Source organism: Bufo gargarizans, chromosome 1, assembly GCF_014858855.1.
Source record: "Bufo gargarizans isolate SCDJY-AF-19 chromosome 1, ASM1485885v1, whole genome shotgun sequence".
In the NCBI taxonomy this organism is placed as follows: Eukaryota; Metazoa; Chordata; class Amphibia; order Anura; family Bufonidae; genus Bufo; species Bufo gargarizans.
Genome location: NC_058080.1, coordinates 741,273,630 through 741,341,147, shown reverse-complemented (window position 1 = coordinate 741,341,147; position 67,518 = coordinate 741,273,630). Strand labels below are relative to the sequence as shown.

The window sequence follows — 67,518 nt, the reverse complement described above, 5'->3', positions numbered from 1 at the left end:
TGTTAGGATGTTCATGGCGTGCATTCCACACTGGAACACACAACGTCACATCCTATGATCTAATGGGGACCTCCCCCAAATTAAACTAATCACTTTTAATAAATATAAAATCAAAATAAAAGAATATGATGGATGGGGACCAGAGGGGGGAAGGGAAAGGCCATGCCCAATTACAAACTAACATTATGCCAGCTGATGGAGACGGTAATAGCGGGAGCGCACCCCACATGGCTGGATATCTGGCATGCGTTCCATGCTGAGATGCAAGCGTGTGTCACATGACTCCTGTGGAACGCAACCCGGAACCACCAGAAGGACGGAGCTCGCCACCCGCAGCAGCGCACCATCAGCTGGCATAATATAATTGCACTAAGTGCATATGATTTAAACCTACTGTCTTAATACCCTAATGACACCTAATTAAATATAAAAAAAAACAAGTAACAGTCTACATTCATCCATACAAGTAATATACTCATATAATCATGATCCAGTATCAATAATTAAATAACATGATTGTGACAAAAAAATTATACAAATTCATTATGTGAATCATATTGTGGTATTACCAATGAATAATAGAATACATTATTGTGATAAAAAATATATATATAAAATTGTACATACAGTTGCAAGAAAAAGTATGTGAACCCTTTGGAATGATATGGATTTCTGCACAAATTGGTCAGAAAATGTGATCTGATCTTCATCTAAGTCACAACAATAGACAATCACAGTCTGCTTAACCTAATAACACACAAAGAATTTATTGAACACACCATGTAACCATTCACAGTGCAGGTGGAAAAAGTATGTGAACCCTTGGATTTAATAACTGGTTGAACCTCCTTTGGCAGCAATAACTTCAACCAAACGTTTCCTGTAGTTGCAGATCAGACGTGCACAACGGTCAGGAGTAATTCTTGACCATTCCTCTTTACAGAACTGTTTCAGTTCAGCAATATTCTTGGGATGTCTGGTGTGAATCGCTTTCTTGAGGTCATGCCACAGCATCTCAATCGTGTTTAGGTCAGGACTCTGACTGGGCCACTCCAGAAGGTGTATTTTCTTCTGTTTAAGCCATTCTGTTGTTGATTTACTATTATGCTTTGGATCGTTGTCCTGTTGCAACACCCATCTTCTGTTGCGCTTCAGCTGGTGGACAGATGGCCTTAAGTTCTCCTGCAAAATGTTTTGATAAACTTGGGAATTCATTTTTCCTTCGATGATAGCAATCTGTCCAGGCCCTGACGCAGCAAAGCAGCCCCAAACCAAATCACAGTTGGGATGAGGTTTTGATGTTGGTGTGCTGTGCCTCTTTTTCTCCACACATAGTGTTGTGTGTTTCTTCAAATAACTCCACGTTGCTTTCATCTGTCCACAGAATATTTTGCCAGTACTGCTGTGGAACATCCAGGTCCTCTTGTGCAAACTGAAAACGTGGAGCAATGTTTTTTTTTTGGACAGCAATGGCTTCCTCTCTGGTATCCTCCCATGAAATCCATTCTTGTTTAGTGTTTTGCGTATTGTAGATTCACTAACAGGGATGTTAGCATATGCCAGAGACTTTTGTAAGTCTTTAGCTGACAGTCTAGGATTCTTCTTCACCTTATTGAGCAGTCTGCGCTGTGCTCTTGCAGTCATCTTAACAGGACAGATACTCCTAGGGAGAGTAGCAGCAGTGCTGAACTTTCTCCATTTATAGACAATATGTCCTACCATGGACTGATGAACAGCAAGGCTTTTGGAGATACTTTTATAACCCTTTCCAGCTTTATGCAAGTCAACAATTCTTAATCGTAGGTCTTTTGAGAGCTCTTTTGTGCGAGGCATCATTCACATCAGGCAATGCTTCTTGTGAAAAGCAAACCCAGAACTGGTGTGTGTTTTTTATAGAGCAGAGCAGCTGTAACCAACACCTCCAATCTCATCTCATTGATTGGACTCCAGTTGGCTGACACCTCACTCCAATTTGCTCTTGGAGATGTCATTAGTCTAAGGTTCACATACTTTTTCCACCTGCACTGTGAAAGTTTACATGGTGTGTTCAATAAAAACACCATATAACCCACCAACCACTCATCCATAGCCATCAATGATAATTTCAGAGATCTAGAAAAACTACTATCGAAACAACTAAGACAGAAATGGGAATTAAAATCACTCAACCAATATTTACAAAATGACTACATACCAAAAGATGTCCTGTTAAGTAAAGACCCGGCAGAGGACCTTATGAATGATGACTTTAAAACTAGAATGGGATAACTTCCTGAAAGCCCAATCTCAAACACTAATACACATGATCATTAAAAGGCGCACACAAATCCTAGAAGAAACCATAATTAAAATTGGGAACTTAAAAGAGATCATAGATAAAATACCCCCGGATGAAACCGTCACTAAATGGCAAGTGAGGATATGTAAAGGTCTCTCTAGACCAATTGGAGAAAGAGATCATAAACAAAAAAAAAGAAAAATTAAGATATAATAATCAGTTCACATCAACACAAACGATAACAGACACCAATCCACCTCCAACACCAGAGAAGACACAAACAGAAAATAGAACCAAGAGAAACAGAGATTACAACAAACACAACATTTCAACATCCAATAGATTTGAAACCCTATCCTCTCCGCATTTTTTAGATCATACTCCTCCACACCACAGATCAAGACTAAGACGGGAATACTCGCCAACTTCCGAAAAAAGACACCCACGAACACAACAAAAGCCCCATCAGTACGACCTAAGACAACGTCATCACAATCAAAGATCAGATACAAGGAACTCACCACCTACCCAGAAACACAACCAATACCATCAATCAAATCAACATTACCCCATATCACCAATTCAATCACGCACGCAAAACCACACAAACAGATACGGAGAGGTAGACACAAACACAAGACACTACACCAACCACCAACACCAATCACGACCCCAACAGAGGACATAATAATGAATTTGAGTCAAGTGAATCTTACAGATACACAAACCGTATTACTGAAAAAAAGCCTCAAATATGCACCTACAGTCAAAATAGATGTATTTCTCTATACCTATGTAGGTAGAAAATGTATCAGGAAGCTCTGTTTGAAAAAATACTTCATAAAAAATCCCATAGAAAAAGAAACCAAAGAACCTACGATATACAAACACATGGATTTGAAAAAAAATCCATCTAACCCTTGAATAACCCAAGACAGGAAATCAGCCAGGAGATGGTTACATTCAGACAAAATGTACAAACAGAAAACAGGAATCAAGTGTAACCAAATAAGAACCAATATCACCAAAAAAGAAAGAGACGCCATACAACAATTACAAACCGAGAATAAATTTGTAATTAGGCCAGCAGCCAAAGGCAGGGGCTATTATCATCTTAAATACTGATCAATATGACCAAGAACGCAACAGACAACTATCAGACACCAGAACATACAGACTTCTGAAACAAGACCCGACAGAAACATTCCACAAACAACTGGTGAAACTCTGTAACAAGGGTTACGATAAAGAGATCCTCTTGGAACGAGAACGAAGATTCATAACAAACACCCAAAAACGTTTACCTGTCTTCTATTGCTTGCCAAAAGTCCATAAAGACCAAAAAAGTCCAGCCGGACGACCTATAATATCCGGTATAGGCTCTATCTCCACCAATCTATCTCAATACATTGACAGAATCCTACAGCCGTTAGTAACACAAACCCCTTCGTACATTAAAGACACCACTGAAATTATAGTGATCCTAGAAAAACTCTCTATTGAAGAGAATTGCACTATAGGCACCATGGATGTGAACTCATTATACACCATCATAGAACACCAATAAGGCCTGGATGCCCTAAAAAAAACAAGGAGTATCATACATTTTGACCCACAACTATTTCACATTCGACTCAAAAAGGTACAGCCATGGGCACCAGATTTGCCCCCAGTTTTGCCAATATCTTTACGGCCCAGTGGGAGAGTGAGGTCATCGGGCCTAGACTGGGGACAAGTCTGGTGCTATGGAAAAGATATATTGACGATATTATATTAATTTGGCGAGACACAGAGGACAACCTTGACAATTTCATGAGGGAAATAAATTTTAATGATAGGAACCTTCGGTTCGACACAACCATTAGCAAAACACACGTAGAATTTTTAGACATATCCATCAATATAATCAATCAAAAAATAATATGTAAAACATATCACAAGCCAGTTATGAAAAACAGCTTCATTCCATACACCAGTTGCCACCTTTCTAGATGGCTTCTCAATATACCCACAAGCCAATTCAGACGAATCAAACACAACTGTACTAATAAAGACCAATTCGAATTAGAAGCATATAAGCTCAAACAAGAATTCCTAACCAAGGCATACCCAACGGACTCAATAAAGAACTCACTCGACAAAGTTAGGGCCATGAATAGAACAGATTTTTTCACACCAACAGACAAAACACGAAGATAATTTCTGTATAATCCTACCCTTTCATGCCCAATATAAGAAAGTGGAACAAATAATAAACAAACACTGGCCACACCTCTTGAAAGATAAGATTATAGGAACCATCCTCACTGAGAAACCGCAAATTACATACACCAAAGCCGTGAACTTAGGCCTTAAAATAGCACCAACTATTAAGACCAAAACCACTCCACCCACATCCAATTGGCTGTCATTTAAAGGTTTCCACAGGTGTGGCAAGTGCAATAACTGCAAGTCAACCTCTTACCCCCAAAAAACAACAGACATCAAATCTTCACAAAACTCATACACATTCCAAATTAAAGATGGTCTAACCTGTGACTCAACGGATGTCATTTACATCCTGGAATGCCCATGTAACAAACAGTATATTGGACGCACCAAACGTACCCTTAAGAAAAGAGTCTCGGAGCACATGACAAACATAAAAAAGGGTTTCAAACTACATTCAGTCTCCAAGCATTACAAGGATCACCACAATAGTGACCCCTCCACTCTTAGATTTACAGCAATAGAGAAGGTTAGGAGACATTGGAGAGGAGGCGACCATAATATGTCTAGAATGGAATCCAGAAGAATCTTTGAATTTGACACCCTCATCCCAGCAGGACTGAATGCAGACATTGAACTATTCGGTTTTCTATAACTGATTCCCCGGGTGGCTGCCCGCCTGGGACAGCACCTCAACGTCCTCTCCTGAGTGGGCCGCTAGCCCCGCTACCTACAATCAAATACTACATACGAACGACAAACAAACAAAAAGATTGCTCAACCAAAAAACTTTTTAAAATAAAAATAAATAAAATAAACAAAACAAAAACAGTTTTTGCAATAAAAAATTTTTACAATAATTTTTTTTTTTACAACATAATTTTTTATACCCTCACATATTGAAAGACAGTTTCCATGAAAAGAACGCATTAAAACTGCACTCTGAACCAACTCCTTATCCCAGCGCACGATCACAAGTCTAATCACATCCAAAAATCACATGAACGCACCTTGAACACACCTCCTTCTGCTGCACATGATCCAATCACCTGACCAGAGCACACCCCCTTCTGATGCACATGATCCAATCACCTGACCAGAACACACCCCCTTCTGATGCACATGATCCAATCACCTGACCTGGGGGACAGGCATACGTTGTCTCATATTTCGTAGACTAGTTCCATACGTCATATGGTCAGTTTTCCACAATTCCTATTCTTATACTTTACCTGCCACGTCTGCAGGTACGTTAGCCCGCAGTATTAGTTTATAATTGATCTGTCACGTCGCAGATTCAAACTCGGACTCGCTTTTTCATATATCAGTGGAAACGACTAACATACTTTGTGTCGGCCTTGTTGGCATTCGCATACGTTCCAAACACTCTGCAAGGAGGGGGGGGGGGGTTAAGTCGGTCACCTTGTCTGCTTAGCACTTGGGCAGCAGGGCGCATGTATCACAATTTGTTTTGTTTGGTTGTTTCAGTGGTCATGTCTCAGCCTTCTGACATTGAGGAGTTTGTGTCCTTGCCTCCATCCCCAGGCAGAGGGTCTGAACAAGGCAGCATCCCATCCCTCAGGTCAAGGACAGTGCCAAAGCTGACGACTGAACTTGTAAGAAGAGGCATTCCGTTCACGGCTACTGCCAGAAAGGCGGAACTGTTTAAGTTGCTTTCCCCTAGTGCAGCACCAGCTAGGCCTTCCACGTGCAACGACAACACTTCCATTAACACTTCGTTGGTGCAGATTCATGCAGTGTTGAACACTCTCACGATTTCCATTCAGGATTTACAAACCCGGATGGAGGTGATGGAGAAGCATCGTGACCCCCCTCAGGTAGTCGGGCCGGCTGGTGATGCGGCACCTCCGGCTGCTGTGGCAGGTACCATACCTACTTCATTGGCAGCAGCTAATCCTATACAGGGTGGGGGGGTACCTTCGGTGGCGCCAGTTTATTTTGTCAGGCCAAATATTAAGAAGGATATTTTGGAGGGCAAGGATGTCAGTTTGGCATCCTTGTTAATAGCGTCCCATGACATAGCGGAGAACAAAGCCTTCGCCTGTGGCGAGGTGTCGTGGTGCTCAAGACCAAGGATCCCAAGCTTAGTCGCAAGCTGTCACTGGCTGAATTCGTGCTGGCTTTCAGTCTTTTCAGGGATGTGTTCTGTTCCACCATCCCCCACAGGAGAGAAGAACTTGACACTTACCTTTATAGGGTGGTGGATCTGGCACATAAGTATGGGGGTGACTATCACAGGTCCTTCTCGGCCATTTGGGCCCAGTTTCAGGTAGTTACAAACTGGAGCAACATTGACATGGAGCTGTTTTGCAGGCACTTCGCCAGTCTGAAATCTCCGGTGTGTGCGACATGTCAGTCTCCTGCTCACACTAATACCTGGTGTCCTGGCTGTTCCCAGTACCTCCAGAGGTCAAAGCACCCCAGGTTCTAGTCAGCAGGCAGTACAGTACGACAAACTGGGCAGACCGATTCTTTTTTTGAGGAAAGCACAGCTTTGTAACAACTTCAATTACTCAGCTTGCAACTACAGTCAGTGCAGGTTACTGCACGTCTGTGCCACTTATTTTAGGGCGCATCCTGTTACGGCTTGTACTTTGAAGTCCTCGGCATGACTGAGCCGGGTGTACATAGAGCTCTTAGATTGGCTACTGCGGCTTCACCCGGTTCAACCGTTCCGATCATTCTTGGTGGAAGGGGTTTCCCGGGGATTTCACACCGGGTTCATTACCTTGTCGCAGAACACGTTTGAATGTCCAAATCTACAGTCTGCTTTCAAATATGCAGGTTTAGTGGACGAACTGTTAAGGAGTGAGTTGAAAAAGGGCTTCGTCATAGGTCCTTTTGAGTTCCCTCCTTTTCACACATGGTGGGTGAGCCCGGTGGGGGTGGTGCAAGGGAAGTATTCAAATAAATTTCGGTTGATTTATGATTTGTCTGCTCCTCATTCTTCTCACGTACCAAGTCTCAATTCATTGATTCCGTCAGAGGAATTCTCTCTGAAGTATGCTTCTGTGGATCATCAGACAGGTAGGGGTTCTTGGCTGTCCAAAGCAGATATTTCTGATGCGTTCAAATTACTTCCCATTAGACCATCTCTCTGGCAATGGCATGGCCACGAAATTGACTTTTGGTTCCAAAAGTAGCCCCAGTCTTTTTGACAAGTTAGCACAGGCTCTGGAGTGGATTTTCTTGGAAGTACGGGGTTGTCAGAATATCATTCATTACCTTGACGATTTTCTGTTGATTGAAAGCCCCTCACAGACGCCCGTTAATTTACAAGTGCTTTTGCAAGTTTTCAAGCAGTTAAATATTCCGGTTGCTGACCACAAGACAGAGGGCCCTGCAGAAGTGATCACGTTTTTAGGGATCTCCTTAAATTCACACGAGATGTCGGCTAGTCTTATTGATTTTATTTTTCTTCAAAATCTGGGTACTTGCACTTTAGAAAGAGAGATCCCGGTTTTCGCAATTGATTCTTCCCCTTTTTCTCAAAGGAGTCTCACTCATATTGCTCATGGTATTCAGTTAAGGGTGGGTGATTCACATGTTGAGATTATGTCTTGTTTTGTCATGAAGGACTTGCCCGCTCCTATAGTCTTAGGTTTACCGTGGTTGACAAAACATAACCCAAATATAGAATGGCAAGCAAGACAGATCATTGGTTGGAGTGAATTTTGTTCGGACAATTGTTTTGGCACATCTATCTCTGGTGTGTCTACTACGGCTTTACCTCAGTATCTCTCAGATTTAGCGGATGTCTTTTCGGAGGGTGGGGCTCAGGAATTGCCCCCTCATCGTGACTATGATTGTCCAGTTAATCTCATCCCAGGGGCTAAGTTGCCAAAGTCTTGGCTTTACAATCTTTCTCAACCTGAAAGAGAGGTCATGCGGAAGTATATTGCCGAGAGTTTGACAAAAGGTCATATTAGGCCATCTAAGTCTCCGGTTGCTGTTGGTTTATTCTTTGTAAAGAAAAAGGATGGATCACTGAGACCATGTTTGGATTTCCGGAAATTGAACCGTATTACGGTCCGTGATCCGTATCCCCTTCCTTTGATCTCCGATCTTTTTGATCAAATTGTTGGAGCCAAGGTGTTCTCCAAGTTGGATTTAAGAAGAGCCTACATTCTGATCAGAATCAAGGAAGGGGATGAGTGGAAAACAGCCTTCAACATGCATGAGGGTCATTTTGAGAATCTGGTTATGCCTTTTGGGTTAACTAACGCGCCAGCGGTATTTCAGCGATTCGTCAATTACATTTTCCATAATTTTGTGTAGAGGTTTGTGGTAGTTTACTTGGATGACATTCTAATTTACTCTCCTGATCTGAAGACCCATCAGGATCATGTGAGACAGGTTTTGTCGATCCTTTGGGAGAATAAATTATATGCCAAATTGGAGAAATGTGTGTTTTCTGTGCAGGAGCTTCAGTTTCTGGAATATCTGCTTTCTGACTCTGGTTTTCGTATGGACCCCGAAAAGGTCCGGGCAGTTCTGGAATGGGACCGACCGGAGAATCAGAAAGCTTTGATGTGTTTTTTGGGGTTTACTAATTATTATAGAAAATGTATCTTGAACTATTCTACCATTGTAAAACCTCTGACCGATATGACTAAGAAGGGTGTTGACGTCTCTGTCTGGTCGGATAAGGCATTGCAGGCCTTTTCGACTATTAAGGAATGTTTTGCGTCTACTCCCATTCTGGTGCAGCCCGATGTGTCTCAGCCATTCGTGGTGTAGGTTGATGCATCAGAAGTGGATGTTGGAGCAGTGCTGTTGCAGGGTTCATCTCCTGGCAAATGGGTTCTGTGTGCTTTTTTTTCCAAGACGCCCTCGGTCGCCTGAGATGAATTATGATGTGGGAGATAGGGAATTGCTGGCCATCAAATTGGCCTTTGAGGAGTGGCGTCACTGGTTGGAGGGGGCGTCTCATCCCATTACGGTATATACTGATCATAAGAATTTGGCTTACCTGCAATCTGCCAAGCGTCTGAATCCTAGACAGGCTAGATGGTCACTGTTCTTTACCAGGTTCAACTTTGTGGTTACTTTTCACCCCACCCGGGGGTTAAAAACATCAAGGCAGATGCGTTGTCTCGCAGATTTCCTGGGGGATGTGATTCAGAGGATCCTGCTCCGATATTGGCTGATGGGGTGGTGGTCTCCGCTCTGTACCCCGAATTGGAGATGCAGGTGTTGGGAGCCCAGGAGGGGGCTCCTAGTTCTTGTCCCCCAGGGAGGTTGTTTGTTTCTGATGGACTGCGATACAAGGTATTCAAGGAACATCACGATACTGTCCTTGCTGGACATCCTGGTGGTAAGTCCACCTTTGATCTTGTGTCCCGGAGGTTCTGGTGGCCCGGGTTACGTAAGAGTGTTGAGGATTACGTAGCAGCCTGTGAAACCTGTGCACAGTCAAAGGTTGCTCACACTCGACCTTCTGGTTCACTTCTTCCTTTGTCTATTCCGTCTCGTCCTTGGACGCACTTGTCTATGGACTTTATTACAGATCTGCCGAGTTCCTCCGGGAAAACAGTAATTTTGGTGGTTGTTGACCGTTTTAGTAAAATGGCTCACTTTGTATCGTTAGCTAGTCTGCCCAATGCCAAGACTCTTGCTCAGATTTTTGTTGATAATATTGTGAAATTACATGGCATTCCCACGGATGTGGTTTCTGATAGGGGCACGCAGTTTGTCTCCAGGTTTTGGAGGGCGTTCTGCTCTCGGTTTGGCATTCAACTTTCGTTCTCTTTGGCTTTTCATCCGCAGTCGAATGGGCAGACAGAGCGTACTAATCAAAACCTGGAGACCTACTTGAGGTGCTTTGTGGCTGAGAATCAGGAGGACTGGTCCTCATTCTTATCCCTAGCAGAGTTTGCTTTGAATAACCGTAGGCAGGAGTTCACGGGTAAGTCGCCATTTTTTGGCGCATACGGTTTTCATCCTCAGTTTGGTACCTTTTCTGGGGCTAGAGGAGAGATTTTCTTTTGCCTTGTCTTCTATCTGGCGGAGGATCTAAGTGAATTTGGAGAAGATGGGTGAGAGGTATAAGCGAATGGCTGACAAGAGACGTATAACTGGTCCGGACCTGTGTGTGGGTGATCTGGTGTGGTTATCTACTAAAAATTTTAAACTGAGAGTACCATCTTGGAAACTGGGTCCAAGATTTATTGGACCTTACAAAATATCTGCGGTTGTCAATCCAGTAGCGTTTCGTCTGGATCTTCCGCAGACTTGGAGGATCCATGATGTGTTCCACAGATCTTTACTGAAGAAATATGTGAAACCGGTGGAACCATCGCCATTGCCTCCTCCCCCTGTTCTGGTTGATGAAAATTTTAGAGTTCGAGATCTCTAGGGTTCTCGACTCAAGAGTTCTTCGGGGTTCCCTTCAGTACCTGGTACACTAGAGGGGATACGGCCCTGAGGAGAGGATGTGGGTTCCGGCTGTGGATGTTAGTGCCAGCCGACTGGTGAGGGCTATTCACAGATCCCACCAGGATAAAGTTGGGCCGGGGTGTCCGGAGGTCACCCGTGGAGGTGGGGTACTGTCATGCCCTGCTCAGGTTATGTGCGGAGGTCTGCCAGGTTAGCAGCACATGTGTAGCCTTTTGTTTTTGTTTTGGAGTTGAGCTGTATCCGCCTCCCTTCAGGTGCACTGGGTGGGGTCGTTGGTTTGAGTTTAAATTACGCCCACTCCCGGTGTCCTGTGCGGGTTATAGCTTCTGTCTTGCTCAGAGGAAGGAAGGAAGGATTTGCTGTTCCTACTCACTAACAAGATAAGTTGGTTTTGTTTTTCTTGTGATTGTCTGTCTGGGCTGTTAGAGAGACGCCTGCCCCCTCCAGGTCCTGAGGGAGCAGGCTGCCTCTTTCCCCCTTTCACCATCTTAGGGATTTTAGGGTATCTTCAGCCTAGGCATGGGGACATAGAAGTCTAGGGAGAGCTGGTAGGGATTTGTCAGGAGGTGACCTGTATCCCCAGCTTCTTGCCTAGACATTTGTTTGGTTGTATTCTATGTATCTTATATCCTGTCCAGCGTGACAGTACCTCAGCAGTGTCCCCTCCACACAGAGCCTCCTCTGTATCTCTGTGGTGTCCCCTCCACCCAGATCCTCCTCTGTTCTAATAAAAGGGACACTCCGGTTTTCCACCCATGTTAAATGAGTACATAGGGGAAGTGAGATCAATTACCTCGTAGGGACTACCTTGGTTTACTGTAACCCTAGAGGGGGGGGGGGGGACTGAGATGGTATAATACTACACAAAGAAATGGATGTGAATGAGCCCCTGAGATGCAGCTGCTTTAGTTAGTTGATATCGATCACTCCCAGTCGCTCGTGTATATTGTCTTCTTCTCGTGCATTCGGAGGCCTCAGGAGCGTCATATGGTTTTATTCTGTGACTGAACATCCCTGGTGGCATTTAAGCTTTAGACAGTTTTTCTGGCCATGAGACACGCGTCCTAGGTCTCCTTGGTGACAGGACACTCCCCTTTTTTGTGCTATGGATGGAGAGTGCTGGAGATGATAGGAGTTTTACTCCCGCCCGCTCTCATAACATGCAATGTCTCTGGAGGGGAGTGATATTCTCCGCCCCTTATGTCTTATTTGGGGGAGTGTCAGGATAACGTTGTCCTGGGATTGGTCCACTGGTTGGGCTTGTCCAGAGGACGGGCGGGGTTTACAGTTTATAAGAAGGGATGATGCCTGGGTAAGTCGCCACTGCCTCTCTGACGACCTGTGCTGACCCACTCCGCCACAATCTCTCAGCAGCTGAAACGTGTCAGAGGAGGAGCTTAGATGGTCTTTCAGTTGCATTAGGGTGCATGTTAGGCCTGGGTTTAGGTTTGGGGACTGGCCGGGGTCACCGTTCTAACAGCAAGTGCCACGCCAGTGTTAGGGTGGACTTCACAACGGATAGGCTCAAAAGGAGACTTTGGAACGAGTAGCCGACCCCAGCAGCCTCATATCTGAAACCAAACCCATGGAGTTCGGGAGAGAGAAGCGCACAACTCCCACAGAGATGAATGGAGCGGCTGTGCGCATACACGACTGGCTGCTTTATTTCTTTTGGGGGGCAACAAGAGTATGAGGCCCCCATTATCGTGATTGGTGGAGGTCCCTGCGGTAGGACCCCCACTGATCTAATAGTTATCCCCTATGCTGTGGATGGAGGATAACTTGTTATAACCGGGATCCCCCTTTAAGTCTGGTCCCAATACAGAAGACGCTGACTGACGACAGGCCTCGGCTCTGTTTACATCTGACGTCCGGTGGATTTATGTTTCTTTGCAAATTCCACCTGATGTCTGAATATATATTGTTCTACTGAAGAGAAAGATAAGAACTCTGCTGACATCACTGAATAGCTGACAATCTAATGGCGTTCAGTGAAAGAAGCCGTGACCAAGATCTGCCCCATCGCTCCATTCTGAGAAGTGCATGCGGCGCGTCCAGAGAGCCGGCGACTACAACTCCCAGCATGTCCAGACTGCTAATACAGAAAATCAGAGAACTACAACTCCCAGCATGTTATTAAAGTAAATCACAGAACTACAACTTCCAGCATGTCCAGACTGTTATTACAGGTTATCAGAGAACTACAACTCCCAGCATGTCCAGAATTATTACAGGATACCAGAGAACTATAATTCCCAGCATGTCCAAAATGTTATTACAGGGTATCAGAGAAGAGAACTACAAACCGGATTCCAAAAAAGTTGGGACACTATACAAATCGTGAATAAAAACTGAATGCAATGATGTGGAGGCGCCAACTTCTAATATTTTATTCAGAATAGAACATAAATCACGGAACAAATGTTTAAACTGAGAAAATTTACCATTTTAAGGGAAAAATATGTTGAATCAGAATTTCATGGTGTCAACAAATCCCCAAAAAGTTGGGACAAGGCCATTTTCACCACTGTGTGGCATCTCCCCTTCTTCTTACAACACTCAGCAGACGTCTGGGGACCGAGGAGACCAGTTTCTCAAGTTTAGAAATAGGAATGCTCTCCCATTCTTGTCTAATACAGGCCTCTAACTGTTCAATCGTCTTGGGCCTTCTTTGTTGCACCTTCCTCTTTATGATGCGCCAAATGTTCTCTATAGGTGAAAGATCTGGACTGCAGACCGGCCATTTCAGTCCCCGGATCCTTCTCCTACGTAGCCATGATGCTGTGATTGATGCAGAATGTAGTCTGGCATTATCTTGTTGAAAAATGCAGGGTCTTCCCTAAAAGAGATGACGTCTGGATGGGAGCATATGTTGTTCTAGAACCTGAATATATGTTTCTGCATTGATGGTGCCTTTCCAGACATGCAAGCTGCCCATGCCACACGCACTCATGCAACCCCATACCATCAGAGATGCAGGCTTCTAAACTGAGCGTTGATAACAACTTGGGTTGTCCTTGTCCTCTTTGGTCCGGATGACATGGCGTCCCAGATTTCCAAAAAGAACTTCGAATCGTGACTCGTCTGACCACAGAACAGTCTTCCATTTTGCCACACTCCATTTTAAATGATCCCTGGCCCAGTGAAAACGCCTGAGCTTGTGGATCTTGCTTAGAAATGGCTTCTTCTTTGCACTGTAGAGTTTCAGCTGGCAACGGCGGATGGCACGGTGGATTGTGGTCACTGACAATGGTTTCTGGAAGTATTCCTGAGCCCATTCTGGGATTTCCTTTACAGTAGCATTCCTGTTTGTGGTGCAGTGTCGTTTAAGGGCCCGGAGATCACGGGCATCCAGGATGGTTTTACGGCCTTGACCCTTACGCACAGAGATTGTTCCAGATTCTCTGAATCTTCGGATGATGTTATGCACAGTTGATGATGATAGATGCAAAGTCTTTGCAATGTTTCGCTGGGTAACACCTTTCTGATATTGCTCCACTATCTTTCTGCGCAACATTGTGGGAATTGGTGATCCTCTACCCATCTTGGCTTCTGAGAGACACTGCCACTCTGAGAAGCTCTTTTTATACCCAATCATGTTGCCAATTGACCTAATTAGTGTTAATTGGTCTTCCAGCTCTTCGTTATGCTCAAACTTACTTTTTCCAGCCTCTTATTGCTACTTGTCCCAACTTTTTGGGGATTTGTTGACACCGTGAAAATTTGAATCAACTTATTTTTCCTTTAAAATGATACATTTACTCGGATTAAACGTTTGATCCGTCATCTACGTTCTATTACAAATAAAATATTGACATTTGCCATCTCCACATCATTGCATTCAGTTTTTATTCACAATTTGTTTAGTGTCCCAACTTTTTTGGAATCCGGTTTGTACAACTACCAGCATGTTATTAAAGGTTATCAGAGAACTACAACTCCCAGCATGTCCAGACTTATTACAGGATATTAGAGAACTACAACTCCCAGCATGTTTATACAGGATATAAGAGAACTACAACTCCCAGCATGTCCAGACTGTTATTACAGGATATCAGAGAACTACAACTCCCAGCATGCCGAAACTGTTATTACAGGATATCAAAGAACTACAACTCCCAGCATGTTATTACAGGATATCAGAGAACTAAAACTCCCATCATCTCCAGACTGTTATTACAGGATATCAGAGAACTACAACTCCCAGCATGTTATTACAGGATATCAGAGAACTACAACTCCCAGCATGTTATTACAGGATATCAGAGAACTACAACTCCCATCATGCCCAGACTGTTATTACAGGATATCAGAGAACTACAACTTCCAGCATGTTATTACAGGATATCAGAGAACTACAACTCCCATCATGTCCAGACTGTTATTATACAACTCCCAGCATGTAATTACAGGTTATCAGAGAACTACAACTCCCAGCATGTCCAAAATGGTATTACAGGATATGAGAGAAAGTCAAATCCAATTTCTTTTGGTCCCTACAAAGCCCCGCCCCCTGCACTGATCACATGACAGTGACATCATCCCAGGTCCTTCACCACCTCCTCTCTCCACTGCTGAACCCCGCCCCCTGCACTGATCACATGACGGTGACGTCACCGCAGGTCCTTCAGCTCTGGCAGTGCAGCAGATACTGGGCAGGTCCTGGTCGGTAGTCAGGGCTCTTGTTCTCTCTGGTATCAGCCATTCCTCCAGCCTGCAGGTAAGATGAGCTGTGAGGAGACAGTGTGGTGGAGAGCTCAGACATGTCACCTCTGGAGATTCTCCTCCATTACACACAAGGAATCCTTCTCCGCTCCTCAGCTTAGTATGATGGGGGAGTAGTAGTGGGGAGAGTGGGGGTTGTCATCATTTACTGGCCCCTGACTGTCCTGGTGAGGGGCCCCTTCCTCCAGTAGGAGAATGAATGGAGCGGGGCCCGGCCTGAGCTCAGCTCTCTCCAGTCTCTTCTCTAGGAGTTCTGGACACAGCTGAGCACAGCCCAGAGGTGGGACCTGCATCTATCAGACATTTATCTCCTGTGGAGCCACCAGAAATCTCCATGTTGGGGCCCCTGGAATCCATGTGGTGGGGGCTATTAGCAGCGGGGCCCCTCCAGGCTCAGGAAGTGCGGTTCTGGAGGTGACATCTGGTCTTGTCCCCTGGATGATTTCCTCTCCTCTTCTCATAAAGGCGCCTGCAGTACTAGAAGCCTCCAGCTCCTCCAGTTCTCTCCTCTTCTCCTGAATGACCACCAAGGATGGACAGGAAGGAGATCAGCAGAAGAATATTAGACCTCACCTTGGAGATCATCTCCCTGCTGAGCGGAGAGGTAAACTTTTCTAGATGTCTCTCCTCTTTATTGTATTCTGTAACAAGTCAGACATTGGGAAGGAGAATCCATCATAGGAAGTGATAGGAAGAGTCCAGGGTCCTGGAGAACGGCCTCCAGACCATCCAAGTGATGGAGAACCTGAAGATCAGCCCCCAGTATGGTGAGTGATGTGTCATGTGACCAGTGACCAATAGTCATGTTGTAGGAGCCATGAGAAGGTAAGTAGGCACGTTGTACCAGGAGGAGAGGGCCGGAGGAGAGCACATGGCCCCTGAAGGGTTTATTCCCTAAGTGTCTCTCTCCATCCACAGGAGTACACAATAGTGAAGAAGACATCGGGGGGCTGTGTGACTCCCATCATCCATCTCCAGGAGTCAGGAGGGCGGAGCAGGACCCCTCCCCCCATCACAGAGCCTCCCCCTCACCCCCTGATACATGAGCAGAAGATCCTAGAGCTCACCCACAAGATGATGGAGCTGCTGACTGGAGAGGTGACACTGCTGGGAATGCTGGGAAATTCTCCAGTAACAGCACTGGAGGGGTCTGGGTGATGACGGTGTCATTGTGTTGTCAGGTTCCTATAAGGTGTCAGGACGTCACTGTCTATTTCTCCATGGAGGAGTGGGAGTATATAGAAGGCCACAAGGGTCTGTACAAGGAGGCCATGATGGAGGAGCACCAGCCTCTTATATCACAAGGTAAGACCCGTCATGTGCAGTGGATACACGTGTGTGCAGTGACATGTAATGGAGGAGCACCGGCCTCTTATATCACAGAGTAAGAGCCTTCATGTGCAGTGTATACACGTGTGTGCAGCGACATGTAATGGAGGAGCACCAGCCTCTTATATCACAAGGTAAGAGCCGTCATGTACAGTGTATACACGTGTGTGCAGTGACATGTAATGGAGGAGCACCAGCCTCTTATATCACAAGGTAAGAGCCGTCATGTGCAGTGTATACACGTGTGTGCAGTGACATGTAATGGAGGAGCACCAGCCTCTTATATCACAAGGTAAGAGCCGTCATGTGCAGTGTGTACACGTGTGTGCAGTGACATGTAATGGAGGAGCACCAGCCTCTTATATCACAAGGTAAGAGCCGTCATGTGCAGTGTGTACACGTGTGTGCAGTGACATGTAATGGAGGAGCACCAGCCTCTTATATCACAGGGTAAGAGCCGTCATGTGCAGTGTATACACGTGTGTGCAGTGACATGTAATGGAGAAGCACCAGCCTCTTATATCACAGGGTAAGAGCCGTCATGTGCAGTGTATACACGTGTGTGCAGTGACATGTAATGGAGGAGCACCAGCCTCTTATATCACATGATAAGAGCCGTCATGTGCAGTGTATACACGTGTGTGCAGTGAAATGTAATGGAGGAGCACCAGCCTCTTATATCACAAGGTAAGAGCCGTCATGTGCAGTGTATACACGTGTGTGCAGTGACATGTAATGGAGGAGCACCAGCCTCTTATATCACAGGGTAAGAGCCGTCATGTGCAGTGTATACACGTGTGTGCAGTGACATGTAATGGAGGAGCACCAGCCTCTTATATCACAGGGTAAGAGCCGTCATGTGCAGTGTATACACGTGTGTGCAGTGACATGTAATGGAGGAGCACCAGCCTCTTATATCACAGGGTAAGAGCCGTCATGTGCAGTGTGTACACGTGTGTGCAGTGACATGTAATGGAGGAGCACCAGCCTCTTATATCACAGGGTAAGAGCCGTCATGTGCAGTGTATACACGTGTGTGCAGTGACATGTAATGGAGGAGCACCAGCCTCTTATATCACAGGGTAAGAGCCGTCATGTGCAGTGTATACACGTGTGTGCAGTGACATGTAATGGAGGACACCAGCCTCTTATATCACAAGGTAAGAGCTGCCATGTGCAGTGTATACACGTGTGTGCAGTGACATGTAATGGAGGAGCACCAGCCTCTTATATCACAAGGTAAGAGCCGTCATGTGCAGTGTATACACGTGTGTGCAGTGACATGTAATGGAGGACACCAGCCTCTTATATCACAAGGTAAGAGCTGCCATGTGCAGTGTATACACGTGTGTGCAGTGACATGTAATGGAGGAGCACCAGCCTCTTATATCACAAGGTAAGAGCCGTCATGTGCAGTGTATACACGTGTGTGCAGTGACATGTAATGGAGGAGCACCAGCCTCTTATATCACAGGGTAAGACCCGTCATGTACAGTGTATACACGTGTGTGCAGTGACATGTAATGGAGGAGCTCCAGCCTCTTATATCACAAGGTAAGAGCCGTCATGTGCAGTGTATACACGTGTGTGCAGTGACATGTAATGGAGGAGCACCAGCCTCTTATATCACAAGGTAAGAGCCGTCATGTGCAGTGTATACACGTGTGTGCAGTGACATGTAATGGAGGAGCACCGGCCTCTTATATCACAAGGTAACAGCCGTCATGTGCAGTGTGTACACGTGTGTGCAGTGACATGTAATGGAGGAGCACCAGCCTCTTATATCACAGGGTAAGAGCCGTCATGTGCAGTGTGTACACGTGTGTGCAGTGACATGTAATGGAGGAGCACCAGCCTCTTATATCACAGGGTAAGAGCCGTCATGTGCAGCGTATACATTGTAGATTATACATGGAGCTTCTGGGCAATGTCCGCCCCTGTGTGACTTTATAGAGCCTGACGTCGGAGCTTCTGTCAGAGGGAGATATCAGGAAACCCTCCAGTGTTATTTCCTCCGATCACTAAACCTAGAAGTGAAGGAGCTGAGAGAAGAGTCTGATCTATAGACAGATCTACAGGAGGCCATGTATTCAGTCACTGTGTGCTTGTGTCTCCACAGAGGGATCCAGGAGGAGAAATCCACCAGAGAGATGTCCCCGTCCTCTGTATTCCCAGGACTGTCCAGAAGAGAAGGTCCCAGGGAACCCTCAGGTAGATGGAGCTGAGCCCTGTACACATCTATATAGGGGGGTCCTGCAGTCATAGAGGGGTCATAGATTGTGGGGGTCTCTTCTGGGGATCTGTTAGATTTCCCACCTGTCTGCTGTATTGTACTGAATTGTTACAGATGACAAATCAGGGGGAAGATCTGACTGATATTAAAGTGGAGGATGAAGAAGAGAGGATGATGGGCGATCCCCCGTGTAAGAGTGAGGTGGAGGAGGACATTCCAGGAGATGTCACCACAGGTATGGAATTGTTAAAGCTGGTCTTAAGCAGACCTGTAAATTCTCCCCTGGTTCTCCAAATCAAGGTACCCCCAAGGGTTTAATATCCACACGTGGCTGAGAGACTAGACGCTGACATGTAGCTGGTCAAGGTAATCTCTACATTTATTACAATAAGTAAAGCCGTTATACACCTTCAGGGAGGCGGTCCTTCCTAAGGCACATGCCATGATTTCATTGGCTTAAGAAGGAAAAGGAGATAAGACAATACTTGGCTTCTGCGCTGTATGCTCTAGCTGATAAACTTTGGAATGTGGATTAATATAAACATCTATGAGTCCGCGCCATGTTGTAATGGCGGTCTTCCTAACCTCAATACTACATATGTCATATGTGACAGTTCAAGAAGGTGCTTTTCTATAGGCGGTGAATAATATGTGTGTATCATCCAGCTAAGTGATTGGCTTAAGCATTCTTCCACAGTCATACATCTTCCTTGAAGCATCTGTACAAAGAGAAGAAGACAAACACTGCCCACAGCACAGCTCTCTGACCCCCCCCCCCCCCCAACTTCTCTCCCTCCATTGTGGAAACAAAAGGGAAAAGGGAGGTGATTGTGATAAGAAGATGTAGTTTGTGACGACTTAAGGAAAGAGTCCTAGAGATAGAAAATATAGAATAAAATTCACACATCTCTATCAGAATCATGAACGGAGAAAGTGTGAGTCTAGCAGTCAGATGTCTATAATCTAGTGCCCACTATACAGCTCTCCGGGAACATGTCTTCTGGGGGTCTCCTATAAGGGTCTATGGAGGGAACCTTTCCCCCCTTATGCCCCCTCTCTGAGCGGTGACCGACTGATGTCTATAATCTAGTGCCCACTATACAGCTCTCCAGGAACATGTCTTCTGGGGGTCTCCTACAAGGGTCTATGGAGGGAACCTTTCCCCCTTATGCCCTCTCTCTGAGCAGTGACAGGCTGATGTCTATCATCTAGTGCCCACTATACAGCTCTCCAGGAACATGTCTTCTGGGGGTCTCCTATAAGGGTCTATGGAGGGAACCTTTCCCCCCTTATACCCCCTCTCTGAGCGGTGACAGGCTGATGTCTATCATCTAGTGCCCACTATACAGCTCTCCGGGAACATGTCTTCTGGGGGTCTCCTATAAGGGTCTATGAGGGAACCTTTCCCCCCTTATGCCCCCTCTCTGAGCGGTGACCGGCTGATGTCTATAATCTAGTGCCCACTATACAGCTCTCCAGGAACATGTCTTCTGGGGGGTCTCCTATAAGGGTCTATGGAGGGAACCTTTCCCCCTTATGCCCCCTCTCTGAGCGGTGACCGGCTTATGTCTATAATCTAGTGCCCACTATACAGCTCTCCAGGAACATGTCTTCTGGGGGTCTCCTACAAGGGTCTATGGAGGGAACCTTTCCCCCTTATGCCCTCTCTCTGAGCAGTGACCAGCTGATGTCTATAATCTAGTGCCCACTATACAGCTCTCCAGGAACATGTCTTTTGGGGGTCTCCTATAAGGGTCTATGAGGGAACCTTTCCCCCCTTATGCCCCCTCTCTGAGCGGTGACCAGCTGATGTCTATAATCTAGTGCCCACTATACAGCTCTCCGGGAACATGTCTTCTAGGGGTCTCCTATAAGGGTCTATGAGGGAACCTTTCCTCCTTATGCCCCCTCTCTGAGCGGTGACCGGCTGATGTCTATAATCTAGTGCCCACTATACAGCTCTCCGGGAACATGTCTTCTGGGGGTCTCCTATAAGGGTCTATGAGGGAACCTTTCCCCCCTTATGCCCCTTCTCTGAGCGGTGACCGGCTGATGTCTATAATCTAGTGCCCACTATACAGCTCTCCGGGAACATGTCTTCTGGGGGTCTCCTATAAGGGTCTATGGAGAGAACCTTTCCCCCCTTATGCCCCCTCTCTGAGCGGTGACCGGCTGATGTCTATAATCTAGTGCCCACTATACAGCTCTCCAGGAACATGTCTTCTGGGGGTCTCCTATAAGGGTCTATGGAGAGAACCTTTCCCCCTTATGCCCCCTCTCTGAGCGGTGACGGCTGATGGCTCTGGTCTATCACATATGTGTGAATCTGCAGTAGTTCTGGAGAAGTCACTGATGGTGGCAGTGCAGTGTGAGTGCTAGGAGTCCGGAGATGAAGCTCTTACTGCCCACCTGCCGCTGATTGACAGCTTTCTCCCTATTACTGTCAGTCAGTAGTATGAGGGGGGGGGGGGGAGCCCATATCTGATGAATACACTGGACTCATAATGGAAATGTCTCTCATATGTGTAGCAACATCTAATTGGTTGAGACGAGGCTGGGTCTCCATCTGTCTGGCTATAGGCACCCAAAATGTTATTGTGGGGTTCCAATCAGGTACAATGGCGCCCAGAGGCCTCACAAAGACCCCAGACCTGCTGTGTAATAAGAGACCCCAGCGGTGCAGCCTAATAGATCGCCGGTCAGTGTACTACCGCCAGTAATACTATGGATAAAAGGATCACAGCTTCAAGTCCCCTAGGAAGAAAGACATGTAGGATTCTCTTAAAGGATAACTGTCACACTTAGACCCTAATTTCAATGTTCATATATGTCGTTACTAATAACATGATATTCCAGAATCAGTTACTATTAGACTGACTTACCCCATATTTAATAAGATTCAGCCCTTAGCAACCAGTCTGCATAAAACTGCAATTTCACTATTCAGTTAAGATGGCCGCCACTGCCCTCCCCCTGAGGCTAATCCCGCCTGCCCACACTAGCCAGTAACAATAGCCCCCCAAAAGTGTCAGTAACCAGAGCCCTTCCCCTAAAGGGTTAATCTCCTGCAGCACAAAGGGGTCCTCTTACCACATGTTTCTGTCATGTATACACTGAGCAGACGGCAGATCTCCCTGCTCTGCGCTGCTTCACGTCTAGCGGTGATTTCTCTTGCCTGTGCACTGGTTCGCTAGAATGGAGCATGAACGCCCCGTTTTCTGCTGCTTGCCAAGCAGCGAAGATGATTAGTGCGCATGCGCCACTGACGACACTTAACCCTGACGTGTGGGTGACTGCAGATGAAGCTGACAACGTGTCCACTTCTGGGTTCAGCGACGTCAACAGCGCGTGCGCAGTAATCCTCTCTGCGCATGTAGAACCAGGCAGAGATCCCAAATGGGGGCAAATTGCACCACATAATACACAATAATAGTGAAAGCAGTGAAGAAAGAGAGGGAGAAAAAAAAAGAAAGGGGGGGGGGGCGGGTAGAGAAATGCAAGAAAAGGGAGGGAGGGCAAAAGGTTAACTCACGACTGCAAGTTCCAGAATGTCTCAGAGGAACGGAAAGAGTCCCACGGACTCCACGTTTTCAAAAATCGAGAAGGACCTAGGGGGTGAGAACAATTACTTCTTCCATCCGCTGATATAGAGTGACCTCTTCAAACCATTCATCCAGTGCAGGTGGGGGATTCCCAATGTCGTGGAATGACCGCTTTGCCGTCTGAATTAAAGGATAACAGGAGTCTTAGGAGTTAAAATTACATTGATATTCCCGCTTTCTATGCAATCTAATGCTCCGTAACATTCACTGACCTGCGATCCCTGTGATAATAACTCGTGAAGCAGCCGCCAGAAGTAAAAGCACTGTGCGCAGTGAGCCGGCGGCTGCTTCATGGGGGAGTTTAGGTTTAGTGTGGTTGATACTCAGTGACCGCATTTGGTGCACTGCAGACACCTTCGCGCGAGACTCACAAGCGGCAGGGTACAATATTAGAGTACAAACAAAGCGAACTTAGGGATAGGAAAAATCATAATAGACAATACTGCCCCCCTTCCCTGAACGCGACATATAGGGACACAGATTTAAGCTTGTAGGATAAATAGCCGGAAAGCGGAGATCTGAGAATAATCTGTTGTACGATACGGATAGTTGAATTCGGGTAGGCAGTGTATATAGGTCAAGCAACCTATATCCCCAGCCGCGCAGAGTTCACCAGCACTTTAATTTTAAATCTTTTTCTTTCTTCCCGATTTTATAAAATGAAATAAACGTTATATTTTAAATCAGACCATAAACGGGAATCTATTAGCCTTAGGCTATCTGAACTTAAATATTTATCTCCCGGGTCCAAAGGGTCCCTGAAGCAAATTGAATGGCCCAGTTCACGCACTCAGGAAATGTGTCTGTCATACTCACACAACAAAGTTTCTTTAAACACATAAAAATTCTGGAGCTCCAACAGGAAATTACACCAGTGCTCATTATATAAAACATTACAAAAATGTAAGTGTTTTGGGTTTTACTCTGGATTCTCAGTGCCTGTATATTTTATATACACACAGCACCCTCAGCTGTGCATAACCTCCCCTGGTGCCTGTCCTATCACTGAAGGTTATTCCTTGGGCACATGCACACGCAGAAAAATGCTGGTCCCAGAAGGTTACAGTAATACAATCAAAAACGGTATGAAAACGTAAAAGTGGACACAATAAAGTACCAAAATCAATGTGGACGTAGATGAAGGATATCCTGTATAGTGCAGATCACTCAATTCAATAACTCCCGCAACTTTATCAGAAATGATCAATGGGTCTTCTCTCTCTCTCTTTCCCTCCCTAACTTCCTTAGCCCATCTATGGAGAAATGCACTTCAAAGTATTCTCTCTTCATAAATTTTTCCATAGTATATATGTACAGTCAGCTCTGAAACTGGGTGCGCTCTCTGGCTTCTCGGGGTGAGTTGACTATGACTTACTTTTGGAGGGGACAACATGAATATCAGCACCGCTACATTAATGCTGGGCATGTTATTTCTTTTTTTGTATTTACTCTCGATTTCATTAAGAGACTTGATTTAAACAAAATGTGTTGGCAGACAGAAGGCAGATTGCCAGACTTGGCCAGGCTTATCAAATTTTTAAGTCATGATTTGTTGTAGATAAAGTCTTGACCAGGCACAGACCAGAATCCTGGACTAAGTCGGGAAGCCAGAAAGATTTATAAGGGTGGAACCACACATGCAGTTTTTTGGCCAATACCTGTAGTGGATTCAAAAGAAATGGCTTATGCTCCCCCTTCCTGCTGGTTCCACCTACAGCCTAATAGGAATATTATGGGTTTGTCTACTCTGTAGTTTGGGGGGGAAAAAACACTAATTTCAATTTTTATCTTCACAGAAAATCCCAGTAAGAATTCTGAGGAAAACTTCATGTTATCAATAAATTATAAAGTGGAAGATGAAGATGTCCTGCAGTACTCTTCAGAAGAAAACGTAATTACCCTAATAGTACATCCAGGACTTCACAGTACAGATTTATCCTGTAATCCTCCTAATCATGAGGAACCTTCTCCTGACCAATCACAGATTGTTACAAGTACAGGTCAGAAAGGGGGTGAAAGGTTTCACTATGGTAAAGAGTTCATACAAAGCTTAGGTCTTTCTGCACACAAAGTAATTCATACAGGAGAGAAACCATACTCCTGTTCACATTGCAAGAAATGTTTTACAGATAAATCACATCTTGTTACACATGAGATAAGTCACATAGGAGAGAAGCCATATTCATGTTTAGAATGTGGTAGATGTTTTACACATAAATCATATCTTGTTGCACATGAGAGAAGTCATACAGGTGAGAAGCCATATTCATGTTCAGAATGTGGAAAATATTTTACTCAAAAAGCAAGTCTGTTTAAACATCTGAGATTTCACACAGGAGAGAAGCCGTATTCATGTTCAGAATGTGGGAAATGTTTTGCACAAAAATACAACCTTGTTGAACATCAGAGAATTCACACAGGGGAGAAGCCATATTCATGTTCAGAATGTGGGAAGTGCTTTAAACAAAGAACAAATCTTATTCGACATCAGAGATCTCACACGGGAGAGAAACCATATTCATGTTTAGAATGTGGGAAATGCTTTACGTATAACACTCAACTTGCTATACATGAGAAAAATCACACAGGAGAGAAGCCATTTTCATGTTTAGAATGTGGGAAATATTTTATATATAAATCACAACTTGTTATGCATGAGAGAATGCACACAGGAGAGAAACCATATTCATGTTCAGAATGTGGGAAATGTTTTAGACAAAAATCAGATCTTGTAACACATAACAGAATTCACACAGGAGAGAAGCCATATTCATGTTCAGAATGTGGGAAATGTTTTACACAGCAAACACATTTTCGTAAGCATCAGAGATTTCACACAGGAGAGCAGCCGTATTTATGTTCAGAATGTGGGAAATGTTTTACAGGGAAATCAATGCTTGTTGCACATGAAAAAAGTCACAAAGGAGAGAAACCATATTCATGTTCAGAATGTGGGAAATGTTTTACAGGGAAATCTATTCTTGTTGCACATAAAAGAAGTCACACAGGAGAGAAACCGTTTTCATGTTCAGAATGTGGAAAATGTTTTACAGATAAATCAAATCTTGTAAAACATTTGAGAATTCACACAGGAGAGAAACCATATTCATGTTCTGAATGTGGGAAAAGTTTTACACGGAAATCATATCTTGTTAAACATCAGAAATTTTACACAGGGAAAAGCCATACTCTTGTTAGGAATTAAAACTTATTAAACATAATAGAATTCACAAAGGTGAGAAACCATTTTAACATGCCCATATGATCCAAATTAATTCTACCAAACACTAAATTGCTATAATTGCCTGGAAAAGTCTTTTTTTCATTGTATCTCTTCTCCTTGATTGACCGAAATCAAATCGCACACATTTCAAATCTGATAGAATCAGGAGTTTCCTACAGACTAACCCTCCTGCTGGCATGATGGCTATATCACTGGTTTATCTGACCGGGTGATCTGTGATAATTGACCCTATATGTACATTCCTGTGGTTTAATGGTAAACCTATCTAGGTACTGGAGCCGAGTTATATATCGGTAGTGAGAATCGTTTGTGATGTCACATCTTCTAATTAACCCCTGAATAATGACAACATGAATTCAGTGACCAAATGATGCTCCTATATGTCTTTCATATGTATCCTCCTCCTTCTTTATTACCTGCAGATCATGAATGGAGACATGATGATAAATTATTAGTAATCTGTATGTCTCTGATAAGTACTGGCCAGTAGGTCGCTCACTCACTGTAACCCGGTTGTGGGGAATAATAAAAGTATAATAAATAATATAAATGTGACAATCGCAACACAGTTGTACAGCAATATGCGCATGATATATCCAAACAATGGCCCAGATTTACTAATGGCTTTGCAAAAACAACCGGTCTACAAAGTGGCACAATTTGGTGCATCTAGGGTGTCTACACTTTTTTTCTCAATGTGTTCAACTTTGGGTCGGGGGCTTAGTGGAAAGGAATTGGAGCTTTGTGTGAAAGGGATTAGGGCCTACGATGCACCACTCTGCACCAAAAGTGTAGAACTATTCTGGTGTAAAAATGTCTCAAAGTAAGCTACAGAGTCAGAGAAAAGTGATTTATCCTTTAGCCAGTGCCCCGTTCATGGTGCAGGTCTAGAGGCCGATCTAAGCTTCCACCATCTTTACGATTAGTAAATCTGGGCCAATATCTCTCAGGGTGACTCAGGTAGTTTTCGTCTCAGGTTGTAATTTTATATTTCAAACGTTCATTGACGCCACACGACGACTCCTTGGAAACATCTGATAATTCCTGTATAGGGAGATATGTACCGGAAGTTTCTTTATGACTTATATTTGAAGTCTTACAGTTATAGGTGTTTTCTTAGACATGTATGGCATATCCACAGACTTGGAGAGGTTATATCAAAGCCTCCCTCAAAGTCTGGATACAGTGGCCAGCAGGATGGCCTCAGAGACCCCATTTTCTACAGATAGCTGGATGTGCCAGAGGACAATGGATATGCCATAAATGTCTGAGATGAGAATATCCATTTTAAGCAGCTTTTCACAAAACAGCAAACAAAAATTCATAGCCTTTATAGTTCCCGTTAAAAGTAATTTTATTAATACTTTTAAAATATTCAAATACAGGTGAAACTCGAAAAATTTGAATATCGTGTAAAAGTCTATTTATTTCAGTAATGCAAATTAAAAGGAATTGCATTAATGCAGCTTAAAATTAGAATTTTGTGAAAAGGTTCAATTTTCGAGGCTCAAAGTGTCACACTCTAGTCAGCTAATTAATCCGTACCCCCTGAGCAAAGGGGACCTCAAAATTGTGACTTTGGGGTTTCATAAGCTGTAAGCCATAATAATCATAAAAGACCTATGTTATAACTAACTTCCATTTGCAATGCACGGATATGAGCTGAAAAACACAGTAACCTACTGATGGCTATGCTATCATACCCTCATTGATCATAGATACATAGTAACATAATATAATATTCTCAGACAGATAGGCAAGTTCAAATCCCGTGATTAATATCTAATAACTTAGTTCATTGCACTATAAATCACTTGCCTAGTATGCACTGTAAGATGCACGCCGAAAAGGTGTCTAAGTCCCTCTACGCGCGTTTCGCGTAAGCTTCGTCAGGAGGTGACGTAGGTAAGAAGGAGAGAGTATTTAACTGGCATCTCCCAATGAACTGTCACGGATGGTGTTGCAAAAAGCTGGAACTTATAAATAAACATCCGACTGGCTTGATCCCAAACTAAGGAGCATATGGGTGAGCCCTATAAAACCCCTAGAGCTCTCCCTGACTGCTATGCCCATGCAAAATCGTCTACCATTGCATGCCCACGTACCTAATACTATGTGACACCTGAAAACCCTATAATAGTGAGGGGACACGACCACCGGCTCCCTGCACTTAATACGGACGGAGTCAGGGTCACCTAGAATCAAGCCAGCAAGGAAACACAAATAAAGGAAACAGACTTATCTAAGGAATCAGCAGAAGCAGCATCCAGCAGTGAACACAATCCAAGAAGAAGTATAAACCGCAAAGTGAGGCAGTATGGGAGGGAATATAAAGGGAGACAATTAGTGTAAATAGGTGACAGCTGGGAGAAGGAAAGGAGATGGCAAAGTGAAACCAAAACAAAAATAACTTCATGCAGGTAGAGAAGAACATCTAACAGACCTTCTCACAGAAGTGGCGGTGACATGAACTAAGTTATATGCAATGCAATAAACTAAGTTATTTTATTTTGATATTAATCACGGGATTTGAACTTGCCTATCTGTCTGAGAATATTATGTTACTATGTATCTATGATAAATGAGGGTATGATAGCATAGCCATCAGTAGGTTACTGTGTTTTTCAGCTTATATCTGTGCATTGCAAATAGAAGTTAGTTTTAACATAGGCTTTTTATGAATTAGCCTAGAATTTGTCCTCCGTTGTAGGATATTATATTTATCCCCACTATATGAATGTGTATCTGGGTATTTTAAAAATATGAATACAAGTATTTCTAATGGGAACTAGAGGTCTAGAGGCCGATCTAAGCTTCCACCATCTTTACGATTAGTAAATCTGGGCCAATATCTCTCAGGGTGACTCAGGTAGTTTTCGTCTCAGGTTGTAATTTTATATTTCAAACGTTCATTGACGCCACACGACGACTCCTTGGAAACATCTGATAATTCCTGTATAGGGAGATATGTACCGGAAGTTTCTTTATGACTTATATTTGAAGTCTTACAGTTATAGGTGTTTTCTTAGACATGTATGGCATATCCACAGACTTGGAGAGGTTATATCAAAGCCTCCCTCAAAGTCTGGATACAGTGGCCAGCAGGATGGCCTCAGAGACCCCATTTTCTACAGATAGCTGGATGTGCCAGAGGACAATGGATATGCCATAAATGTCTGAGATGAGAATATCCATTTTAAGCAGCTTTTCACAAAACAGCAAACAAAAATTCATAGCCTTTATAGTTCCCGTTAAAAGTAATTTTATTAATACTTTTAAAATATTCAAATACAGGTGAAACTCGAAAAATTTGAATATCGTGTAAAAGTCTATTTATTTCAGTAATGCAAATTAAAAGGAATTGCATTAATGCAGCTTAAAATTAGAATTTTGTGAAAAGGTTCAATTTTCGAGGCTCAAAGTGTCACACTCTAGTCAGCTAATTAATCCGTACCCCCTGAGCAAAGGGGACCTCAAAATTGTGACTTTGGGGTTTCATAAGCTGTAAGCCATAATAATCATAAAAGACCTATGTTATAACTAACTTCCATTTGCAATGCACGGATATGAGCTGAAAAACACAGTAACCTACTGATGGCTATGCTATCATACCCTCATTGATCATAGATACATAGTAACATAATATAATATTCTCAGACAGATAGGCAAGTTCAAATCCCGTGATTAATATCTAATAACTTAGTTCATTGCACTATAAATCACTTGCCTAGTATGCACTGTAAGATGCACGCCGAAAAGGTGTCTAAGTCCCTCTACGCGCGTTTCGCGTAAGCTTCGTCAGGAGGTGACGTAGGTAAGAAGGAGAGAGTATTTAACTGGCATCTCCCAATGAACTGTCACGGATGGTGTTGCAAAAAGCTGGAACTTATAAATAAACATCCGACTGGCTTGATCCCAAACTAAGGAGCATATGGGTGAGCCCTATAAAACCCCTAGAGCTCTCCCTGACTGCTATGCCCATGCAAAATCGTCTACCATTGCATGCCCACGTACCTAATACTATGTGACACCTGAAAACCCTATAATAGTGAGGGGACACGACCACCGGCTCCCTGCACTTAATACGGACGGAGTCAGGGTCACCTAGAATCAAGCCAGCAAGGAAACACAAATAAAGGAAACAGACTTATCTAAGGAATCAGCAGAAGCAGCATCCAGCAGTGAACACAATCCAAGAAGAAGTATAAACCGCAAAGTGAGGCAGTATGGGAGGGAATATAAAGGGAGACAATTAGTGTAAATAGGTGACAGCTGGGAGAAGGAAAGGAGATGGCAAAGTGAAACCAAAACAAAGAACTTCATGCAGGTAACATCTAACCTTCTCACAGAAGTGGCGGTGACATGAACTAAGTTATATGCAATGCAATTAACTAAGTTATTTTATTTTGATATTAATCACGGGATTTGAACTTGCCTATCTGTCTGAGAATATTATGTTACTATGTATCTATGATAAATGAGGGTATGATAGCATAGCCATCAGTAGGTTACTGTGTTTTTCAGCTTATATCTGTGCATTGCAAATAGAAGTTAGTTTTAACATAGGCTTTTTATGAATTAGCCTAGAATTTGTCCTCCGTTGTAGGATATTATATTTATCCCCACTATATGAATGTGTATCTGGGTATTTTAAAAATATGAATACAAGTATTTCTAATGGGAACTATAAAGGCTACGAATTTTAGTTTGATGTTTTATAATAAGCTATAGTAGCTGTTCTCTGTAATAGCAGGTAAATGTTTGGGAATAGATATTGGTTTTGATTCAAGCAGCTTTGCAGTTTTATTTATATTGAAGGTGTTGAACTTTGAAGCCCTGTTCCTGGAGGAATTTAGATTACAGACACTCAGAGTTCCCTGAACTTCTCTATAACAAACCACTGTGTATTGTCAAAGACTGGAATATTTTTGTCCTCAACCAATTTTTTACAATAAATGGGTTTCATTTGTCAATTGTTTTTATTGTGTTATTCCTTATATGTCTCTTCCATGTATGTGTCACGGCTGTAAGTGAGCAACTGACCGGACCCAAACTAGGGAGGATAAAGGGTGACTCCTGTCAGACCCTAAAAGCTCTCCCTAAGCTGCTATGCACATGTCTAGATCCAGATGGTGGATCGAGACATGCCCGCTTACCTAAGGCTGATGACCACTGAAACCCCTACAATAGTGAAAGGGGCATGGCCACCGGTGCCCTGCTCAGTATATGGACGGAACCGGGGTCGCCTCGGATCCAGTCAGCAAAGAAACAGAAACACACAAAGTCTGAAAACTTAACTGAAGGAGCTGCAGCTGCAGTGAAAGCAGATCCAAAGTCAGCAGACAATATCCGAAGTACTTGCTTCAGCAGAACACAGATCCAGTGAAAAGATATCACACAGGTGAAGATACTCAAGCGAGAGATACAGCTCAAATGAAAAGTATAATCCGCACCTCAACAAAGGAGGAGGAGTGATTTAAAGGCAGCGAAATCAAACACAGGAGGGACAGCTGGGAGGAAGGAAACAGAAAGTAAAGACCTCATCACAGGGGCGGAGAAACAGGGCAGAGGGAACTCCTCCAAGCTCTAGTAGTGACATCATCACAGGGGTGGAGAAACAGAGCTGTGAGAACGTCTCAAAGCTCTGGTAGTGACAGTATGTCCTTACCTACTTGCACAATTTGCTCTAAATGTCGGCTCACATCTTGCTGATGGTCTCTGACTTGACTAAGTGTTGGGGCCTAAACCTGAAGGGGTAATAGAGTAGTTAAACAGAAAAAGGTCAAAACCAGACAGGCAAAACCAGGACCCTGATCAGAATCCAAAGGCTAAGTCATATACACAACAGAGAGATAACGTCAGAGACAAGGTCACCAGGCAAAGGCAAGGTCACAAGCTAGCAAAGTCTAGTACCAAACCGTGTCCAATGGCAAGCACTGTCAAATACCAGGAGGTCACGTCAGAGAAATAGACAAAAGGTCTGTGATCAAGAGTAACAAACACTGATCCAGCTAATGAGACAGGGATGCCAATCACAGGTGTGGCCAGCACCTGCCTGTTTATATAGCCGCCTTCAGGAAGTGTCACGATTTTTGCCACCTCTTACATTATCAGCTGAGTTTTATGCGCATGTGGACAAACACTGCGCTGTCTGGTGGTGGATGTTTCCTGCAGAACCATACTAGGAGATAAAATACTGGGCTCCTAAAGGGATCATTGACGGTAACTACATGTGAACTCTGAGAGGGGAGATGGAGAATGAGATAATAAGAGAACTAAAAAAAGGGAGGGAGAGACTGGCGGAGTGTAATAAAAAATATAAAAGAGAGAGTGAAAGGATATATGAGGTCCCTAAAGGGAAGGTGTGGGGGATCAACCTAGAGTAATACCTAGCTCTAATACCAAGCTTGCAAAGACTGGCACCTCACAAGAGAACAAGTCAGAAAACCATCGAAAGATGACAAAATGGTTGCAGACTATAGAAGTCCACTGCAGTCGAGTGAAGAGCTGGAAAGAGCCACCATATGTGTTGGAGGATAATCAGAGTGGAATGCCTGAGAGATCTAATAAAGCGGTGGTCAGAGAAATGATTTCGTCAGTCGTAATCGATAAAGCTAGATTTAAAGGTTTTGATTAGTCTTCGCAGGAGTACGTCAGCGCTCATCTCGGAAGAATTAGAGCAAAAGTGGCGTGGATGGAGGACGCCATGGAGTGTTTCCATTGATGAAACCAAACAAGGCTCCAAAAATGTTCTGTCTCACTCCCATTTCTTCTTGTTGCATGTTGGAGCTCTACTTGGAACCTTGTTAAGATCCAACAATGTGAAACATGTTTTTTTGCCATTTTTCAAGTGGTCTTAAACTTTTGATCAGGACTGTATGTTGTTGTACTGAAGAAGGAGATAAGAACTCTGCTGACATCACTGAATAGCTGACAATCTAATGGCGTTCTTTCCCAATAATCGCCAGCTCGTTTGTGGGGGCGACCAATGCCTTTACATGGAGGGGCCGCTCCTGCCGCTGTCCGTCCTCATACAGCTGCGTTGTGTCCGGGGAGCAGAGCGTTTACATCGCACCATCGGTGATTTACTTACCTCCAGGAAGAACAGTGTCACCTGATGAGGTGATCTGCTGATCGGATAACCCGCCATTACTCTGGAGACTAAGGCCCTGACTTATCACCCATCTTTACGTTTCTTTGTATGAAGGTGACAGTCCATGCGCCCAGGTATGAACGCGGCACCTAGAACTTGCTGAATTTAGCGCCAAATCTCCCATTCTGCCATATGTTACCCACCACGGCCGGTCAGGAGGAGAAGCTGAGACAATCCCACTGATAAGTGCGGCGCCTGGACCTCTGGAGCGGACTGATCAGCAGCTGAACATGGCTCCTCCTATGGATTTCTCTTACAAGTAAAATGGCAGAAAAGTCACATTTTACTCCAAAATAAAGACAAAACCCGACTGATCGGGAGCCAAGTGCCTGTGCGGGGAATGTTCCTGGGGAGCGGGGGCGAGACCCTTACCTGACTGCACCGGAGGGGGCGAGACCCTTACCTGACTGCACCGGAGAGGGCAAGACCCTTACCTGACTGCACCGGAGGGGACGAGACCCTTACCTGACTGCACCGGAGGGGACGAGACCCTTACCTGACTGCACCGGAGGGGGCGAGACCCTTACCTGACTGCACCGGAGGGGGCGAGACCCTTACCTGACTGCACCGGAGGGGACGAGACCCTTACCTGTCACAACCAGACAGCTGAGAAGCTCTGACAGAGGACTTTCAGAACCTCCTCCTTGAGTTTCTGTGTTGTGGTATTCAGCTCCTCCTCTCGTTAGCCTCTCTCAGCTGTCATGTGTTGGACTAATTGCTTCCCTTTAAATTCTTCCCCAGAAGGCTTTTCTGGGCGGCTTATACTACTTCCTGGAGTGTGTGTGCACGCTGACTCTGTCCTCCTGTTTGCTTCAAAGCTAAGTGTTGTACCTTTATCTGTTATTTTCTGTTTGCTGGATCCCAGGTGACCCTGACTCCCTCCGTATCTTGTGTAGGGAGCCGGTGGTCGTGTCCCCTCACTATTGTAGGGTGCTCAGGGCTTTATAGTCAAGGTTCGTGGATATGCAAACCTCCACCATTCGGATCTTTGCATAGGCTGAGCAGCCAGGGAAAGTGTCAGGTCTTCTGCAGGGGTCTCCCTTGGTTCCTAGTTTTTGGATCCAGCGAGTCGTTTATACATGTTGCTTTGCCTTGTTTCCTGTACACCGTCCGTGACATTATAAGCCGCCATAACCGTCTCAAGCATGGATCCGGTTTCACTTTTGGCTGAACGCTTCCAGGGTCTTTCATTGGAGGTAGCTGATCTCCGTAAGACTTTTTCTCAGCTTCAAGTGACGGGTTCAGCTTGCGTTCATGGAGTTTGTTCTGAGCCTAAGATCTCGCTCCCGGATACGTTCTCCGGGGGTAGTGAGAATTTTGTGCGTTTTAGAGAGGCTTGCAAACTCCATTTTCGCCTTCTTCCCCACTCCTCTGGTGATGAGGAACGGAGGGTGGGGATCATTATATCGCTGCTCAGAGGTAACGCTCAGTCCTGGGCCTTTTCGCTGCCGGAGGGGGCGCGGCCTCTCCGTTCAGTGGATGAATTCTTTTTAGCCCTGGGTCAGATATATGATGATCCGGATCGTATTGCTCTGGCTGAGTCTAAACTACGTCTATTATGCCAGGGTAAACAATCCACAGAGATATACTGCTCAGAATTTCGGAGATGGGCAGTTGATACTGGTTGGAATGATGCTGCGCTCCGAAGTCAATTTTGCCATGGTCTTTCAGAGGGATTGAAAGATGCATTTGCCTTTCATGAGAGGCCTATTTCTTTGGACTCTGCTATGTCTCAGGCCGTTCGTATTGACAGGCGTCTTAGAGAGAGAGGAGAGATGTCTCCTTCCTGTCATACTCAGTTCCAGGACAGTGCAGCGGTCCCGTTCTGTGCGCAGGGGTCTCAGTCGCCGTCAGCCCCTTCTGAGCAGGAGCCCATGCAGCTGGGGTTGATTGCTTCTGACAATAGAAGTTTCAGCCCGCATGGGAGGGTTTGTTTTTGTTGTGGAGGTATAAATCATTTGGCAAATATTTGTCCCTCTAGGAGATTCAGGCAGTTTTCTGGGAGTAATAAAGAAACAAACAGGAAAAAATCTTTTAAAAATGTTCCGTCTGTTACTATTGGCAGGGTTGAGGCGGAAATTTTAGGTTTTCCATTTGCTTGTAGTTCCCGTTTTGTCCTGCCGGCTAGGGTGGCGCTAGAGAGCAAGAACATTTTTTGTGAGATTTTTGTGGATAGTGGAGCAGCGGTCAATCTCATTGATAATCAATTTGTGATAACTCATGGTTTCCAGGTATGCACTTTGGGAAAGGATATTCCTGTTTTTGCTATCGATTCCGCTCCACTTTCTCAAAAATCATTAAAGGGCATAGTTCACAATATCCGTTTAATTGTGAGTGAGTGATGCTCATGTTGAGGATGTGTCATGTTTCGTCCTTAGCGGTTTACCCACCCCTCTGGTGTTGGGGCTGCCCTGGCTCACTAAGCATAACCCCACCATTGATTGGCAAGCGAGGCAAATAAATGGTTGGAGTGACTTTTGCAGAGAGAATTGCCTCATGACATCTGTTTCTGAGGTTGCTACTAAGACTGTACCATCTTTTCTCTCTGAATTTTCGGATGTCTTCTCTGAGAGTGGAGTTCAGGATTTGCCCCCGCACAGGGAGTACGATTGCCCTATTAATCTCATCCCAGACGCCAAGCTGCCTAAATCTCGTTTATACAATCTTTCCCAACCTGAGAGGATCGCTATGCGTGCTTATATCTCTGAGAGTCTGAGAAAAGGACACATACGACCCTCGAAGTCACCTGTTGCCGCTGTTTTTTTCTTTGTTAAGAAAAAAGATGGTTCTTTAAGACCTTGTCTGGATTTCTGGGAGCTGAACAGTATCACTATTCGTGACCCTTATCCGCTTCCTCTGATCCCGGACCTATTTAACCAGGTTGTTGGGGCTAAAGTCTTTTCCAAATTAGATTTAAGAGGGGCATACAACCTGGTCAGGGTCAGAGAAGGGGACGAATGGAAGACGGCCTTCACTACCCCTGAGGGCCATTTTGAAAATTTGGTTATGCCTTTTGGTTTGATGAATGCCCCAGCCGTTTTTCAGCATTTCGTGAACAGCATTTTTTATCATTTGATGGGAAAATTTATATTGGTGTATTTGGATGACATTTTGATTTTTTTTCTCCCGATTTCAAAACTTATAAGGAACATTTACGTCAGGTCTTGCTCATCCTGAGGGAGAATAAATTATATGCGAAACTGGAAAAATGTGTGTTTGCGGTTCCAGAAATTCAATTTCTGGGGTTTCTTCTCTCCGCTTCTGGTTTTTGCATGGACCCCGAGAAGGTCCGGGCTGTGCTTGAGTGGGAGCTTCCTGAGAATCAAAAGGCGCTGATGCGTTTTTTGGGCTTTGCCAATTATTACAGGAAGTTCATTTTGAATTATTCTTCTATTGTTAAACCACTCACTGATATGACCAGAAAGGGGGTAGATTTTTCTTCTTGGTCAGTAGAGGCGCGTAAGGCTTTTTCTGATATCAAGGAGAGTTTTGCTTCCGCTCCCATCTTGGTGCAACCTGATGTTTCTTTACCCTTCATAGTTGAGGTTGATGCTTCTGAGGTGGGTGTGGGGGCGGTCTTGTCTCAGGGTTCCTCTCCTGCCAATTGGCGACCGTGTGCCTTTTTCTCAAGAAAACTCTCCTCCGCAGAGAGAAATTACGATGTGGGAGATAGGGAATTGTTGGCCATCAAGTTGGCTTTTGAGGAATGGCGCCATTGGCTAGAGGGAGCCAGACACCCTATTACCGTATTTACTGACCATAAAAATCTGGCCTACTTGGAGTCAGCCAAGCGTCTGAACACGAGACAGGCCAGATGGTCGTTGTTCTTTTCTAGGTTTAATTTTGTTGTCACGTTCCGCCCTGGAGTTAAGAATGTGAAGGCAGATGCCCTGTCACGTTGTTTTCCGGGAGGCGTGAATTTTGAAGACCCGGGTCCCATTTTGGCTGAAGGTGTGGTGGTCTCTGCTCTTTTTCCTGAATTGGAGGCAGAGGTGCAGGCAGCCCAGTCAGAGGCTCCTGATCTTTGTCCTCCTGGGAGGTTGTTTGTGCCTCTCGCTTTAAGACACAAGATTTTTAAAGAACACCACGATACGGTCCTTGCTGGGCACCCGGGGGTAAGAGCCACACTGGATCTCATCGCTCGGAGATTCTGGTGGCCTGCGCTTCGTAAGTCGGTTGAGGGTTTTGTGGCAGCCTGCGAGACTTGCGCTCGTGCCAAAGTCCCTCATTCACGGCCATCAGGTCCTCTCCTTCCCTTACCCATTCCTTCCCGTCCTTGGACACATCTGTCCATGGACTTCATAACGGACCTGCCTCGTTCCTCGGGGAAGACTGTGATTCTGGTGGTGGTGGACCGTTTTAGCAAAATGGTGCATTTCATCCCTTTTCCTGGTTTGCCCAATGCTAAGACGCTGGCGCAGGCATTTGTTGATCACATTGTCAAATTGCACGGTATTCCTTCAGACATAGTCTCTGATAGGGGCACGCAGTTTGTTTCCAGATTCTGGAAGGCTTTCTGTTCTCGCTTGGGGGTTCGGTTGTCATTCTCTTCTGCTTTCCACCCGCAGTCGAATGGCCAGACAGAGCGCGTCAATCAGAATCTGGAGACATATCTGCGTTGTTTTGTGGCGGAGAATCAAGAGGATTGGTGTTCTTTTTTGTCCCTTGCTGAGTTTGCTTTAAATAACCATCGTCAGGAGTCCTCTGATAAGTCACCATTTTTTGGTGCATATGGGTTTCATCCACAGTTTGGGACTTTCTCGAGAGAGGGGTCTTCTGGTTTACCTGATGAGGACAGATTCTCCTCGTCTTTGTCATCTATTTGGCAAAAGATTCAAGATAATCTAAAGAGCATGAGTGAGAGATATAAGCGTGTGGCTGATAAGAGACGTGTGCTTGGTCCGGACCTGAATGTTGGTGATCTGGTGTGGTTGTCTACCAAGAATATCAAATTGAAGGTTCCCTCCTGGAAGTTGGGTCCTAGGTTTATTGGGCCTTACAAAATCCTGTCTGTCATCAATCCTGTTGCATACCGTCTTGATCTTCCTCAGACTTGGAAGATCCATAATGTTTTTCATAAGTCCTTATTGAAACCTTATGTTCAACCCATTTTACCCTCGCCTTTGCCTCCTCCTCCGATTATGGTTGATGGGAATCTTGAATTTCAGGTCTCTAGGATTGTGGATTCTCGTCTTGTCCGCGGTTCGTCTTGTCCGCGGAGGAAGCGAGACCCTTACCTGACTGCACCGGAGTGGACGAGACCCTTACCTGACTGCACCGGAGGGGACGAGACCCTTACCTGACTGCCCCGGAGGGGGCGAGACCCTTACCTGACTGCCCCGGAGGGGGCGAGACCCTTACCTGACTGCCCCGGAGGGGGCGAGACCCTTACCTGACTGCCCCGGAGGGGGCGAGACCCTTACCTGACTGCCCCGGAGGGGGCGAGACCCTTACCTGACTGCACCGGAGAGGGCGAGACCATTACCTGACTGCACCGGAGGGGACGAGACCCTTACCTGACTGCACCGGAGGGGGCGAGACCCTTACCTGACTGCCCCGGAGGGGGCGAGACCCTTACCTGACTGCCCCGGAGGGGGCGAGACCCTTACCTGACTGCCCCGTAGGGGGCGAGACCCTTACCTGACTGCCCCGTAGGGGGCGAGACCCTTACCTGACTGCACCGGAGGGGACGAGACCCTTACCTGACTGCACCGGAGGGGACGAGACCCTTACCTGACTGCACCGGAGGGGACGAGACCCTTACCTGACTGCACCGGAGGGGACGAGACCCTTACCTGACTGCACCGGAGGGGACGAGACCCTTACCTGACTGCACCGGAGGGGACGAGACCCTTACCTGACTGCACCGGAGGGGGACGAGACCCTTAACTGACTGCACCGGAGGAAGCGAGACCCTTAACTGACTGCACCGGAGGAAGCGAGACCCTTAACTGACTGCACCGGAGGAAGCGAGACCCTTAACTGACTGCACCGGAGGAAGCGAGACCCTTAACTGACTGCACCGGAGGAAGCGAGACCCTTAACTGACTGCACCGGAGGAAGCGAGACCCTTACCTGACTGCCCGGAGGAAGCGAGACCCTTAACTGACTGCACCGGAGGAAGCGAGACCCCTACCTGACTGCACCGGAGGGGGCGAGACCCTGACCTGACTGCCCCGGAGGGGGCGAGACCATTACCTGACTGCACCGGAGGGGGCGAGACTCTTACCTGACTGCACCGGAGGGGGCGAGACCCTTAACTGACTGCACCGGAGGGGGCGAGACCCTTACCTGACTGCACCGGAGGGGGCGAGACCCTGACCTGACTGCCCCGGAGGGGGCGAGACCCTGACCTGACTGCCCCGGAGGGGGCGAGACCCTTACCTGACTGCACCGGAGGGGGCGAGACCCTTACCTGACTGCACCGGAGGGGGCGAGACCCTTACCTGACTGCACCGGAGGGGGCGAGACCCTTACGTGACTGCACTGAAGGCGGCGCGTCCGTCCACTGCTCCAGTCCTTTCTACGGCACTGGTGGAGCCCTGTCTACCTCCCCCCAGTGAAAGAAGCCGTGAACGAGATCTGCCCCATTCTGAGAAGAGGACGCGGCGCGTCCAGAGAGGCGGAGACTACAACTTCCAGCATGTCCAGACTGTTATTACAAGATATCAGAGAACTACAACTCCCAGCATATTAGAGGATATAAGAGAACTACAACCTCCAGCATGTTATTAGAGGATGTAAGAGAACTACAACTCCCAGACTGTTATTACAGGATATCAGAGAACTACAACTCCCAGCATGTCTAAGATATCATAGGGGATAACTCCAATTTCTTTTGCTCCCTATTAAGCTCCGCCCCCTGCACTGATCACATGACGGTAATATCATCCGCGGTCCTTCATCATTTCACCTCCCCAATGCTGAGCCCCGCCCCCTGCACTGGTTACATGACAGTGACGTCACCCCCAGGTCTTTCATCACCTCTAAATCTCTCCACTGCTGAGCCCCGCCCCCTGCACTGATCACATGTCGGTGACGTCATCCCAGGTGCTTCACCACCTCTTCTCCAAGGCTAAGCCCCGCCCCCTGCACTGATCACATGTCGGTGACGTCACCCCAGGTCCTTCAGCTCTGGCAGTGCAGCAGATACTGGGCAGGTCCTGGTCGGTAGCCAGGGCTCTTGTTCTCTCTGGTATCAGCCATTCCTCCAGCCTGCAGGTAAGATGAGCTGTGAGGAGACAGTGTGGTGGAGAGCTCAGACATGTCACCTCTGGAGATTCTCCTCCATTACACACAAGGAATCCTTCTCCGCTCCTCAGCTTAGTATGATGGGGGAGGAGTAGTAGGGATAGTGGGGGTTGTCATCATTCGCTGGCCCCTGACTGTCCTGGTGAGGGGCCCCTGCCTCCAGGAGGAGAATGAATGGAGCGGGCCCGGCCTGAGCTCAGCTCTCTCCAGTCTCTTCTCTAGGAGTTCTGGACACAGCTGAGCACAGCCCAGAGGTGGGACCTGCATCTATCAGACATTTATCTCCTGTGGAGCCACCAGAGATCTCCATGTTGGGGCCCCTGGGATCCATGTGGTGGGGGCTCTGAGAAGCGGGGCCCCTCCAGGCTCAGGAAGTGCGGTTCTGGAGGTGACATCTCGTCTTGTCCCCTGGATGATTTCCTCTCCTCTTCTCATAAAGGCGCCTGCAGTACTAGAAGCCTCCAGCTCCTCCAGTTCTCTCCTCTTCTCCTGAATGACCACCAAGGATGGACAGGAAGGTGATCAGCAGAAGAATATTAGACCTCACCTTGGAGATCATCTCCCTGCTGAGCGGAGAGGTAAACTTTTCTAGATTTCTCTCCTCTTTATTGTATTCTGTAACAAGTCAGACATCGGGAAGGAGAATCCATCATAGGAAGTGATAGGAAGAGTCCAGGGTCCTGAAGAACGGCCTCCAGACCTTCCAAGTGACGGAGAACCTGAAGATCAGCCCCCAGTATGGTGAGTGATGTGTCATGTGACCGGTGACCAATAGTCATGTTGTAGGAGCCATGAGGAGGTAAGTAGGCACGTTGTACCAGGAGGAGAGGGCCGGAGGAGAGCACATGGCCCCTGAAGGGTTTATTCCCTAAGTGTCTCTCTCCATCCACAGGAGTACACAATAGTGAAGAAGACATCGGGGGACTGTGTGACTCCCATCATCCATCTCCAGGAGTCAGGAGGGCGGAGCAGGACCCCTCACCCCATCACAGAGCCTCCCCCTCACCCCCTGATACATGAGCAGAAGATCCTAGAACTCACCCACAAGATGATGGAGCTGCTGACTGGAGAGGTGACACTGCTGGGAATGCTGGGAAATTCTCCAGTAACAGCACTGGAGGGGTCTGGGTGATGACGGTGTCATTGTGTTGTCAGGTTCCTATAAGGTGTCAGGACGTCACTGTCTATTTCTCCATGGAGGAGTGGGAGTATATAGAAGGACACAAGGACCTGTACAAGGAGGCCATGATGGAGGAGCACCAGCCTCTTATATCTCAGGGTAAGAGCCGTCATGTGCAGTGTATACACGTGTGTGCAGTGACATGTAATGGAGGAGCACCAGCCTCTTATATCACAAGGTAAGAGCCGTCATGTGCAGTGTATACACGTGTGTGCAGTGACATGTAATGGAGGAGCACCAGCCTCTTATATCACAGGGTAAGAGCCGTCATGTGCAGTGTGTACACGTGTGTGCAGTGACATGTAATGGAGGAGCACCAACCTCTTATATCACAAGGTAAGAGCCGTCATGTGCAGTGTATACACGTGTGTGCAGTGACATGTAATGGATGACACCAGCCTCTTATATCACACGGTAAGAGCCGTCATGTGCAGTGTATACACGTGTGTGCAGTGACATGTAATGGAGGAGCACCAGCCTCTTATATCACAGGGTAAGAGCCGTCATGTGCAGTGTATACACGTGTGTGCAGTGATATGTCCATAAGGCTCCAGTCACATGATGGGAGCGTGTCCTTCTGGCCTCCATCGGGCCGGTATAGTAGACTATACTGCTCTATCAGAGGCGTCCTGTGAAATCCGTGTTCCGCAGCATATACAGTGTAGATTATACATGGGGCTTCTGGGCAATGTCCGCCCCTGTGTGACTGTATAGAGCCTGACGTCGGAGCTTCTGTCAGAGGGAGATATCAGGAAACCCTCCAGTGTTATTTCCTCCGATCACTAAACCTAGAAGTGAAGGAGCTGAGAGAAGAGTCTGATCTATAGACAGATCTACAGGAGGCCATGTATTCAGTCACTGTGTGCTTGTGTCTCCACAGATGGATCCAGGAGGAGAAATCCACCAGAGAGATGTCCCCGTCCTCTGTATTCCCAGGACTGTCCAGAGGAGAAGGTCCCAGAGAACCCTCAGGTAGATGGAGCTGAGCCCTATACACATCTATATAGGGGGGTCCTGCAGTCATAGAGGGGTCATAGATTGTGGGGTCTCTTCTGTGGATCTGTTAGATCTCCCACCTGTCTGCTGTATTGTACTGAATTGTTACAGATGACAAATCAGGGGGAAGATCTGACTGATATTAAAGTGGAGGATGAAGAAGAGCGGATGATGGGCGATCCCCCATGTAAGAGTGAGGTGGAGGAGGACATTCCAGGAGATGTCACCACAGGTATGGAATGATGAATGTAGAAAGTGACTTCAGATTGTGTCCTTGGTGCCTTCAGGGCAGGAGGAGAATCTGATCTCCGGCTGCTGCTCTCTGATTGGAGATGTCCCCATCACATCATGGAGTGTTCTCCTTATCCAGCTGACGGTGATCTCTGATCAGATTCTTCTCTGATCCCCGCTGTTCCTGCAGGACATGACGGTCAGTCACATCCACACACCCACTGGGGATTATGAGGGCACAGGTTTTGTGTCTGTGCTATCATGATGAACTACATGTACGCCATTGTGCAGGAATTACATTAGATCAGTGACCTAAGCATCATTTTGGGCTCGTCAGCAGACATTACAATAAATCCTGACATTTTGGTGATTTCCTTTAAATCAAATAAATTAGTGAAGAAATCCCCCAATAATAACAGCGGAGAAGAAAGCTCCTCATCTTACTTCTATATTTCATATATGAGGCTGGGGGCAAGAACTGAGGAGACATCTGACAACACACAAGGTCTCCTGACACAAGTCCGGGAGACCAACCCCTCCCGCCTCCTTGGAGCGAGTCAACATTTCCCATCTGATTCTTGGTTTGCCAGGAGACCAGACAAATCTCGTAAAAACAGCGGCGTATCTGTCCAAAAAGCTGAAGGAATGCGGAGGGGGATCGTCTGCAAGAGATAGGGAAATTTTGATAAAAGGTTCATCTTCATAATGCCAATTCTACCAAACCAGGAAAAATACCTATGATGCCAGGACTCCAAATCTTTCTAAAATAGTTGAAGGAGAGGAATAAAATTAAGTCTAAAAATGTTGGACAGGTCAGCAGCGATCCTAATACCCAAATAAGTTATCTGATTTGTTGGCCAAGCAAAAGGAAAAGAGGTTTTAAGCGAGAAGACTAAGGACCCAGGCAGGGAGACATTTAAGGCTTCAGATTTGGTCATGTTGATCTTAAAACTGGTCCATTCTCCAAAGCAAGAGATTTCATGGAGCAAGGATAGCAGAGAAATGCGGGGATTGGTTATATAGAGCAAAATATCCTCCATGAAAGCCGCACATTTGTATTTATTATTATTATTTATTATTAAAGCGCCATTCATTCCATAGCGCTGTACATATGATAAGCGGTGCACATACATAATACAAGTAATTGCACTAATCATAAACAAGACGAGTTAGGAGAGAGGGCCCTGCCCGCGAGGGCTTACAATCTACATGGTATGGGAGAAGGACACAGTAGGTGCGGGTGAAGTTGGTCATGGCGATATAGAGGCAGCAGGGTCACTGGTTGTAGGCTAGTCTGAAGAGGTGGGTTTTCAGGTTTCTCTTGAAGGATTCCACTGTAGGTGAGAGTCTGATATGTTGGGGCAGCGAGTTCCAGAGTATGGGGGATGCATGGGAGAAATCCTGGAGTCGATTGTGGGAAGAGGCGATAAGAGGAGAGGAGAGAAGGAGGTCTTGTGAGGATCGGAGAGTGTGTGTGGGGATGTATCGGGAAAGTAGCTCAGAGATGTAGGGAGGGGACAGGTTATGGACGGCCTTGTATGTGTTTGTAAGTACTTTGAAGTGAATTTGCTGGGCAATGGGGAGCCAGTGAAGGGATTGGCAGAGGGGAGAGGCAGAGGAATAACAGGGTGAGAGGTGGATTAGTCGGGCAGCAGAGTTGAGGATAGATTGGAGGGGTGTGAGAGTGCTAGTGTCACGGACGGTGTACAGGAAACAAGGCAAAGCAACATGCATAAATGACTCGCTGGATCCAAAAACTAAGGACCAAATGGGAGACCCCTGCAGAAGACCTGGCACTTTCCCTGGCTGCTCAGCCTATGCAAAGATCCGAATGGTGGAGGTTTGCATATCCACGTACCTTGACTATATAACCCCTGAGCACCCTACAATAGTGAGGGGACACGACCACCGGCTCCCTACACAAGATACGGAGGGAGTCAGGGTCACCTGGGATCCAGCAAACAGAAAATAACAGATAAATGTTCAACACTTAGCTTTTGTAGCAGACAGGAGAACAAGACCAGCATGCACACACACTCCAGGAAGAAGTATAAGCCGCCCAGAAAAGCATTCTGGGGAGGAATTTAAAGGGAAGCAATTAGTCCAACACATGACAGCTGAGAGAGGCTAACGAGATGAGCAACTGAATACCACAACAAAGGAAGTCAAGGAGGAGGTTCTGAAAGGCCTCTGTCAGAGCTTCTCAGCTGTCTGGTTGTGACAGCTAGATGGAAGACCACAGAGGAGGATGTTGCAGTAGTCTAGCTGGGAGATGATGAGGGCATGTACAAGTATTTTCGCAGATTTAAAGTTAAGGAAAGCGTGGAAGCGGGAGATGTTTTTGAGTTGGAGGCGGCAGGTGGTGGAAAGGGCTTGGATGTGCGGTCGGAAGGAAAGGGCAGAATCAATGGTCACTCCAAGGCAGCGGGCTTTGTTGACCGGGGAGAGTGTGCAGCCATTGATCATGATAGATAGGTCTGTTGGGGGGGTTGAACAAGATGGGGGAAAGATTATGAATTCTGTCTTATCCATGTTAAGTTTAAGAAAGCGAGAGGCGAAGTAGGATGATATAGAAGATAAACATTGTGGGATTCTTGATAGTAAGGTGGTGATGTCTGGACCAGAGAGGTAGATTTGTGTGTCGTCAGCGTGGGAGTGATACTGAAAGCCATGGGACTCTATGAGCTGTCCCAGGCCAAAAGTGTAGATTGAGAAGTGCAGGGGTCCTAGGACAGAGCCTTGCGGGACACCAACAGAGAGGGCATGAGACGAGGAGGTGGTGCGGGAGTGGGAGACGCTAAACGTCCGGTCTGTGAGGTATGATGTGATCCAGGAGAGGGCCAGGTCAGTGATGCCAAGAGATGAGAGAGTTTGCAACAGAAGGGAGTGGTCAACAGTGTCGAAGGCAGAGGACAGGTCAAGGAGAAGGAGGACAGAGTATTGTTTCTTGGTTTTGGCTGTCAGTAGGTCATTGGTGACTTTGGTAAGAGCAGTCTCGGTCGAGTGGTGGGGTCGGAAGCCAGATTGTAGGCTGTCAAAGAGAGAGCAGGAGGAGAGGTGGGAGGACAGTTCTGAATGGACATGTTGTTCAAGTAGCTTTGAGGCATACGGAAGAAGTGATATGGGGCGATAACTGGACAAGGAAGATTGGTCAAGTGAAGGCTTTTTGAGGATGGGTGTAATGGTAGCATGTTTAAAAGCAGAGGGGAAGATACCAGAGTTTAGTGATAGGTTAAAGAGATGAGTTAGCGCTGGGATAAACACTGCGGTGAGGTAAGGGATGAGGTGGGATGGGATTGGGTCAAGTGCACAGGTGGTCAGATGAGATTTGGAGAGTAGAGTGGAGAGTTTTTCTTCTGTAATGGTAGAGAAGCGGGTTTTGGGAGAAGAGGACCGAGCAGTTGTGTAGAGGGTCTGTGGGGACTGTGTACTGAAGCTTTCTCTGATATGGACTATCTTTTGTTTGAAATATTTGGCAAAGTCCTCAGCTGAGAAGAGAGGAGAGGGTGGGGGCGCTGGGGGACGGAGAAGGGAGTTAAAAAGTGCTAAACAGTTGTTTAGGGCTGTATTTATAACCTCTAATATCTGGATTATTATGAATGGAAAACATAAGATGTTCCATGACCAAAACACAAAGCGATGGGGACAGTGGGCTTCCCTTATGTGTGCCATTGTGAACAGAAAAGGAGGCAGAGAGGTCACCATTGATTTTAACCCGTGCTGAAGGCTGTTGATATAGAATGAGAATCTTTGATAAAAACCCTGAACCAAGGCCTATGTGGAACAGGATAGTGCGGAGTGAGGACCAAGAAATGTGATCTGAGGCCTTTTCTGCATCTAAGGACAAGACCATGAAGGGATATTTTTTGTTTTAGCATGATGGGTGATATCAAGTGTCTTCAGTGTTTTTTAGCGAGCCTCCCGTCTTGGCACAAACCCTTCGTTGTTCAGGATGAATAACTGAGGGCAGAAAGGTGTTCAGTCTGTTAGTTAATAGTTTAGCATACATTTTGAGGTCCACATTTAGGACAATGATAAGTCGATAGCTTGCACATGCTTCTGGGTCTTTACCCAGTTTAGTAATAACAGCATTGCGGTTCTCTGTGTCATGGACTGGAAAGTGGAGCTCAGGAGACACCGCGTTGAAGACCTGAAGCAAAAAGGGGGAAAGAGACGTAGAGAAAGTTTTGTAAAACCTGGCCGTGAACCTGTCTGGGCCCAGGATCTTACCTCCCGGTAGTGACCTGAGAACAACCTTCAATTCAGAATCCGCAAAAGGGGTTTCTAAGCTTGTAGAATCTAGCTCTAGGCCCAGGCCCTAACTGGCCCACAGTAGGGCAAGGTAGATTATAAAGGTCAGAGTAAAAAGAATGAAAGGAGGAGGCAATGTCAGTGGAGGTATAGACCACATGGCCAGTGGAGTTTTTGATGGCAGGGATATGAGACGCAATTATTTTTCCTCTAAGAGCCCTGTCTAAAAAACGCCCACTCTTGTTGCCATATTAGAAGAATTTGCTACGGCAAAGTTGAAGCATATGCTTATAGGACAACTCCAAAAGGCGCTCAGCGTCCATACAAGTGTTTTGGACACACTTCAGAGCTTCCCATTGTAATCAACGAGAAGTGGACAACCGTACCACGAACTATGGGCAGGGCTTTATCAACAAGGTCTAAAAGAAAAGAAACCTGGTTCTGATTAGGGGCATAAACATTGAGGAACGTGAATTTGCATCCGCCAATCAACAAAGAAAGGTACCAGGCATATCGGCATCGATGAAATACCTGCGTTTTTTTTTTGGGTGTTTTGAGGCCTTTTCAGGTCGAAGGGCACTATCTTGAGAGACATCATGAGTAGAGAGGAGGGAGGAGTCCAAGAAATGGAGGGTAAGGGAAAGAAGAAGAAATAGAAGAAAAAAATCTAAGTAAAGAAAAAGGGAAGAAATTAAATTACTGAGAGAAAGAAGAAAGAGAAAGAGAAAAAAAAAAGCAGTACACCAAGAAGAGAAAGCAACAATCTAATGTGACCAATAGGTCTAAGGAGACAATCACTAGGAACAAAACAGTCCCGAGTGATAGTCTCAGTCTACGGGGGAAAAGTAGCAACCAGAGAGGAGCAGACTGGCTACATTCCCTATCCAATCAAATATATAAAAAAAATACCACCTACTAGAAAAAGCAAATGAGTTAAAGAAATGAGAAAAAAGGAAATAACTGTTATGGCAATAGGTCAAAAGTCCAGATCAGCAACAGCAACAAGTCGTTCAGGTGACAGAGGGAGATCCACGTAGGGGACTTGCGGAGCACCGTCGTCGCTGTCCATGAAGAGCATGCATGGGTAGTCCGAAGGTCTCGGTTCTGAAAGCTTGCAAAGATGGAGGACGTCCCGTCGAGGCGGAGACAGGTGGAAGGATGGAAGGTCAGGGACTTAGGTCAACTGGAGGCAATTCCAGGAGTTGGGGAAAACGTGGAAGATCTGTTGGATCACGAAGAGTAGCAGCATGTTCCTTGAGGCCTGCAATTCTCGCAAATGGATAACACCATCGGAACGGAATTCCACGGTCCCAGAGGAGGTCCAAGAGAGGATGTAGAGCTGGCCGCTGTGACAAAGTATGGCGGGATAGATCCTGCAGCATAATGGGATCCCCGCTGTAGGACGATTGTCAGGCTTTATTCAAGATCTGCTCTTTAATCACATAGAAGTGGATTCTGCAGATGACATCTCTAGGTTTACAGCTATCTGGGTTGAGGGGTCTGAGGGCTCAATGGACTCTGTCAATCTCTATGGGAGTTTCTAGTGGACGGTCCAGGATTCCATTGAATATTCCCACAATCGTGGATAAGTCAGCTATAGGAACCGACCCTGGAAGGCCTCTGATCCGGATATTGTTGCGGCGGCTGTGGTTTTCTATATCCTCCAAGTGTTGTTGTTGTTGGACGTCATGAGCCTGGCTCTTGTCTTGTAGGGCTTTGACAATCGCGGACATAGCTGTGTGATCTTGTGTTACAGAGTCCACTCTTGTGTCAAGGGTAGCCAGTTTTGAGCGGATCTGGGCGAATCCGTGTTTGCATTCACGCAAGATGTTTTTGTAAAAGTGGAGAGATCAGCTTTAGAGGGCAAAGAACAGATGAGAACATGTAAAACAGCCATGGTCGGCGGTCTTTAGTCCTCATCAAATAAATCTGCAGAGGAAGAAGGTCTCGGGGAGGAGTGGTGTGATAACATCTAAGCAGAGGTGGCCGATAAGCCAGCTAGATCCTGGTGCCTCTATCTTTTTTGTCCTATGGGCTGTTCTCCCGCTGTGCCCCCATTATGGTTTCTGCCCTTAATGTAAATTCATACCATTTGGTACAGGGAGGAGGAGGCGGCCGTGTTTCTCGGGGGGGGGGGTCTCCTTCTCCCTGACTGTGAGCTGGCCACTCGCAGTGGAGAGCATCATAGCCATTAAGAAAAAACAGCTCACCTTCTCCCTGGCTGTGATGCTCTCCGCTGCGATTGGCCAGCTCACAGCCAGGGAGAAACATGGCCATTTCCTCCTCCCTGTACCGATAGTATGGATTTACATACAGGGTGGGAAAACACAACGGGGGGCACAGTGGGGGAACGGAGCAGCACATAAAAAAAATAAGCAATATCACATTTCATCAGTATTCCCTTCACTGCCAGCTATTTATATGGTAATGTCAGGAACGGTGAAAGATCCTCTTTAAGCTCTAGGTGGTTATGATATGGATTCTTCCAGTGAGTCCACCAATGTCATCAGGTCTAAGATTTCTATAATAATGAATACAGTTTGTGGTGAGTAATGTGGTGACAGATCCTTTTATGTGAACTTATATTAACCACCGAACTATTCTGCTGGAGCTGAGCTCGGGCAGAAGAAGAAGGGGGAAGGGCTGCTTTAGATGCTGATATCTCCTCAATGGTAGCCGCTAGAAGCATGCAACTAGTCTTCTTAGTCCAAGCAACAGAGGAGATATCCCTGTTAGAAATCGAGTCGGGAATAATCGCAGGTAAAACCTGCTTTCAATATCAGCTACATTCACTGCCTTCTAACAGTGATATCTTCCCATGTAGTGACGATATTGCTGTCATTCTTGGAATGCCAGTTTTCAAATAATACAAAGCCCATATATCTAGCTAAGAACAAACCAGAGATATGAGCATCTAAAGCAGCCACCCCACTCCCTGTCAGCCTGGAGGAGAAGGGAGCCACACAGTGAACACCATAAAAGAATTCCACAAAAAAATAAAAAAATTGCAGTTTTTTTTATCTTTCCCTATAAAAATAAATAATAAGTTATTTAATACACTATGTATACCCCAAAATGGTTCCTAAAAAACCTACAACTAATCCCGCAAAAAAAATATAGAAGAAAAAATAAAAAAAGTTATGACTGCTGGAACACAAAGGGGGGAAATATTATTGGTCCTTAAGGCTAAAATTAATTATGTCACTAATTGACTAAAAACACAACAGTATCCCCTGAGTTGTGCGTCAACAAGATTTACTGCAGATACACATTAAAAATCTACAATTAAAAAGTGACATTTTTGCGATGGGTTTTTCTAATTATAATGGTACTGTTAGGAGGTTAAAGGGATGAGGAATTGCTGTTACCAGGCTACACCAAAATCAGATACTTTTGTTTCCTCCCCATGAGCTCTTTGATAAATCCCCTAAATGCTGCTTAGACCTTTTTGTCGTCAGACCATTGGGCCCCTTTTTTCCCTGAGGCTCTTGGCAGGAGGACACCTGGAGAGTGAATGATTGCTTGTTAAAGGGGTTCTCCAGGAATTAAAAAAATTAAAATACCTAAAGCAATAGGAGAGTTTAACCTCAGTCACCAATCTGATAATACCCGGCACCAGTACGATGGGAGGCGCTTAAATATGAGCTTTGCAGAATTTTCATCTGACATATAAACTTTTGCACCGCAATCTGTGACAGATGTACTCCAAAAAGTAGTGTATATCTGTTTATAAATGACCCCTAAGTGCATGTGATATGTTGAGAACACTACATGCACATGAGCCACATGTCCTCACCTTTTGTCATGGAGGTAGCATGTAGTTAATGGTGGAGCAGAAGGGGCTGTCTCTGCTTCTTGTAATGTCCCTCTTTCCTCCTCCCTCCCATCTACTTCACCCCTTTGGCCTGGCTACGTGGCCCTCCTCCACAGTCCTTTCTCTTCAGTGGACCGGTCCCTGGTTTTACTAAGCATTCTACAACCAGAATATAACAGGACAATACAGACATGAATGGCCCAGTTCACACACTCAGGAAACGTGTCTGTCATACTCGCATGACGGAGCTTCTTTAAACACATAAAAAATTCTGGAGCTCATTATACCAGTGCTCATTACATAAAACATTATAAAAATGTACGTGTTTTGGGATTTACTCTGGATTCTCAGTGCCTGTATATTTTATATACACACAATACTCTGAGCTGTGCATAACCTCCCCTGGTGCCTGTTTTATCACTGAAGGTTATTCCTTGGACTCATGCACACACAGAAAAAAACTGGTCTCAGAAGGTTACAGTAATACAATCAAAAACAGTTTGAAAACATAAAAGTGGACACCATAAATGTCAGGTGGACGTAGATAAAGGATATCCTGTATAGTGCAGATCAATCATTTTAAAAACTCTATTATGTTTATCACACATACCTGCCTGGGGGAGAGAAAATAAACATTTTTAATGGGTCTTCTCTCTCCTTCCCTCCCTAACTTCCATAGCCCATATGTGGAGGAATGCACTTCAAACTATTCTCTCTTCATAAATTTTCCCTTAGTATATGTACGGCCAGCTCTGAAACTGGGGGTGCGCTCTGCCTTCTCGGGGTGAGCTGACTCGGCCTTTGCTGAAAATCTATGGATGGCTTCCACTCCTCCTGCTCTTCTGCCCTCCGTGGTCTATGATTTACTTTTGGACGGGACGACATCATCTGTACCGTCATTTATTGTGACGTGGAAGGGAGGAGAGTCTTACTCCAAATCAGACTGGGATATTCTTCCTTCTCGTGTTCATTGGGCTGAAGAACTACACAAAATAATGAGGCTATGAGACACGATAACAGCTCAAACAGTTAAATATTCACTCTTCTGCTCCCTATGGCCCCCTGGGCTGATTTTAGGGCTTCTCCCTGGTTCCATATTTGGTTGAATGCTAAACCTTAGAGATGTTTTCTTTGTTTCATAAGGCTTAAACCTAGTAGAAGATACTTGATTGCTGCTCACTTTTTTGTATCTCAGCTACAATATCCTCAAGCCTCCCCCCCCCCCCCTTTGTGGAGTGTCTGTATCTTTCTTTAGTAATATTTTGTTGCTCTAAGTTGCAGTAGGCCCAAACAGCGAGAAGGGGTTGTCTTTCTGTGGGCTACTCTTCTACCATGCATATCAGCACCGCTACATTTAATGCAAGCCATGTTCTTTCTTCCTTTGTATTTACTCTCGATTTCAGTAAAACTTGATAGGGCAGGTTACCAGACTTGGTCGGGCTTTTAAAATTTTTGAGTTTTATTAAGTCATGATTTATTGTATATTAAGTCGTAAACATGCACAGACCAGAATCCTGGACTAAGTTAGGAAGCCAGAAAGATGTATAGGCTGGAATCACACATGCAGTTTTTGGTGCAGTTTTTTGGCCAACGCCTGTAGTGGATTCATAATTAATGGCTTTTTCTCCTCCATCCTGCCGGTTCCACTTACAGCCTAATGGGAATGTCATAAGTTTGTCTACTCTGTATTTAAAAAAAAAAAAAAAAATTTCAATTTTTATCTTTACAGAAAGTCCCAGTAAGAATTCTGAGGGAAACTTCATGTTATCACTAAATTATAAAGTAGAAGATGAAGATATCATGCAGCGCTCTTCAGGAGAAAACTTCATTACCCTCATAGTACATCCAGGACTTCACAGTACAGATCTATCATATAGTCCTCCTAATCATGAGGAACCTTTTCCTGACCAATCACAAATTGTTACCACAAGTACAGGTCAGAAAGGGTGTGAAAGTTTTAATTGTGGCAAAGAGTTCGCACAAAGCTCAGGTCTTTCTACACACAGAGTAATTCATATAGGAGAGAAACCATACTCCTGTTCACAATGTAAGAAATGTTTTACAGGTAAATCACATCTTGTTAGACATGAGAGAAGTCACACAGGAGAGAAGCCATATTCATGTTCAGAATGTGGGAGATGTTTTACACATAAATCTTATCTTGTTGAACACGAGAGAAGTCACACAGGAGAGAAGCCATATTCATGTTCAGAATGTGGGAATTGTTTTAAGCAAAGAACAAATCTTATTCGACATCAGAGATTTCACACAGGAGAGAGACCATATTCATGTTTAGAATGTGGGAAATGTTTTGCACAAAAATACAACCTTGTTGAACATCAGAGAATTCACACAGGAGAGAAGCCATATTCATGTTCAGAATGTGGGAAGTGTTTTAAACAAAGAACAAATCTTATTAGGCATCAGAGATGTCACACAGGAGAGAAACCGTATTCTTGTTCAGAATGTGGGAAATGCTTTACATATAACTCTCAACTTGCTATACATGAGAGAAGACACACAGGAGTGAAACCATATTCATGTTCAGAATGTGGGAAATGTTTTGCAGGGAAATTGATTCTTGTTGCACATGAAAGAAGTCACACAGGAGAGAAACCATATTCATGTTCAGAATGTGGAAAATGTTTTACAGATAAATCAAATTTTGTAAAACATAAGAGAAGTCACACAGGAGAGAAACCATATTCCTGTTCTGAATGTGGGAAATGTTTTACACGGAAATCATATCTAATTAAACATCAGACTCTTTACACAGGGGACAGGCCTTATTCATGTTCAGAATCCAAACTTGTTAAACATGAGAGAAAACACAATAGTGAGAAGCCATTTTAATTTTTTTTTAACATATTGGGTTTAGAGATAAGCAAATTTTGGGTCTGATTTGCCCATATGATTTAGATTCGGGTCCAAACAAATTCTACCCGATACTAAATTGCTGTAGATGCCTGGAAAAGTATTTTCATTGTATATCTTCTCCTTGATTATTCAAAATCAAATCACACAAATTTCAAATCTGCTAAAATCAGGATTTTTGGGGGGGAAAATTCACACTTTCAAATTTTAGAATCAATTCACTCATCTCTAATTAGGTTATTTATGGACCTTAAACAGCAAACCGGTGTATCCGGTTTGCGCCTGTGTCCCGGTGGCCACGATGAACATGCCCATGGTCATAGGTTGGAGGTCGGGTGCCAGGGAAGGGAGATATACATATCTCCCCACAGAAACCCAATAACGGTACCATGCTTGGACTCTAATTGTAGCCAGAACCCAGGCGGGTTCTTGCTGACTGGTTGAGGTGTGAATTTGTACGCATGTGGCCTCCTGAAGCCACAACTACCTCTGCTATCTGACAAGCAGAGGGTTGAAGTGAGAACTTATTTTGCATGTACACTGACAAAGGTGAATCAGATGAAAATCATGGCTGCCAGTAAATAATGATCCATATTCCTCACCAGACATATTTATATTTCATCTTCATCCAAACAGTATTTACAGATAAAATAAACTCTTCTATTTGCTCCACGACAGCGTCACCATTGTCACTGACAGACATTATCTTCTTGGCTCATATTATACTCTCTCCTAGCGCTGTGACCTTCATTGCTCCTACAGACTAACCCTCCTGTGCAGAGACAGTGATATTGGTGGCATGATGACTATATCACTGATTTATCTGATCGGGGGGTGATCTGTGATGAATAACCCCATGCATATATTCCTGCGGTGTAATGGTAAACCTATCTATATACTGGAGCTGAGTCTGAGTGATATATCGGTGGTGGGAATCGCTGGTGATGTCACATCTGTTAAAGCGGTTCTCCGGGAAAGATAAAAATGAAAATACTGAAAAGACATGTTCTTATAAATAAACTCTTAAATGTCTTAAATTATTTATAATGGCACCTTTAGTCTAGGGAACAATCAGTCAAGTAGCTAAAATGGTGGCTCTTAGATTAATGATCATAAAATCCGTCCTTCACGTGACACTGCAGGACGGCCGGTGTGAGAAAGCTGAGCACAGCGCCCTATGCAAAGTCTGCCGGTCTGAGCACTGTGAAGCTGTATATTATGTGCAGATGACAGCTGAGATGACTGCTCCGCTGTGTCCCTGTGCTTCAGAAAGGACTTTACCTCACCTCATACTTGCAGGCTGAAATGTTTTCTAATGACGCTCCTACCCCACAGCAGCACGTCTGGTCCTTATTCCTACCCTTCAGTCTCAAGGTACGGGATGAGGTAAACTCCTTTCTGAAGCACAGGGACAGTTATCTCAGCTGTCATCTGCACATAATATACAGCTTCACAGGGCTGAGACCGGCAGACTTTGCATAGGGCGCTGTGCTCTGCTTTCTCACACCGGCCGTGCTGCAGTGTCACGTGAAGGACGGATTTTATGATCATAAATCCAAGAGCCGCCATTTTAGCTACTTGACTGATTGTTCCCTAAACTAAAGGAGCCATTTTAAATAATTAAAGACATTGAAGAGTTTATTTAAAAGAACATGTTTTTTCAGTATTTTCATTTTTATCTTTCCCGGAGAACCCCTTTAATTAAACTCTGAATAATGGCAACAAGAATTTAGTGATCAAGTGATGCTCATATATGTGTTTTATATGTATCCTCCTCCTTCATTATAACCTGCAGATCATGAATGGAGACATGATTATGAATTATTAGTAATTTGTGTGTCTCAGATAAGTACTGACCGGTAGGTCGCCCACTTACTTTAACCCAGTTGTGGGGAATAATAAAAGTATAATAAATAATATAAATGTGACAAGTGCAACACAGTTGTACAGCAATATACTCGCGATATATCCAAACAATGGCCCAGATTTACTAATGTGTCTGCAAAAACAACCTGTCTACAAAGTGGCACAATTTGGTGCATCTAGAGTTTCTACACTTTTTTTTCTCAATGTGCTCAACTTTGGGTCGGGGGCTTAGTGAAAAGGAATTGGAGCTTTGTGTGAAAGCGAGTAGGGCCTACGATGCACCACTCTGCACCAAAAGTGTAGAACTATTCTGGTGTCAAAATCTGTCTCAAAGTAAGCTACAGAGTCAGAGAAAAGTGATTTATCCTCTAGCCGGAGCCCCGGTGATAAATTTGGTGCAGGTCTAGAGGCCGATCTAAGCTTCTGCCATCTTTACAATTAGTAAATCTGGGCCAATATCTCTCAGGGTGACTCAGGTAGTTTTGTCTCAGGTTGTATTTTTATATTTCCAACGTCCATTGACGCCACACAACGGCTTCTTGAAACCATCTGACAATTCCTGTTTAGGAAGATATGTACTGGTAGTTTCTTTATGACTTATATTTTAAGTTTTTCGGTTATAGGTGTTTTCTTAGACATGTATGGCATATCCACAGACTTGTAGAGGTTATCAAAGCCTTACTCAAAGTCTGGATACAGTGGCCAGCGTGATGGCCTCAGAGACCCCATTTTCTACAGATAGCTTGGGGTGCCATAAATGTCTGAGATGGGAATATTCCTTTAAGCAGCTTTGCAGTTTTACTTATATTGAACTTGTTGAACTTGAAGCCGTGTTCCAAGAGGAATTTAGAGGTCACTGAGCTTCTCTGTAACAAACCACTATGTATTGTCATAGACTGGAATATTTTTATCCTCAACCAATTTTTTACAATAAAGGGAATTCATTTGTCAATTTATTTTTTATTGAATTGTGCTATTCCATATATGTCTTTTCCATATATGTCCCTACCTACTTGCAAAATCTGCTCTAAATGGTGGCTCGCATCTTGCTGATGGTCCCTGACTTGACTAAGTGTTGGAGCCTAAACCTGAAGGGGTAATAGAGTAGTTAAACAGGAAGAGGTCAAAACCAGGACCCTGATCAGAATCCAAAGTCATCTACACAACAGAGTTAAACCAGGAGATAACATCAGAGACAAGATCACCAGGCAAAGGCAAGGTCACAAACTAGCAGAGTCTTGTACCATACTGTGTCCAATTGCAAGCACTGTCAAATAGCAAGCAGAGTCAAATACCAGGATGTCAGATCAGAGAAACAGACAAAATGTCAGTGATTTAGAGTAACAAATACTGGACTGGCTAGTGAGACAGGAATGATAATTACAGGTCACTGTGGTCAGCACCTGCCTGTTTAATTAGCCGCCCTCAGGAAGTGTCATGATTTTTGCCATCTCTTGCATTATCATCTGAGTTTTATGCGCATGTGGACAAACACTGCGCTGTCTGGTGGTGGATGTTTCCTGTAGAACCATACTAGGAGGTAAAATTCTTGGCTCTTAAAGGGATCATTGTGAAGAGGTCACTTCACACTTGACATTGAAGTTGTCTCCATGTGAACTCTGAGAGGGGAGGTGGAAAGGAAGTTAATAAGTGATAAGAAAAAGGAAGGGAACAAACAAAAAGGAGGGAGAGACTGGCGGAGTGTAATAAAAATGTAAAAGAGGGGGTGAAAGGATATATGAGGACCCTAAAGATGGGGGGGGGGGCTAGAGTGATACCTAGCTCTAATAGCACACTTGCAAAGACTGGCACCTCACAAAAGAACAAGTCAGGAAAACCAGACTATAGAAGTCCACTGCAGTCAAGCGAGGAGCTGGAAAGAGCCACCATATGTGTTGGAGGATAATCAGACTGGAATGTCTGAGAGAGATCTAATAAAGCAGTGGTCAGAGTAATGATTCCATGGGTCATAATCGATAAAGCTAGATTTAAAGGTTTAGATTACTCTTCTCAGGAGTACGTCAGCGCTCATCTTGGAAGAATTAGAGCAAAAGTGGCGTCGCTGAAGGACCACATGGAGCGTATGCAAGAATTGCTGAAACCAAACAAGGCATTAAAGTTGAACTGCCGTTTAGCCGTGTTGCTAAGGAATATCCATCTTCATGGCGAAGCACTGAACTGTGAATACTCTGGGCACACTGCTTTTGTCCTCACTGGCCTTTGTGATGTGTCTTGATTGCGTACAGCGCTAGAACCTAGTGCGCGGAGGCGCTCATTATGACCTTGATAAAGATGACCCGAACTCAGGGCCAATTACGTTTGCTCTACTGCTCCAAATTAGTAGTAACCCAAGGGTTTTAAGTGCACGGAAGAAAATAACTATGACACACACTGGAGTCAAAGCAAATTCTCATTTATTACAGGAAGTACAGCAGTTTATAAAGTCATCAGAGGGGCATTCCCCCTGAGGCATGTGGCATTGTTACATTGGCTAACATATCAAAATAAAAGAGATAACACTTAGCATCTGCCCATTGTGCATTGTTTTACTAACTGTGGTATGTGAACTATGTAAATATCTAGCTATAGGTGCCATCTTGTAATGGAGTTCTCTAACAGTAGAAAAGCATATATGACGTAGCAAGAGGGCGTGTTCTTTCGGGTAGGATGGAACCTTTGTGCTCTGGAGAAGATAAGGCGTTGTCGGAGAGCTAAAGTATGTGGGAGCTTTCTTAGCTGAATCAAAGAATGTAGTCCACATCTCTATCAGTGCCCCCTTGGACCTCATTCTTTCCATAACGAAAGCCTAGCACATCTGTCCCCATGCTTTGAAATCCTCTTCGCCAGCTTCCATGACAACCTAGCCTAGTGTATAGACTCCCATGACACTGGACTTAGCATAGGAAAGTCAGATGTCAGTCCCTATGGTCGATGATCTCCAGGTGGCATCGTAAGTAGGGGTGGAACCAACAGAGCTGAGTGGACATTGTCTCCCATACTTATGGAATTCTCTCATGATCATCTTCGTGGTAGCCTCAGCTACAGCCTTGAGCAGAAGCCTCCTAATGCAGGGAATGACACAACAAACAATTACTGCAAGGATCAATGACACCATGATTATAACCATTCCAATTTGTAACAAGGTCTGTTTCCAATTCTTAATCCAGTTTTCGAACCAATTTTCCCATGAACTATCCACCCCAGAATTTTTCTTTAACTCTTCTGAAAGGGAAGTAAGTCCTATCAGTGCGTTTATGACCTGAGCATTTGGTCCTAAGTTATCAGGAATTCAACCTGAAGCTGTGCAATAGTCATGGCGTAGCACAGCAGGAAGCGCACACTGCACTTTCCGGTGGTGGTATGTCCGTAGCAGGAGAGGTAAGTTGTTTTAATTATATTTTTTTTGTCTGATGTCAGGTCTGAAGAAATAAAAAAATATATATATATTCCTCTAAAACCTGTGGTGCGTCTTATAGAAAGAAAAATACAGTATTTAGGCTAAATGGGAAAGAAGATGGAAGTTGGAAAAAATGGGTCTAATAATAGAAACTAGAAGGCTGAATTATTTAGGGATCAGTATATGTAGAGGTGCAGACAATCTGTAGAAATAGTATTAGGATAGATGGAGAGAACTCCCATTTACACTGTCCGGCTGCTGTTATCTTCTACAGATGGTAAACTTGGGCCCGAATCCTGTATCCAATGCAGAGCTTGCCTTTATTGATGCATGGGAAAGACATCCAAATGAAGAAAGCCTCATTCACACTGGAGCCTCCATAGACATCTTTTTTGAAAGGCCCCAGAGGCTGCAACACCTAACAAGAGGCATCACTAACCAAGCACTGCCCTGAAGACCAAGGAACTGTCCAAACAAGTAAGGCACAATGTTGTTGAGAAGCACAAGTCATGGTAAGGTTATAAAAAAAATCCAAATCTTTGATGATCCCCAGGAGCACCATTAAATCTATCATAACCAAATGGAAAGAACATGGCACAACAGCAAACCTGCCAAGAGACGGACGCCCACCAAAACTCACAGACCGGGCAAGGAGGGAATTAATCAGAGAGGCAGCACAGAGACCTAAGATAACCCTGGAGGAGCTGCAGAGTTCCACAGCAGAGACTGGAGTATCTGTACATAGGACGACAATAAGACTCCATAGAGTTGGTCTTTATGGTAGAGTGGCCAGAAGAAAGCTATTACATTCAGGTAAAAACAAAAAAGCACGTTGTGAGTTTGCGAAAAGGCATGTGGGAGACTCCCAAAATGTATGGAGGAAGGTGCTCTGGTCTGATGAGACTAAAATTATACTTTTCGTCCATCAAAGAAAACGCTATGTCTGGCGCAAACCCAACACATCACATCACCCAAAGAACACCATCCCCACAGTGAAACATGGTGGTGGCAGCATCATACTGGGGGATGGGACTGGGAAACTGGTCAGAGTTGCGGGAAAGATGGATGGTGCTAAATACAGGGATAGTCTTGAGCAAAACCTGTAGCACTCTGTGCGTGATTTTAGGCTAGGACGGAGGTTCACCTTCCAGGAGGACAACGACCCCAAACACACTGCTAAAGCAACACTTGAGTGGTTTAAGGGAAAACATCTAAATGTGTTAGAATGGCCTAGTCAAAGCCCTGATCTCAATCCAATAGAAAATCAGTGGTCAGACTTAAAGATTGCGGTTCACAAGCGCAAAATTCCAAGGTGCTAGAGCAGTTCCGCAAGGAGAAATGGGCAAAAATCCCAGTGGTAAGATGTGGTAAGCTCATAGAGACTTATTCAAAGCAACTTGAAGCTGTGATTACCTAAAAAGGTGGCTCTACAAAGTATTGACTTTAGGGGGGTGAATAGTTCTGCACATTGACATTTTCTGTTATTTTGTCCTATTTGTTGTTTGCTTCACAATAAAAAAAAAAAAAAACAACTTCAAAGTTGTGGGCAAGTTCTGTAAATTAAATTATGCAAATCCTCAAACAATCCATGTTTATTCCAGGTTATGAGGCACCAAAACAAAAAAAGTCAAGGGGGTGAATACTTTTGCAAGGCACTGTATGTGGAGAAATAAAGGGGATCATTTATGGCCAGATATATGGCACTTTTTTGTCATATATCTGGTGCAAATTCTGTTGCACGCCATGACTTTCCCTCTGATGCCAGATCTAAAAAAAAAAGGACAAAGCGGGAGTCACGTCTCATTCACCATTTTCTATGGCTGGTTTAGGTGTAGAAAAAAAGTCTCTAAATGTAAGACAGTCCGGAAGCTGTCTTACATTTTTAGAACTGGTGCTGGATGCGCCAAAGTTATGGAGAGGCCGGTGCAATGCGGGCACATATGAACATGGGACCAACACAGATGTCTTCAGCTGCCAAGTGCACATGTAACAGGTCAGCCAGTGCCATAGGTACAAATCTGCTGATAGATGCCCTTTAAAAGGGACTAATATACTGATTAACAGACAGAAACAAATTTGTAGGTGTGGATCAATGGACAATCAGCTGCGGTGCCCTTATTAGGACAGGTTCAAAGTCCTTAATACAAAGTAGAAAAAGAGGTTAACGGGTGCCGCGCTAAATTATGAAGCAGTATACGGGATCAAGAACCAGAATGCAACGTGCCAAATTCGTATGATGCACAAGCGAAAATTCCAAATCCATAGACAATAGTATACAGGCGGGTCTCACACTTCCATATATACCATGCGAAGATTTTCAGCAACCTGTTACTCAGCTGCACATATATGAAGACGGCTGTCTTACGTCTTCCAGTTCACATGCGAAGGAATGGATGTCCGCCTGCAATATGCAATGAAATCTCCCTTTGGAGTGACAATCACACGAAAAGCTTGATCCGAAACAGCCCGGATTACCCTAGTAAAGGACAGAAAAAGATTGCGCAATACCCTCGGGATTTAAAAGTAGGAATACTTTATTCTACTTACAAAAAGCAAGTTTTCACAAGCATGTAAAATACCCGACCCGGGTTTCGCACTTAGCTTCGTCAGGGGCTGCAATGTATACTGCTTCCGTATACTCCCGTATACTGCTTCATAATTTAGCGCGGCACCCGTTAACCTCTTTTTCTACTAATATACTGATGACCTATGGTCTGGAGAGGTCATCAGTATCTGATCGGTGCAGGTCCGACACCTGGGACCCTTGCCAATCTGCTGTTTGAGAAGACACCCGTGTTCCTGTGAGGGTCGCTGCTTTTTCCCTGCTCACCAAGTCCAGCGCCACACATATAAAGCGGCAGTGCTTGGTATGGCACTCAGCCCTATTCACTTCTATGGGTCAGAGCTGCTCCTAGGCCATGTGACGATTAACGTGATGTATCTGGTAGAGATGAGTGAATTTCTCAAAAATTCTATTTGGTCAGTTCTCCGAATTTTCCGAAAAGATTTGATCCGAATTTATTCGTGGTCAATCGCGTTAAAAACAGCTAATTTCTGATACTTACAGCAGCCCGTTGTCTAATACCTCGATGTTGGAAGAGCCCCGAACCACCCAGGGTTTCTGATTTGTACGCTAGGGTGACGGAAGTCCAAACCCTGGAATACTCTATGGCTATGTTTCAGGACAAAATTGCTCTCTTCAATGCCATATGGGATCCCTGGGACGTTTACTGGGCTACGAGACATCCTTAGAGAGCTGCTGAGATAAGGGTATCTCCCCCCCCCCCCCTTTTTGTGTCTTTGTTCTTGTCGTTACCCTTGTCTTGTTGTTATTCAGTGGTCCTATAATGGACTAATTAAAGACAGACGCAGTATTTTTTTTTCTTCTGTGCACTTTATTGTCATATTAATGATTGACATTCCTCTTTATGTTGTGGAATATTACTGAATGTTATTACTGCCTAGGTTACTGTGAATTTGGTGCTTCGTATGTTATGCCTCATGCCTTGTACTAATGTGCATAGATCTGTTGTGGATATGCTTTGTCATTTCTTCACTCTTTAATAAATATACAATTATAAAAAAATAAAAAAAACAGCTAATTTCTGGCAGCAGAGAGCCTTTATACTGTGCCTTTCATTAACACGCATAGGGAGTGTGCTGTGGTAGTGAAATAATACTGTGAGTCCGTATGACACGCAGATGATCAGATGATAGGCGTTGCTCTTAGAATCACTGCACACTTCACTTATTTGGGCAGTTACGGGGCCAAAACTGACCAAATAACTCAAGTGTGAATGTTAGCGTCAAGAAGAAGAGCACTCTTTTTACAACGACATCAGCTGATTATTATTATTTATTATTAATGTGCCATTCATTCCATAGCGCTGTACATATGATAAGCGGTGCACATACATAAGACAATTGCACTAATCATAAACAAGACGAGTTACAAACTGGTACAGAAGGAGAGAGGGCCCTGCCCGTGAGGGGTTACAATCTACATGGTATGGGAGAAGGACACAGTAGGAGAGGGTGAAGCTGGTCATGGCGGTATAGAGGCAGCAGGGTCACTGGTTGTAGGCTTTTCTGAAGAGGTGGGTTTTCAGGTTTCTTTTGAAGTATTCCACTGTTGGTGAGAGTCTGATATGTTGGGGTAGCGAGTTCCAGAGTTTGGGGGATGCACGGGAGAAATCCTGGAGGCGAATGTGGGAAGAGGTGATAAGAGGAGAGGCGAGAAGGAGGTCTTGTGAGGATTGGAGAGTGCGTATGGGGATGTATCTGGAAAGTAGCTCAGAGATGTAGGGAGGGGACAGGTTATGGACGGCCTTGTATGTATTTGTTAGTACTTTGAAGTGAATTCGCTGGGCAATGGGGAGCCAGTGAAGGGATTGGCAAAAGAGAGAGGCAGAGGAGTAATAGGGTGAGAGGTGGATTAGTCAGGCAGCAGAGTTGAGGATAGATTGGAGGGGTGTGAGAGTGCTAGATGGAAGGCCACAGAGGAGAATATTGCAGTAGTCCAGGCGGGAGATGATGAGGGCATGTACAAGCATTTTCGCAGATTCAAAGTTGAGGAAAGCACGGATGCGGGAGATGTTTTTGAGTTGGAGGCGGCAGGTGGTGGAAAGGGCTTGGATGTGTGGTCGGAAGGAGAGGGCAGAATCCAAGGTCACTCCAAGGCAGCTGACTTGGTTGACCGGGGATAGTGTGCAGCCATTGGTCGTGATAGATAGGTCTGTTGGGGGGGGGGGGGGGGGGGGTTGACCAAGATGGGGGAAAGATGATGAGTTCTGTTTTATCCATGTTAAGTTTTAGAAAGCGAGAGGCGAAAAAGGATGATATGGAAGATAGGCATTGTGGGATTCTGGATAGTAAGGTGGTGATGTCTGGACCAGAGAAGTAGATTTGTGTGTCGTCAGCATAAGAGTGATACTGAAAGCCATGGGACTCTATGAGCTGTCCCAGGCCAAAAGTGTAGATAGAGAAGAGCAGGGGTCCTAGGACAGAGCCTTGCGGGACACCAACAGAGAGGGAATGAGACGAGGAGGTGGTGCGTGAGTGGGAGACGCAAAATGTCAGTTCTGTGAGGTATGATGTGATCCAGGAGAGGGCCAGGTCAGTGATGCCAAGAGATGAGAGAGTTTGCAACAGAAGGGAGTGGTCAACAGTGTTGAAGGCAGAGAACAGGTCAAGGAGAAGGTTATTGGTGACTTTGGTAAGGGCAGTATCAGTCGAGTGGTGGGATCGGAAGTCAGATTGTAGGCGGTCAAAGAGTAAGCAGGAGGAGAGGTTAGAGGACAGTTCAGAATGGACATCTTGTTCAAGTTGCTTTGAGGCATACGGAAGAAGTGATATGGGGCGATAACTGGGCAAAGAAGATGGGTCAAGTGAAGGCTTTTTGAGGATGGTGTAATGGTAGCATGTTTAAAAGCAGAGGGGAAGACCCCAGAGGGTAGTGATAGGTTGAAGAGATGAGTTAGGGCTGGGATAAAAAACTGTGGTGAGGTTAAGCATGAGGTGGGATGGGATTGGGTCAAGTGCACAGGTGGTGAGATGTGATCTGGAGAGTAAAGTGGAGAGTTTTTCTTCTGTAATGGTGGAGAAGCGGGTTTTGGGAGAAGAGGACCGAGCAGTTGTGTGGAGGGTTTGTGGGGACTGTGTACTGAAGCTTTCTCTGATGTTGACTATCTTTTGTTTGAAGTATTTGGCAAAGTCCTCAGCTGAGATGAGCGGAGAGGGTGGGGGGAGCTGGGGGTTGGAGAAGGGAGTTAAGTGTTAAAAAGTTGTTTAGGGCTGTGAGCCAGTGAAGATATGAGAGATGAGAAGTAGGTATGTTTTGCATCAGCGAGTGAGGATTTGAATGTGTGGAGGTATTGCTTGTATGCGGTGAAATGATCTTTAGAATGGGATTTCTTCCATCGCCGCTCAGCAGCCCTGGAAGCTTGTCTGAGTTTTTTGGTCAGGTTGGTGTGCCAGGGTTGTCTGTTAATTTTTGGGGTTTTGTTGTGTGTGAGGGGGGGCAACAGTGTCCAGAGCTGTACTTATTGTGGTGTTGGTAGCGTCTGGGTCTTGGAGGGAACAGATGGTAGAGCATGGGAGAAGAGAGTCTGAAAGCAAGCAAAAGTCAAGATCTTTAAGGTTTCAAGTCGAGATTGCCTTAAGGGCGCACTAGACACAACACTATATGCACACAAATATATACAGTCGTGGCCAAAAGTTTTGAGAATTACATAAATATTGGAAAAGTTGCTGCTTAAGTTTTTATAATAGCATATGGCATATACTCCAGAATGTTATGAAGAGTTAATTGCTGTCATTAAAGGATCATCAAGAACTTCAAGGAAAGAGGTTCAATTCTTGTTAAGAAGGCTTCAGGGCGTCCAAGAAAGTCCAGCAAGTGCCAGGATCGTCTCCTAAAGATGCTTCAGCTGCGGGATCAGAGTGCCACCAGTGCAGAGCTTGCTCAGGAATGGCAGCAGGCAGGTGTGAGCGCATCTGCACGCACAGTGAGGCGAAGACTTTTGGAAGATGGCCTGGTGTCAAGAAGGGCAGCAAAGAAGCCACTTCTCTCCCCAAAAAACATCAGGGACAGATTGATCTTCTGCAGAAAATATGGTGAATGGACTGCTGAGGACTGGGGCAAAGTCATATTCTCCGATGAAGCCTCTTTCCGATTGTTTGGGGCATCAGGAAAAAGGCTTGTCCGGAGAAGAAAAGGCAATCGCTACCATCAGTCCTGTGTCATGCCAACAGTAAAGCATCCTGAGACCATTCATGTATGGGGCTGCTTTTCATCCAAGGGAGTGGGCTCACTCACAATTTTGCCCAAAAACACAGCCATAAATAAAGAATGGTACCAAAACACCCTCTAACAGCAACTTCTTCCAACAATCCAACAACAGTTTGGTGAAGAACAATGCATTTTCCAGCACGATGGAGCACCGTGCCATAAGGCAAAAGTGATAACTAAGTGGCTTGGGGACCAAAACGTTGACATTTTAGGTCCATGGCCTGGAAACTCCCCAGATCTTAATCCCATTAAGAACTTGTGGTCAATCCTCAAGAGGCGAGTGGACAAACAAAAACCCACTAATTCTGACAAACTTCAAGAAGTGATTATGAAAGAATGGGTTGCTATCAGTCAGGAATTGGCCCAGAAGTTGATTGAGAGCATGCCCATTCGAATTGCAGAGGTCCTGAAAAAGAAGGGCCAACACTGCAAATACTGACTCTGCATAAATGTCATGTAATTGTCGATAAAAGCCTTTGAAACGTATGAAGTGTGTGTAATTATATTTCACTACATCACAGAAACAACTGAAACAAAGATCTAAAAGCAGTTTAGCAGAAAACTTTGTGAAAACTAATATTTGTGTAATTTTCAAAACTTTTGGCCAGGACTGTACAATGGTCAGAGCTGATTCCACATAGTTGTCTACAGAACCTGTTGTATATAACGATTATACAAGTAGAGTCCCCCGACAGAGTGGAGAGGGTGTCAGCAGTAAGTTTGTATTGACGTCACTAATTATTTTGCCCTTTCTCTGATCTGTCAGAACAATAACCCCCCAAAAACTGATCCTGTCTGTTGAGCATCTACCTTCACTCGGTCAGCATTTGGTCAGTTATCCATCAGTATTGCTAAAGCCCCCCAAAAAAACAGGAGTGGATCCAAAACAGAGATGACACATGAACAAAATATTTGCATGTCTTCTGTGTTTTGTACCCACTCCTGCTTTTGGCTACCAAATCATAAGCCAATTCTGAGGCAAAATAGGGACCATGTCATACAGGCCTTACAGCTGCTACACAGACAGGATCTGTTGTGCGTATAATTTCTCCTTCTGACAGATCAGAAGAAGGGTCAAATAAATGATGATGTCAACCAGGCCAAAAAGGCAAAATAGTGGCCAAGTCATGAAGTGGGGAGGGTGGGAACAGCATGAGAAGTCCACATAGTGGCCCAATGACAGAGTGGGGAGGTGGCAGCAGCATAAGGATACCACAGAGTTGCCCAGTGACATAGTGTTGAGGTGGCAGCAGCATGAGGAGACCACAGAGACATAGTGTTAATGTAGCAGCAGCATGAGCAGCCCACAGAGTGGCCCAATGACAGAGTGGTGAGGTGGCAGCAGCATGAGGAGACCACAAAGTGGCCAAGTGACATTGTTTTGAGGTAGCAGCATAAGGAGACCACAGAGTAGCCCAGTGACATAGTGTTGAGGTAGCAGCAGCATGAGGAGACCACAGAGTAGTGAAGTGGCATCAGCATGAGGAGACCACAGAGTGGCCCAGTGACATAGTATTGAGGTGGCAGCAGCTTGAGGAGATCACAGAGTAGTGATGTGGCAGTAGCATGAGGAGACCACAGAGTGGTCCAGTGACATAGTGTTGAGGTGGCAGCAGCCTGAGGAGATGACAGAGTAGTGATGTGGCAGCAGCATGAGGAGACCACAGAGTTGTGAA

At 45.1% G+C, this 67,518-nt stretch overlaps 2 protein-coding genes across 3 annotated transcripts; both read left to right on the top strand.

Moving 5' to 3' along the window:
* Positions 1 to 19,373: 19,373 nt before the first annotated feature.
* LOC122924970 (zinc finger protein OZF-like) lies at positions 19,374 to 29,411 on the top strand. Of its 2 annotated transcripts, XR_006387469.1 has the most exons (3): positions 19,374 to 19,428; positions 24,592 to 26,924; positions 28,834 to 29,411. XR_006387469.1 is itself a non-coding variant. In XM_044276517.1 (2 exons), exon 2 carries the CDS (start codon positions 24,624 to 24,626, stop codon positions 25,998 to 26,000), a length of 1,377 nt encoding a protein of 458 aa, XP_044132452.1. In that variant the 5' UTR covers positions 19,374 to 19,428; positions 24,592 to 24,623; the 3' UTR covers positions 26,001 to 27,502. The 2 variants fall into 2 exon arrangements, 1 of the variants encoding a protein (XP_044132452.1); XM_044276517.1 differs by lacking the exon at positions 28,834 to 29,411 and having other exon boundaries at positions 24,592 to 27,502.
* Positions 29,412 to 42,798: 13,387 nt separating this feature from the next.
* On the top strand, positions 42,799 to 54,770 carry LOC122924979 (gastrula zinc finger protein XlCGF17.1-like). The gene is made up of 2 exons (XM_044276527.1): positions 42,799 to 42,851; positions 52,645 to 54,770. The coding sequence occupies exon 2, from the start codon at positions 52,677 to 52,679 to the stop codon at positions 53,766 to 53,768; it is 1,092 nt and encodes a 363-aa protein (XP_044132462.1). The 5' UTR covers positions 42,799 to 42,851; positions 52,645 to 52,676; the 3' UTR covers positions 53,769 to 54,770.
* The last annotated feature ends 12,748 nt before the right edge of the window (positions 54,771 to 67,518 follow it).

What these genes read in the sequence shown, in the direction of transcription:
- LOC122924970 (XM_044276517.1), top strand. Translation starts at nt 24,624, where the DNA reads ATGTTATCAATAAATTATAAAGTGGAAGATGAAGATGTCCTGCAGTAC.
- LOC122924979 (XM_044276527.1), top strand. Translation starts at nt 52,677, where the DNA reads ATGTTATCACTAAATTATAAAGTAGAAGATGAAGATATCATGCAGCGC.